Source organism: Canis lupus, chromosome 21, assembly GCF_048164855.1.
Source record: "Canis lupus baileyi chromosome 21, mCanLup2.hap1, whole genome shotgun sequence".
Classification (NCBI taxonomy): domain Eukaryota; kingdom Metazoa; phylum Chordata; class Mammalia; order Carnivora; family Canidae; genus Canis; species Canis lupus.
The window spans coordinates 23,218,228-23,290,316 of record NC_132858.1 but is presented as its reverse complement, the minus strand read 5'-3'; the positions used below and the strand labels follow the sequence as shown (position 1 = coordinate 23,290,316).

Sequence of the window (72,089 nt, the reverse complement as noted above, 5' to 3'; positions counted from 1 at the left end):
AGTAGTTTTTAAAACACGTGATAGCATTACAGATTGTGAATGATGTTTCAAAAAACGAACTAGAACAGTGTCAAGGTTATCGCTACTATATTACCCCCTTTTACTGCATTGCATTCCAGTATTCTTTTTTTGAGTGAGAAGAGGAGGTGGAGTTACAGCCAGCCTGCTGGGAATTGCCCAGAACCCATAGCCTCTCTTACTGGTGCCAAGGGATACACCCATGGGAGTGTGTCCTGCGTGTAAATCTTATCTGTCTGTTATCTGATGGCAGAAGCTGAAAACATGCTGAGCTAACACAAACCCCACATATTACGGATGAGAGCACGAAGGCCTAGAGAGACAGAAAACACGCCTAGACCATTCAATCAGGAGACAATCTATAGAACCAAGACCTAGGTGTTCTCTTCTGGCCCTAGACAACTTGGTCTCTTTGGAAGAAGCTGCTTCACCTCATGTTCCTCAGAAGAGCCTGCGATGGGAACTATAGTATTAGGGACTTACTGATTTATGTTATAGGTTCTTTTTTTTCTAAGATTTTTATTTATTTGAGAGGTAGAGAGAGTGAGAGAAAACATGAGCAGGGGGAGGGACAGAGGGAGAACAGACTCCCCACTGAGCAGGGAGCCTGATGTGGGGCTCAATCCTGGAACCCTAGGATCATGATCTGAGCCGAAAGCAGACACCTAACTGACTGAGCCACCCATGCTTAGTCCTCTATACATTATGTGTTCTATCTATAACATAAATATCTCGTTCACTCAATCCCCACAGGATCCTTCCGTGTCACCCAGTAAAGGGCCCAGTATTCCAGTGTGGAATATATTACCTCCTAAACCCAAAGAGGTCCAGCAAGCACTATGCCCTTTTCTTTGTTGTGTAAGTTACAAAGCACAAACACTTGACCTTTCCGTTAGATAAGATAATCCAGTATGGATCTGATATTATATCCAAATCATCGGATCCCTAAAACCTTCACCAATGTGGCAAGTCCCTGAATTCTTAAAGCACATATATATGTGTGTATGTGTGTGTGTGTATGTGTGTATTCATATATGTATATTTGCAAAGTTATCCAGAGAATTTGTCATCTCTCATCAGGTTTGATTAATATGATGTCAATATAGTGGACAAAGGTGATGTTCTGCATAATTATCAGATGGTCTACATCCCTTTGGATGACATTGGGACTGGAGGGGGGGTGGAATGGATGTGGTCTTAAGGTAAAACTGTGAATGTATATTGTTGCTTGTAACATATGCACGTCCGTTGCTTCCGATCCTCTCTTCTGATGGGTATTTAAACCACATATTTGCCAGGAAATAGCTGAATACCATACACATGAGGATGTGTCAATCTGCTCTAGTGAAAAACAGCTGAAGTTGATGGGTATTACTCAGTTAAGTTTTCAGCAGTACCTAGTTATACCTCATGATTCCGTTTTTCTGGGGCCAGATTGATAAATTAAATGAGGATATAATGGGGGCTACCACCCCTACATCCATTATGTCTTCAAGGATGGTAGTAATATGTCGTTCCTCCTACGAGGTAGAGTGGGTATGCTAAATTCAGCGAAAGGTGTAGTTTGGGAGACTGACACATGGCCTTTCCTACTACAATTGCTTTTACTCTGTAGGTCATAGAATGAGTATAAATATTCTGCAAATTGCTGAGAATATTCTTCCCATTGATACATTTGGGAGCTGGGAAAAAGACCACTGGATGGACTCATGGGCTCGGTTTATCAACTATGAGACAAACCTGGGTTGGGGCTCGTGTATTACCTGCCTTGCATAAGCCTCTTCTCTGAAAAGGGTCCTGATGACACTTTGGGTTCTCTAGTATCAGGACCACTTCTGAACTTGTATCCAACACACTTGAAAGAACTGGATATTTCCCGTTCCTTGGTGTATAACTAACTACCTGTGTAAAGACCTACAGGTCTTTTTGGAGAATCGCTACAGTACATACTTGCTATGATGCTTCCATATCTTGTCACACGAAGACCCAAACCCTTTTACAGTGGGATCTGGATCTGAGAATTGACTGAGGTCTGGTCCTGGGTAAGAAACCCTGGGACAACATGACCTATAAGTCACCTTCACAGATGACTTCAGGTCGACCTCCCTGGATGCCATTCTGACGTTGCTGCCCATTGCAGGAACTACATTCACCCTGGCTTCTGATAGTGAAGTGTTACCATCTGGCCCCCGCTTTTCTGGGATGTCGTTATTATCATTGATACTAGGGAGACTGGTTCTGGAAAAGCTTCTTCTATTATCATCCCCAGCTGAAAGAGAGCAGCCTCTACGGAGCTTCTCAATAGTACTGGCACCTCATTCTAAGATACTAACAATGGCCACAGCCATCTATCAAACACATCTCCTGAGGCCCTTCATTCCATTTTGACAAATATCTTCTTGTGCTCCCACCTCCTAGCATCCTCATGACCCACTCTTAGGCATGCCCACACAATCCTTGATGGTACACAGTAACCAGTTCTTGAACCCTCTTTGGCATATAATTCCTCTCCTCTCTTTGTAGGCTTGTCACTTTCCCCATAGTGTTATGCTGAGATTTGACCCTAATTATAAGGCAGGTGGCCAGGTGGTAGATGATCTTAAGAAGGGCCCATATTACCTTATAAGGCACTAGCTTCATTTGAGGCTATTACCTTCAAAAAAAAAAAAAAAAAAAAAGGAAGGGGAATCTATCTATCTTCTGACAAGGGGAAGTGCAGCCATTTATGTAGGCCAAGGGGGGAGGTCAAGGTTGTCAAGTGCATGTTCCCAGATGTCTGTATTCCAAATCTTAGGCTCCTACTCTTTTCCTATCATCGTTTTGTCTTTGGCATAGACATTTGCCTAAACTCTGAATTCAGTCCTGCTTTGAAGTTCTGTTCTCCTCACAGTAAAGTTCTGTTCTTCCTCTTCAGCTCCACCTGCCTCTGGCTGCAGAAGATGAGGTCTCTAAGCGTCACCTAAAAGGCTCTCAGCTTTAAATTGCTGACTTATATTTAATCTTTGCATTTCCTCTCTTCAGGGAATCAATGGCACTTAGCACCAGTCCTCCAATTCTACAGTCTTGGATTTGCTCTTTGCTCCATACCTCTCCAATGCCAGAGACACGGCACTGACTAATGCAGCCCCCAGTTCACCACAAGTGGAATTCTTAGCCATTGTATGCTATAGTGTGCCAGAGAGTCTCAGTACTCCCACCTACTGCCAGGGAGGATCTTTGCTGTCATCGAGTCAGTGAGAGATTCACTTCTAGGTCCCCATCTTTAGAGTCTATTTCCTACTTCGCATGCAAGGCCCATAAAGGAGTTCTGGATATTTGTTATCAAGTGGTATTCTTATTAGATTAAGTCTTTAAGTGATAATTCTGATGTTGGCAACACTCACTTTGGGGCATAAGCTCAGGAATGTGTGAATAAAAATCAGGTTCATCTCATTTGATAAAAACAGGTCATAAAAAGTGACCGATTTATACTAGAATAAATTTAAATCTGCCAAAAAAAGATTTTTAAACGATGTTCAGCATCCCTTGAGATTAAAGCAAGGGGCTCTCTCCTCTGCTTATCACGTTTGCAAAAATGCTACTGAGGATGAAGTGAGAAAAACAGTCTTCAGGTATTTGTGGTGGACCTGGGAATGGGTATAGACTTTTGGGAACATAATTTGTCAATATGCATCAAAACTGAAAAAATTGATACCTCTCCCAACCTAATAACCTCACTTCCAAGAATTGATTACAAGGAAATAATCAGTGATCCCCAAAAAGCTATGTGTTCAGGGATACCCCTCTAGCATTATTTTATGCTAGTGAAAAATTGAAATCTTAAATGTTAAAAAAATATAAAATGAGGATTTAATGCTACAACATTTAGACGATGAAATACTGTGCTTTATGATTACCTAGGCGTGGATTCCAATTCCAATTCTGTCTTTCCCTAACGTTATAACTCTGGGTGAATTAATTAACATTAATTAATTTTCTTAAAATGGAAATTGTCATAGTTCCTATCTCAAAGGGTTGCTATGTGCAGTACTTAGAACAGGGACTGGCTCACAGAAGTGCTATTATTATTGTTTAGGAGATACAATATAAGGATATGTTAATGTATTATATAAATATTTACATATAATATATTAGCCAATTGAAAAAGTAGTTGTCTACCTACAATGTGGTGCCAGTTTTTTGATTAGCCATATTCATAGGTCAAAGACTGGAAAAAGTAAAGAGTTAAACCATAAACATTTTGCTCTTTGGCTTCCTTTATGTTCTTGGAAATTATTGAGGATCACAGACAAGTTTTGTGAGTTATAGTTAGAGAGGGTTATTATATTCAAAATTAGAAGTAAAAGATGGAAAAGCACAGGTGTGCACAAGCACATGAGCTGTTAGAACAATGGTGTGATCATGTGTCCTGTACCTTCTGGAAAACTCGGCTCTACACTCATGAAAGAGTAAGCCATGAACCAAACAAATAATGGTTTGGAATTATTATTAAAAGAATTCAGACTCTGTGGACCCCCTAAAAGAGTCTCAGGGACCCCCAGGGGGTCACACGCTGAGAATGTTACACTAAACCATTAACTATTAACATAAACCCTTCATATACTTTTCTTTATTGTCTTCTGTATTATTGAAACTCTCTATAATAAGCATATATGAATTTATAATTATAAAATATAAGAACAATTTAAAAATATATTTGTCATAGTCATGTCACATGAACACACATTCGGTTGGATGAGGGGTTCTTCTACCTAAATGGGAGTCCTGCATTTTCCTGAGCTCTGAGACAATTCTTAGAGATGTCCAAGAATGCAGGAGCTAGTGGTTCTATGCAACTGACTTTATTTTGGATGCTTCGCAGAGGCAGACCATTACCTAAAGAAAATGCTTTAGAAACTCTGAGGAGGAAGCCAGCTCATAGACAGAGGGATGGCTAATGGCTAGTTTTTTCTGACATGCTTATGCCCAGAGTAGGGGTGTTGCTCCACATAAACAGTTTAGCCACTGATCAAAGAAGCCTGTTCTGGACATTGTCATACATGGTGATCACGTGGTCTCAATGATGGTCACCTTGTTTGGTTCATTTCTGGGTGCTCAGGGCTGAGCATAGCATGTGACACGTAGTAGGCATTCACTCTTTGCTAAATGAACCATGTGTGAGCAAGAGCAGCCCACGGGCGGCCTATAAACTGCCAAGAAGTGCTATAATAATAGTTTCTTCTTCTTTTTTTCTTAAGATTTTATTTATTTATTCATGAGATACACAGAGTGAGGCAGAGACACAGGCAGAGGGAGAAGGAGGCTCCTCGCAGGGAGCCCGATGTGGGACTCCATCCCCAGATCACAGGATCATGACCTGAGCAGAAGGCAGAAGTCTTCTTCTCTCCCCCTCCCCCTCCTTTTGCCCTTCCTCCTGCTCACGCATATATGCACTCACTTCTTTTCTCTCTCTAAAATAAATAAATAAATCTTAAAAAAAAAAAAAAACGAACTAGGGGTATCTGGGTGGCTCAGTTAAGTATCTGCCTTTGGCTCAGCATCTCAGGGTCCTGGAATCAAGCTGCCTCAGCATGCCTGCTCAGCAGGGAGCCTGCTTCTCCTTCTCCCTCTGCCCCTCCTGCATCTGCTCTCTCTCAAACAAATAAAATCTAAATATCAGTAAATATAATAAAAATAAAAAATAAAACTCCACCCTTAGAAATCCTTGCCTCTGACTAAAGCCTGTGAGATGTGGTTTTCTGAGTATAGGTTACAAAGCCTGTGGGGACTAGAGGTTGGCAGGAGGAAGGAAGAAGGAGCCTGGAGTAAGTTGAAAAGGGGAACTGGAGAGGTTGGGACCCAACGTAGGTGTGGAGAGGCCACAACAACGTGTGGCTGGAGGAATTGAAGACCCACACAACCACCCCCACTGGAATCTGAGCCAACAAGGGGAAAAGCTGTCTTAACAGGCTGAGCTGACACCAGAGCTGCCTGGAAACCATGTTTGGGAAGGATAGAGGATGCAGATGGGCTCAGTCTTCTGTTAGTAGGTCAAAGACCCTGCAAAGACCTCACTCATTCAAGATGGCAGCTTTCATCCTCCCCACATCTCAGCAGAACCTTAAGCAGCAGAACAACATGCTTTTCGCTTTTTTTTTTTTTTTTTTTTTTTTTGCTTTTGGCTTTCAATGAATTCAAGCAAGATGGAGTGCAAGGAACATGACAAAAGTGTCTCCTGGTGAGAAGGCACATTCTCCATAAAGAACTAGAGAGCGAGGAGAAGAGGTAGGAGTAGATGCCAGCCCAAGGCAGGTGAAATAAGTCAAGAAATGTGATCAACAAAGTGGCTGAGTGACTGGAAAGTTTTTTTGTTTTTTTCAGGCACTATAGACAGAGACCACAGTAACTTGGTGAAAAATGTTTGCTGAGTGTGTATTAGAATGCTACTCCGTAGCCGGTACCTATAGAGTATCTGCTTGGAATGTTACTTTGGCCCTACCTCCTGCCCTTTGCATATGCTGTGTCCTCTGTCCGGAATGCCTTTTCCACTTTACCACTTACATCAAATTCACTCTTTAAGACCAAGCTCAGAAACTCTGCCCTCCAGGCCACCTCCTGTGATTCTTTCTACCCTCCCACCCTTGAATGCCCAGCAAAGTGTGAATTTTGCTGCAGGGGATCCATAATATCCTATGCTGGGTAGCCAGAAAATGTGCTTTTTTAATGGACAGGACTCAAAATAATTTGCCCCTGTGACCATCGCCCTGGCTGAGCTGATGTTTCTTTTCTTTTTTTTTAAGATTTTATTTATTTATTCATGAGAGACACAGAGAGAGAGAGAGAGAGAGGCAGAGACACAGGCAGAGGGAGAAGCAGGCTCCATGTGGGGAGCCCGATGTGGGGCTCAATCCCAGGTCTCTAGGATCAAGCCCTGGGCTGAAGGTGGCACTAAACCCCTGAGCCAGCCGGGCTGCCCTGATCTGGTATTTCTTCAAGGGCTAAATCTTGTTCATCTTTGCGTCCCCAGGGCCTAGCACTTAGTAGAGGCTCAGTAAACATTGGTTCCATTAATTTTGTTGATTGTCTACTCCCCTTGCCCCAACCATTGACTAATCATAGACATTTAAGTGAGAGGCAACTCTTAGAGCACAAAGAACAAAGTCTTGGAATCAGAACGGATTTCTAGTCCGGGCTCCATGACTTTCAAGATCTCTCCCCTTCCAGGAGTTACTCAAACTTTCTGAGTATAAAAGGTCACACAAGAGTCGGCAGGGCTAGGCTGTTGTCTGGGCCTTGATAAGGAACAAAGTCGATTGACCCTGGGGATTCCATAGAGCTGAACGTTCAATTCTAAGCTGCAATCCTTAGTGGTCCCTGAAGGGGGCAGTGGGGAACCTGCCCTGGGACATAGCTGAGAACCCATCATGCCCTCTAGGGCAGGCACACACCAGGGCAGGCTAATGACAGGGGGCCTTTGTCCAAAGTACCTTAGGTGGAAAGACCCGAGATGCCCTTGCAGGACAACAGGAGTGGCTGAAGGAAGCAGCTTTCACGCAGCTGGCGCATCCATGTCTGAGGAACTCTGCCAGAGGCTGGCCTCTGGGGTCCAGTTTCCCTCACCCTGTCCTGTCTGGAGCATGGCCATCCTAAGGCTTCTCATCCTAAGAGCAAATGACCACAACACTAAAAACCTAATGGAAAAGAGTGGTTGAACAACCAGACTTTAAGGCCAAGGAAGGGAAAAGGTGGGAATGAGGAAGAGACTAGAAGGGTTTAAGGGGATCAGGACTCATGGGGGCTGGATGTTGAAGAGGCTGCCCAGAAGACAGGGTCCCCTAAAGGACCAGGAGAGAAGCCCTTCAACAGGTGGTTCAGTCAGAATCCATTCCCAGATTTCAGTCTAAAGGAGGACTCTGAGGGACCACAGGGCAGTTGCAGACAAAGGAGAAAGCAGCTCTATATGTCCTTCTGGATTCACCATTAGTTGTAAGTGAACTATGTTGAGCAATGAACGGGCTGTGCCTTCCTGCCCTTCCAATGTTTCGAGCAAAGTCAGGGCAATTGGTAGAGATGGCTAACTGTCCTCTTAGAGGAGATATTTCCTTCTTTCCTTCCTCCTAAGCAATAGACTCCCCTCCACATTTCAGCTGAACATGCAGCTATATTGACTAAAGATATTTAGTTTCCCAGCCTCCCTTGACGCTAAGCTTGACCATGAGACTAAGTTCTGGCCCAAACAATGGATGCAGAAGCAAGCATGCAACTTCCATGAAATGTTCTTTAAGGGGGAGGGTGTGTCCTCCCTCCTCCTTCCAACTGTCTGGGAATACAGATGTGATGGTGGGGGCTAGAGCAGCCCTACTGGGGCTATGAGGTAGGATCTTCATGTTGAAGATAAGAGAGCAATAATCTAGAAGAATTCTTGGCCTTTGAAGACCGTGAAGTTGCCACCGTAGCTGGCAATGCATACCTCAAAAGGGAAACAAACTTGTACCTCTTACTTTGGGTCTTTTGTCACTCACAGCCAAGCCCAGTCTTAACTGATACAAGGTGTTCCACAATAGTTTCAAAAGCCAAAGTCCTCTGTTTCCCTGGGGCAGGGCGGGGGTTGCCGGGGGGGGGGGGGGGGGGGGGAGACATGCAGGTCAATGATATGGAGCAACATCTGTTGAGGGCTTACTCTGTCTGACACTGTCCTAAGCACTTTACATGCATTAGTTCATTTAATCCTCACAATAATCCCATGAAGTAAGTGTCATATTGTTCTTAGTTTATAGATGAAGAAACAGGAACGAGGCAAATTAAGTCACTTGCTCAAGTTCACATGGTGAGCAGTAGAACTGGTATCTGAACCCAGTCAGCCAGGCTCCAAACTTCAACTCTTAACCACTTGTGTTAACTAAAATTTAATCATACCAGCAGTCCAAATCAAATCAGTTTTGCTTGTTCCCTGTCCTGCTCCAGATCCCCTGGCCTTGCCGCTCACAGCCCCATTCCCTTCCCCTGGTGACATTTACCATGTCATGATAACTCCTTTCATGACTGTCTTCTCAAAAGACGGACAGTCAGTGAAGTCGAGCTCTGTGTCCGTCCTGTTCATTGCTGTATACTTGAGACCTAATTGTCCTTGGTATTCAGTAAGCGCTCACCAAGCATTTGTTTATGGGGAGGGATAGAGGGAGAGAAAGAGGGCGAGGAGAGGGAAAGAGAGAGGGAAGAGAGATAGGTAAGGATGGGAAAGGGGAGAAGGGGAGGGTGAGGAGGATGGAGGGGAGGCATGGGGGGAGGGAAATGGGTAGGAGGGAGAGGCTTAATCAGAACCCTTCATCCCCTTGCCCCCCACCCCCAGCTTCTGGCATTATACACCGGTGGAGCCCTTTCTGGACTATTTCAGCCCAGCAGATCCCAGTGCCCCCTTGAACCTGGTGAGCCCTCCATGGGGAGTAGAGAAGTAGGACGTATCCATCGATTCATCAATAGATCCAATAGGACTTCCTATGCACCAAGCAACTTGCTCTGATCGGGGGATATTAAGGTGATTGGGAACAATGTCCTTGACCTTGTGCAGCTTAGAGCACGGGGATAAACATAAACAAGAGCACAGAAAAATAATAACAACTAAGATAAGTACTCTAAAGAAAGAAGGGGCATGCCCTGAAGATGGCATCATCTGGTAGGCCTCTGCTGTAGTGGTTGAGGGGTGAGGATGGCAGGAACTTTCCATCAGAAGCGGCATCCCTTGGGGAGGAAGTGATGTTTGAGCCGCAGCTGCTGGGTCAGGTGAACCCGGGCAGGGTTTGTCAACCTCAGTACTATTGACTTTTGGGGCCAGTTCATTCTTAGTCTCGGTAGTGGGGGGAGGCTGTCCCGGGCACTCTACCATCTGTAGCAGCAGCCTTGCCCTCTCCCCACTAGATGCCAATCATAGCACCACAACTGCCCAGCTGTGACAATCCAAGTGTCCCCAGACATTGCCAGATGTCTCCCACGGGGCCGAATCACCCCCAGTTGAGATCCACTGAGCAACGCCAAGAGGCCGGGTGCTTGGGGTGGGAAGGGGAAAGATATGTCAGCAAGGAGGCCCGGGGTGGGAGAGCAGTGTAGCCAGAGGGGCTGGCCATGCACTGAGAGGCAGGCGGGGCCAGATCCTGGAGGCTGAGAAAGAAGGAAATGAATTTTGTCTCCTCCCTGGTAAAGAAAACCTGCAGAGAGAGGGTGGGAGCCTACAGGGCCAGTGACAGGATCTCCTGACTCTAATCACTGGGATCCAAACATGAAGAAAGAAGCCTCCATAAATCTGGAGCCCTGAGACAATATTAATGGAGCTGGGTTAGCACATGCAGCCCATCCACCAGCTCCAGGGCTGACGAGGGGATGACAGATGAACCCCAGTAGGGCATGAGGATGTGCCAAGGGCTCCATTTAATAAATCAGCTGACACTCCCCTGCATTTGCATTGCTAATGGCGAGACCCAAACCTCAGCTGTTGCTGCACGAACTTGTCTGCTGCCATCCCATCCGTGGCTTCCCAGGAGAGTTGGCAAAGGGCGGCCAGGTGCTGAGAGGTTAGGTCTGAAGCACATTGCAAAACCAGCCTGGGGCTGGAAGGTCAGTAAACTGTCCAAAAGCTCCGGCCACGGATATGCAGGCTTGGTGTCCTAAAGGGGCACCTCGAAGCTGAGCCAAGGGGCCCCTAAGGCAGAACCACCCTGGAATGGGACACCCAGGGCATCCAGCTCCCACACGCATCCTTTTCTGGCTCTGGAGCAACCAGGCATTTCACCAGGAATTCATTTGCCAACTAGCTGTGACCTCCAGGAAGTCAAAGTTAACTATTTGGGAGCTGTTTTCTCCAAAACATGCTGAATTTTTTCTTTTCCTCTGTATTGGGGTGGTGGGGTGGGTGGGACTGGGCAGGGAACACCAAATGTCAGAATCATCTAGGAGCCTTTTCGATGTATACTCCAGGCCCCATCTAGCCCTAAGGTTCCCACGAGCACTCGAGGGAGTGTGTCCTTCAAGGATCTATGCTGCCGAGTCTTCCTCCTGAGGCAGATTCCAGGATAAATTGAAGCCACCCTGCCCCTGATCCTGTCTTTATTTAAAAGGCTGGTATGTTTTCCTTTCGGACTTTTTTTTTACATTAATTTTTAGTTTTAAAAATATTGCATTGGAATATTACCTTGATGACCAAGGTTTTCAGTCCCCCTTAAACGACTATTATATTTTAAATTGTGGCAAAAGAGTCATAACATAGAATTTAGTGTCTGAAGCATTGGTAAGTGTAAGTGTAAGCTTACGTGCTCAGCGGCATTAGACACATTCACACTGTTGTAAAACTAAGAGTGCCACCCGTTTCCAGAAGTCTCCATCTTCCCAAAGTGAAACGCTATATACTCATTGAACAGCAACTCCCCAACCCCTCCTCCCCACAGCCCCTGGCAGCCGCCATTCGTTCTGTCTTTATAAACGTGACAACTGGAGATACCCCGCGGAAGTGGAGTCCATCATATGGTACTTCTGTTTGTGACTTGGCACGACGTCCTCAAGGTTCATCCATGGGATAGCACTTGTGACAACGTCTTTCCTTTTCAAGCTGAGCAATTCTCCACTGTGTGTGTGTGTGTGTGTGTGTGTGTGTGTGTGTGTGTGTTTACCACATCTGTGCAGCCATGGATCTATCCATGGGTACTAGGGTTGCTTCTACCTTTTAGCTTTTGAAAATAATGCTGCTATAAACATGGGTGTACAAATATCTGCTTGAGATCCTGCTTTCAATTCTTTTTTTTTTTTTTTTTTTTGGTAGATACCCAGAAGAGGAATTGCTGGATCATGCAGTGATTCTCCTTCATCTCTTGAGGAGCCGCCATATTGTTTTCCAGAGCAGCTGCCCCAGCTTACACTCCCACCCCCAGAGCACGAGGGTTCAATTTCTCTTCATCTTCCCTGACACTTGTTCCTCTCTTTTTTTATTTTTTTAAGCAGTAGCCAACCTAATGGGGAAGGTAGTAGAGCTCTTACCACTTTGCACCTGAGGAGGTGTCTCACTCACCTCCCTGCAGTCCTGCCCTGCGACTTTGTTACAAGTTGACACTAGTGAGTAATACTAGTGAGCCTCTGATCTTTTTTTTTTATTTTTTTTTTTGGTAAAGATTTTATTTATTCATTCTCCAGAGATACACAGAGAGAGGTAGAGAGATAGGCAGAGAAGTAGGCTCTCTGCAGGAAGCCAGATGTGGGACTCGATCCTGGGACTCTAAGGGATCGTGCCCTGAGCTGAAGGCAGACGCTCAACCACTGAGCCACCCAGGGATCCCCAGTGAGCCTCTGATCTTGACAAGCCTGTTTACAATCCCGCAGGTGGGCTGGTTGGGAGAAATATACTGTGCATCGGAATAGAAGCCTGGCTCTGCCGCAGGGTCACTATGTGACCTTGGGCAAGATACATAACCTGCCTGTGCCTTAGATGCCTCGTAGATGAAAAGGATGACAAAAATTATTGTCACAAGGATAACTCTGATAGAATTGTCACAAGGATCCCACGGAATAGTATACACAAAGCTCTTAGACACAGTGAATAAGCGACAGGTACTGTAATCAGAGATCTCCCCTATGGAGGTAGCTGTTTTTTTTTGTTTTTGTTTTTGTTTTTAATAAACATCATTTTGGAATAATTTTAATTTACAAAAGAAGTTGCAAAGATAGAACAAGAGAGTTCCCAGGTACCCTTGACCCAACTCCCTCTATCATTAACATCTCACACCAATCACGGTACACTTGCCAACGAAGGCATTAACATTGGTGCACTACTAGAAGCTAAACTGCAGGCTTCATGTGCACCTCACTGCTTTTCCACGAATGTCTCTTTTCTGTTCCAGGATCCCAGCCAGGACACCACATGGCATTTAAAGTGTAGCTTTTCCTATTTCCTTATTTCACTCTGCTGGTGTTTCTGGGTTTTTTTTGTTTTGTTTTGTTTTGTTTTTCTTTCTGCCTGAAGAGTGTCTTCAAAAGCTGGAATTTGGATGTCTTTAGAGGAGGCAAGGCTGTCCTTGCTGGCCTACCTGGTCACCACCCCTAGGTCATGTGCCTGCTTGGGACATCTGCATTTACCTGCCTGCCCCAGACCTGAGAACCTGTCCCCTCTGGATTCGGTGATAGCTCAGCCCTTCCCTTCTGAGAGACTGTAGTTCCATGACTGATTGTCCTGGATCTCCAAAGATCTTGGATTGAAATTCCAATACAGTCAGGCAGCCAGTCCACGTAAGGCAATTTATGGATAGACATCTTAGCAGAAATTAGGTGATAGGGAGGAAGGTCTCATGGGAAGTCAGTGGAGTATTGGAAGTTGAAAGATGAGGCAGGGGTTGGAGAGGCCCTTCCAAGGGCAGGCTGGCCAGGTATGGATGGTAGACTTATCCATCTTATGTCATGATGGGGTGGGGGGAAGCCCTGCCCCTTCCCACTCAGCCCTGTGCCTTCCCTCCCACCCCATGCCCCTAGCATCATGGGTCTGTGAGGCCCGCTGAGCCCATCACACTGCTCCTCTTAGGCCATCCCCCTGGCTCTGCCTTTTCCCTTTCCAGGATGGAGGTAACTCAGATCCTTGGTGGTTGGAAAGAAAGGTTAGAAAAAACTCAAGCTACCCAGAACAATTTACGAAGGACCTTGTCTTTGCCCAGGGCAATGCAAAGTACCAAGCAGGGATTTGAGAGTGAAGGGCTCACACCTAAATCGAGCACAGCAGTACTTACAGTCTTGTTTTTGACTCAGAAATAGATGAAAAGCTATGAGCAATGCCGTACCTTGTTTTATTTTCTCCGTCTTTATACATGTGGATGTGCACACCCAGAGTCTCACGTAAGAGTCGCATGACTGGTACCTGGACATTTGCAGAAGTCCACTAACCAATAGCACAGACGAACAGAGAGAGGTGACAGGTTATTAAAAATAAAACGTGGGAATGTCTTCCTAACTTAAATTCTTGCCCTTGCTTATGGGCAGAGCTTACAAGATGCCTCCAATCTCAGCCACACAGTCTCCTCCCTGCCCTCACCCTAGTGCCAGTCTTGGTGTGACAGCATCGTTGGGTCAACAGAATGAGGTCAACAGAATGAGGTCACACAGACCTCATTTTGAGTGCCGGCCCCCCCGCTAACTCTCTGTGTCACCTTAGGCAGGCTTCTCAACCTCTCTGTGCGTCAGCTTCACCTGTGGAGTGAAGAGAATCGTAGCCCCTGCCTTCCAGGTTTCTTGTGAAGTTAAATGAAAGGCAGGGAAAACAAAGTGTGCCCAGTGCTGGTGTGTGATCAGTGCCCCAAACGTTTGGCTCTTCTCTGTGTAGAAGGCCCCGACATGGAGACAAGCGAAGGGAACAGGTAAGCATGAGCAGAGAGCTCTTGTGGGTGCTTTAACCCCTAAAGGGCTTGCACCACAGCGGCTCAGTATTTCTGGCAGGAACCCTACAACGCCTCCATTTGCCAAATGAGAAGAGTTCAGCCCAGAGAGTCCAAACGATGCATCAGCGGCCACACAGCAAAAGAGACCTATAACTGGTCTGGACTTCGTGGGGTGGCTAAGAGCAGGAACCCTGCAACCTGTACTCTTGGCCACCCTTTCCCCGACCCCCCACCCCTGCATCTGGCAACCACCAATCTGCTTTGTTTCTAGGAGTTTGGATTTGTTAGGCTCTGCAGGTGGAGATGGTAGAGCACTTGTCTTTCTCTGTCTGACTTATCTCACCCGGCACGATGCCCTCGAGTTCCGATCACGTTGTCCCGAACAACAAGACTTCCTTCTTTTATGTGGCCAAGTAATATTCCGTTATATTCCACTACGCCATCCCACCGTGTTATCACATTTCCTTTATCCATTCACGTTCAGCGATGGGCACTTCGGCTGTGTCCGCGTCTGGGATCCTGCCAACGTTGCTGCAGTGAACGTGGGGGAGTGGATGTGTCTTTGATGTGGCGCAGTGACGACAGGGCCCAAGACTGTGTTGGACACTTGAAAGCTGTTAAGTGAGTAGATTTTTTAAGAGTTTTCACCCCCCCCCCAAAAAAAAAACCAAATGGAACTATGTGAGGTGATGGATGCCAACTAAACTCATTGTGATCATTTCACAATATGCACCGATGTCTGCGCTCGCTCTGGCAGCGCGGATACAGCATGCACACGTATCAAACCAGCACGTTGCACACCTTGAACTTATACAACCTTCCGTGTCAGTAAAGCTGAGGGGGAAAAAGAGTATGAACCCTGGTGTTCAAACCCTGCCGGCCTGCCTGCCACCTGGGACAGGCTGTGTGCTGAGGGGGGACACCTGGGAGGTTGATCTCAGTTGCTTCCTGTGTAAAGGGGGGGTGGGTAACGATAGTGCCCCGAAGGGTTATGAAGACTTGGTGAGGAAGAGTGTGGCACGTGGTCCCTGGTGGTCCATAAATATGGACAGGAAAAAAATACCTTGAAAACTCAGACCCTCTGAGTCCAAACCTCCTGCTCTTTGGACACAGAACTGATGGAAAGAAACCCCCTTCCTCAACCCCCACTTTATGGACAAGAAAACTAAGCCCAGAGAAACAGAAGGCTTTTTTTGGTTTCAGCTTCGGAAATGAAATCAGGGGAAATACAAATCAGGAGATTAAAAAAGTAATAATAAAGCACCAGCAGTGAAAACCCAAAGGGACAAGAGATCGGGGGCCAGGCCGACCGGAGGCAGAGGGAGCAGCCCCAGGCCCGAGAAGGCTGACGAGGTTAGCAAGACGGCGGGCTCCCCCCGAGAGAGGCCAGGGGCCCACGGCAGGTGGCAGGGCCTCCGGGTCCCTTGGCTGCTCTGGGGGCCCTGGGGCTGCGCCCCTTGAGGAGGTGGGCTCCCCAGCTGCCTCCCTCCCAGCTGGTTCCCTGTGGGGCCCAGAGGCCTCAGGCCCCAGGCTCCCCCACACGCCCCGGTGTAGACTGGCGAAGTTGGGGAGTTCAGGAGGAGCTGACTACCCAGAGAGCACCTTCCCTGAAAGCAGGGGGCTGGGGAACCAGCCTAGGCTGTACTCTGCTCTAGATCCTTCCAGAAACATGGCTTCTCCTCTCCAGGCATCCCTGTATGCCGTGGCTTAGGTCTTACACACACACCCACGCCCCCCCCCACACACAGACACGCGCACGGGGGTGGGGTGCGCAGGGGCAGCTGCCAGGGGTGGGCTGGGAAGGGCTCCAAGGCTGTTAGCTCTCACCTCTTGGAACCCTCGCCCTCCGTCGTGAAACAAGGTGTGTGTGCGTCTCTAACCTGTCCCCGCACCCCTACCCCCCAGCCGTGTGGTGCCAAGTCCACTGCCCCTGCCCCTCCTGCGAACGTGAGGCCTCCTTGTGTGTTCCTCCCTGGTGTCCGGGGGCCGCCGGCAGGTGTCCTCGAGTGGCCTCGGCTGGGGGCCAAGCCCCCCAGACTTGTGGGCCCAAGGTGCAGCCTCTTGCTGGCAGGGGAGCCCGGCTCCCGCTAACCTCGCCAGGTCCCAAACCAGATCTCCCCAGCCAGCCCACACCTTCCTTACCTCATCCCACTCCCGATGGGCAATGCTAACTGGGCCATTCCACCTGCTGGGCTCCTCGTGCTCTGCTGGAAGGCCGCATGTGGCTGAACACACACAGCAGGGAAATAATCTTTTCTGAAAAGATAATCCTTGGGGCGCCCCGGAGGATCGGTGGATGAGCGTCTGCCTTTGGCCCAGGGCGTGATCCCGGGGTCCTGGGTTCGAGTTCCACATCTGGCTCCTTGCATGGAGCCTGCTTCTCCCTCTGCCCGTGTTTCTGCCTCTCTCTCTGTGTCTCTCATGAATAAAATAAATAAAATCTTAAAAAAAAAAAAGATAACTCCTCACCACCACAGATGCCTGGAACACAGCAGAGTCAGGGCGGGATGGTAGATGGGAAGAGCAATAATCTTTTGAAGAAAAACCTGGTAGATCTGTTTTATTTTTTCTAGTTTTAAAAATTAAATTCTGTTACATGCAGTCACATGTACCCTTGTTGGGGTGCAGTGTTAGGCGTTTAGACTAATGCATACGTACCTGAGGCCCCCTCCCCCAACGATTAAAACACGCAATAGTTCCACAGCCCCCCAAAGTTCCCTTGTGCCCCTGTCATGGGTTGAATTGCATCCCTGCAAAATTCATATGATGAGCTCCTAGCCCCGGCGCTTCAGACTGTGATCTTAAGTGGAAATCGGGTCTTTACAGAAGTAATCAAGTTCAAATGAGGTGTTCAGAGTGGGTTCTAATCCAACATGACTGGTTCTTACAAAAAGGAGAAACCTGGAGACACACACACAGCCAGAGAGGGCCGTGTAGACATGAAGACAGCCAAATGCAAGCCAAAGAGAGAGGCCTGGAGCAGTCCTCCCCTCTCAGCCCTCGGGAGGACAGCCCGGCCAGCACCTTGACTGCAGACTTCTGGTCTCCAGACCCGTGAGACAGTTAATTTCTGTCATTTAAGCCACCCGCTTGGTGGCACTCTGTTATGGTGGCCCTAGCAAGGAACATGGCCACTTGACGATCACCCCTGTCCACCTCAGCTCCTGGCACTCGCCGATGGGATTTTCATGCCTATAGATCTGCTTCTCCTACAAGGTCCTGTGAGTGGGATCATGCAGGACATAGCCTTGAGTCTAGCTTTCTTGGTTCAGGACAATGCTTCTGAGATGTGCCCGTGGTCCTTCCCCACCCTCCCACCCCATTCCTTTTTATCGCTGAGGAATATTCCATTTTGTGGATATACCACAGTTCATCTATCCAGGCTCTAGTGGAAAGAGATTCGGGTTATTTCCACAGTTTGGTTGTTGCAACAAAAGCCCCCATAAATGTTCACAATGTACATTTTTTTTGTTCCACACGTGAATGTAAGTTTTCGTTTCTCTTGGATAAACACCTAGGGATGGAACCTCTTAGTCCTATGATACATATCTGTTGGCATTTGTAAGAAGCTACCAAATTGTTTCCCAAGTGGCTGTTCCATTTTTGCCATCTTGCTGGCCACGTGTGAACATCTTAGTTTCTTGCGATCTCTTCGCTGAACTTGGTGCTGTCCGTTGTTTTGTTTTTGCCAACCTAGTAGGTATGTACAGGTATCTCATTGTGGTTTTATGTACACTTCCCTAACCTCTCAAGACGTTGTGCTTGTTTTTCTGTGGTTATCTGCCATCGGTATAATTTTTTTTCTGTGAAGTCATCTATTTTTAAAAGTTTTTGCCATTTTTAATGGGTTGTTTTCCTAATGTTGAGTTTGAAAGGATAAAAAAGCCCTCTATCAAGCATGTGTTTTGCAAATATTTTCTACCACAGTACAGACTGTCTTAATTTTCTTAATAGTATCTTTTGAAGAGTACAAGGTTTTAATTTTGTATTTTTTAATCTATTTTTTTGTTGATAGATCTTGCTTGGTATTGCATCAAAATCTTTGCCTAACCCAAGGTCACCAAGATTTTCAGAACACATGCTTTTCATCTGACTGAGCAGCTGATTCTGACCCTGGACAAGTCATTGTGCTCCTCAGCCTTCGTTTACCCCTCTGTGAAACGTGGGGATTGAAGGGACAAGTATTTTTTTCACTTTCTGAAAGTGAGGGAGCTGAGACTAGGCATGGGACCCTGGCATAGGAAATGGGTACAGCGTTTCTGGGGGCCCGGCTTTCTGGAGTCTCTTGAGCAGTGCTTCCCTGCCTTTCCTACACTAACCAATCACCCCAATCACCTATGTTCACCCCTTGTGAAAACATACATTCTGATTCGTGGGTCCGGGATAAGGCTGAGATTCTTTAGCTCTCACAAGTTCAGGTGCTGCATGCACTGCTGGTCCAGGGATCTCACGTCAAGTAGCAAAGCTCCAGAATCCTCTCCGGGGCAAGATGGGGAGTCCACCTTTGTCACTTAAGACTGAGGATTTCTACAGCTTGTTCCTTCCCAGGAAAGCAAAGTTCTTCCGTACCAGTGATTCTCTTTCCCTCCTTTCTATCTGTCCTGTTATCACCCCCCAGTTAACTGATGACCACGCCAAGGCCCAGGTTTGAGCCAAATTCACTAGAATGCAGCAGAATCAGGTGGAGAAGGAGGGTGCCACCAGCTGAGGACTAGCAGCATTGTGAGCCATACGATAAAGTCTGTGTTATACTTAGAACTTGTTCTGTTGCATCAGAAACTCAAACTGGCTTAAGAAAGAGGCAGACGTTTTTTGGCTCAAGCAACCGAAAAGTCTGAGGTTGTGCTGGCTGCAGGTGCAGTGAGAGCCAGGTGTGCGAATGCTATCATAAGCAGTGTGGCTCTCTAAAGCTTTGATTCCATCCTCCTCTGAATTGGTTTCACTCCCAATGGGCACATACCTCATGTGTCATCATAAGATCACTAGCTGGCTTCTGTTCCATCAGCTTAGCACGACCAGCAGAGAGGTGGTTCCTTCCCCAGTAGTTTCAGTAAAAGCCCTACATTTGAGTTTAAATGGTTTAGCACAGACCACATGCCTGTTGGTCCATGTAACAGTGACGGTAGCCAGCAGGACTATGGGGTACAACAATGTGGTGGTCCAGGCCTAAAGGGGTGAAGTGTGGGGGTGAAGTCAGCTTTCCCTGAACCACATAGACGTAAAAGATGGAAAGAATGGTCCCCCAAAGAAAAGGGAATGTTGTTTTGTTGGATGGCCAAACAACAGTGTCCACAACAGTCACTGTGAATTCATATGCATGGAAGTCTATGGGTTTAAAAAAATTGTTTTTCTGTCTCTCTCAGGGGGAAGAGGAAACAAGGACCTGTAACTCTGGCCCCTCAGGAAACACTCTCATTGTGCCTTGGGTGCCATGACTCCTCTTTAGCACTCAGCGTACATCAACTTCTTGAACTCCCTCCCCCCGGTTCTCATGAGGGCCCGCACCTCCAACACCCAAGATTTTCACGTTACCTTTCCCAGTCTGATCAATGTATTGCAATGCTAAAAATTTATATTCCTGCCCTCCTAGAGGGTTTTTTTTTTTTTTTTTACTTGAAATGAGGATTATCACAGAGGGTAATGCTCAGCACAAAGTGTGCACTAAAGATGGAATTTCAGGCTTGAGGGACTTGATTCTCCTAGGAGGACAGGAAAGGATTATCCTTCTTGGTCTTATCAGATTATCCAACTGGTTGTGCTGTCCCACAAAGTCGGCCCAGTTCATAGCCTTCTGGCCCTAGAGCAATCCCCTCTGTCTGGAGGTGGCAGTGGAAACAGGTGGAGTCACAGCTGGGCTGATTAAAGGCGATGTCAGGACTGTCTCGGGAGGAACCTCTAAACAGGAGTGCAGGTGGCGAGCCTTGCCTAATTATCAATGTGACAAGCCTGTAAACTGAGACCTCAGGAGGGGAACATTCTTGCTTTGTCTCTGGCAGACAGAAGAGGCTGGTTGGGGCTTGATAGCCATCAACTGCAGTCTTTCAGGTGTTTAGAAACACCCTCCCTCCAACCAACCGTCAGTCTGCAGGCAGGCCCACACGACTCCCCAGCTGGAGGAGGATGGCTCTGGCTACAAAAGAACCGGTTCTGGCCAGGGACGGGGACTGTTTTTGTGTGTGGGATCCGGTTGACGTGCTGTAATGTCAGGTTAGGCTGATTGGGTATTTTACCGAATGACACAAATTCCACTTTCGGTAACAGTACCCCAATGTCAATAATGAAGGTAAATAGATTGTCTTAGGAAATGAGAAAATAGGTGCACGGTGTCCCAGCCTCCCCGCTCCTGAGTGTGCGAGCTAGGAGACCACGCTTGGCACCCATCCGTAGGCACCTCGCCCTCCCTCCCCGGCGCACACAATGACCCCCTTATGTGCTACCCGCCAGCCTCCCATGGGCAGGGCGCTCGGTGTGTGGGGAGTTTGTACAGTACTACTGTACGTGGTAATAATTAACTTGAAATGGCATTTACGACCATGAGATGTGGTGTGTGCCGCTCTACCCTTCATCCCTCCAGCAAACAGAATGTACTGACTCTAAACAGGTAGGACCAGTTGCTCCCAGGCCCTCAAAGACACAGTGTTCTGCTAGGGAAGGAGCTGAGCATAATGGGCCCATTGAGTCTGGAGGCAGGCACTTTCCTCTCTCGGCCGCACGGACCCAGGGGTCGGGACTCGACCCCAGGGGCTGGTGGGTAGGTTCGGGTTTCTAAGTGGGCCTTGTTCACTCACTGGAAGAGAAAACTCCAAAGCTGAGCATGAAACTCTGGGCACTGAGCAGAAAGCTTCAGTTTCCCCCGTAGAAGTCAGGGGCTGAACTATCCCTCTGAGTGGTTTCATCCTTAAAACAAGGCTTTGTCCCCTTAGGGCCCTTTGTATAATGACTAGTAAGGTGGGCGGAAGTCAAGCTTTCAGAGTAGCTGGGGTTGGGGTGGAGTAAAGGCACAGAGCAATTAGGTAGTTCACTCAAAACACGCAGCCAGCTGGAGTTAGAACCACCCAGGTGCCCCTACACAGGTCTCCTAGTTTTCATGTTTTGGCCTCATTGGAAGCAAAGGGACAACTGCCTTTTCTTGGGTCATTTGATTCCAAGCAAGGCTCTTCGTGCTAGGAGTCCAAGGGTCACCTGGACCTACCTTGTGCGCTACTACTTACCCAGTAGGAGAGAAGAAGCAAACAGAGTAAGAGAAAGCAGGTTCCAGTCCAGCTCTGGGACCCACAGCTGTGCGACAGTGGGTGGAGCCCTTCACATCATTGGACCTTGGCTTCCTCATCTGCAAAGAGAGGGAGCCGGGACAAGTGTCCTCCCGAGTGGCTCCAACCACCCATGTTCAGTGGGTAGACTGCTGCATGGGCAGGTGCCACGAGCAGGTTCCCCTCCTACCAGGAACACCAGGGAAAGCACGGGGTGGTGGCGGGAGCTGTGGCAGGAAGATGCTGGAAGGGAAAAGAAAACCCCACAAAGCACACCAGTAATTTGGAGCTTCGGCCTTCCTTCCAGGGACTAATAGGAGCCCTCTTGAAAAATGATAAAGTGCTAATTAGGATCTTAGAGTTTGTTTTATTAAATTTTTTCATTTTCAGGTCCTGGGTCTTCAAATGTAATGACCTGGCCAAGGTCACAGAGAAAAGGGGCAGCAGATCTCCTGCTTCTTGTCTGCTGCTCTTTCTAGGTGCTCAGTAGCTGGTGACGAGACCAGCCCCCAATGGGCAGCGGCAACGGTCAGAAACAGATTCCTGGGGACATTGTCATGGTTAGGCCGTGACCTCAGTCGTTGAGCTCAGACCCTGTGCTATGCCCATTACTTACATCAGTGTCATTTTTTTTTTTTTAATTTAAAAACTGATGACAAGTATGCCTGAAACTAATATAATGTTATCTGCTGATTAATGTCTCAGTTTTTTAAATAAATATTTTATTTATTTTTGTGCACACCTCTGAGAGAGAGAGAGAGAGCACAAGCAGGGGGAGGGCCAAGCAGAATCCTCACTGAGTGGGGGGCCAAATGCAGGACTCGATCCCAGGACCCCAGGATCACACCCTGAACCAAAGGCAGATGCTCAACTGCTGAACCACCCAGGTGCCCCTATAATGATGGATTTTAAAAAATGACTCCAGCATTCCTGACTAGAGAACAGTTGGAGAACAGGGCACCTCCTTATGGGCTGTGTGGTCTTTTCTTGATTCCCTGGGGCGAGTCCTGGAGACAGAGACCTAGTCATCCTTCTTTCAGCCCCCAAAAAGGGCTTCTTCTCCCTCCACCGTATTACTGGGATTCTAATACCCTGTTCCCATCCAGAGTGAGAGTTTATCTGGAATCCTCCAAAGAGAAAGAAAGCAGCGTGGTCCCTTTCTGCCGAGGCAGACAGGACGTTCGCCCCAAGGTCGACCGTGTTTCTGTGTCTTTGTGTGACCCTTGAGTGGGGAGAGGTGGGCAGATGGAGAAACTGAATTAATCACTTTCAAAAACAACCCAGAGCAACTTGAAATGCTTATCTCTGCCTCTCACCGCAGAGACTCATTCCTGACATAATCCTCGAGAGTGGCAATGAAGAAGGGTGCCTATTTTCTAACCGGATAGTCCAAATCCAGTGCCAGCAGTGTCGGCCACTGGCCTTCCCTCCCAGAACCCTAGGCAGAGGCAGAGAGAGAGAACGGGGTGCCTGGTGTGTCACCAGATGCCTGCTTCACTCTGGGGGATCATGACATCCGGCCATAGATATGCCCTCGATGACATTCAATTCTAGGAAAAAAGTTCAGCTTTGCCGAAGTAGAACTAGCAGACCTCAAGGGAGAAATGTACCCAGAGCCGTGCGGCCCCTGGGACAGGCCTGCGCTGGAATCATTTGTCTGTGACCATGAAGATGACCAGGCCTTGCAAGCCCAAGTTCACAGGACACAGCCTATGAGGGTTTTGATTTGCCTTCAACAGACGGCGCCCGCACCAACCACCGCAGCGGGAAGACCAATCAAGCTGTGTCCCCTGTCACTCTCCCTAGTACTTCTGACCACAACAGCTAGTAACCACTTCCTTGCACAATTATTTGTTACCAGCAGCTGCCTCTCCCAGCCTGGCAGCTCCCCAGAGGACACTGAATGTCTAACAGATGCATCGACACCTAGTACAACGCCGGTGCGCAGTAGGCATTCAGCAAATCCTTGTGCAAGGAAGAGCTATGTAGAGAGCATTACATCAAAAAAATCTATAGGATGAGGGTGCCCGGGTGGCTCAGTCGGTTAAGCGCCTGCCTTTGGCTCGGGTCATGATCCCGGGGTCATGGGATGGAGCCCTGCCTCAGGCTCCTGGCCCTCCCTATGCCTCTGCGCCCCGCCCCCCCCCCCCCCCACTCGGGCTCTCTCTCTCACTCTGTCTCTATCTCAAATAAATAAAATCGTTTTAAAAATCTATAGGACAGTGTTAGAAATTGAAGTGATCTTACACGTTTATTTCAACCCCAAAAAGTGAGGCCAGGAGTGATAACGTGACTTGCTCGCAGTCACCTGGCTGGGTAATCAGAGGGCCGGAGCTAGAAGCCAAGACCACCTGCTTCAATCTGCTCATCCAGGGGATTTCCTTTAATGACTGCTCTTAACTAAAAGTTATGTGAAATACTAGCTCTTGTGTGGAGGGTCCCAATCCCCCCACCTCCAAACACAGCTGGGGTCTCTACCCTTTTCTACATCCCTAGTACCATTACTCTAGGACAAACCACCAGCCTCTCCTGCCTGGAATTGGATAATCTCTTTATTGTCACTTGCCCTGTCCCCGTCCTCCTGCCACCATGCGCTGGAGGGGCCCTTTATTCATGTGCATCTTGGCACGTCATCCCCCTGCTTCAACCGCACCATGTCGCATGTCCTGACTGCAAGCGCAGTCACCTCTTACAAGGCCTACAAGCCCTGCATCGTCTGCCCCTCCCTCGCCTCCCTTGCTCCTAGGTAGAGAAAAGCTGGCCTTTTGCTTCTGTCGCTCAGACATCTCAAGTTTGCAGCTCTTCGTGCCCAGAATGCTTCCTGGCAGGTCTGCTCGTCAATCTTCTCACAGAGTGTCATCTTTGACCACTGTGTATAAAGTACGTGCCTCCCACGTCCCCCAAGCCGCTATCTATCCCATGAGTTCATTTTGGGAGTTCCACGGCACGTTTCGCTCTCTGAAATGGCCTCCTTCCCTTTTCACATATGCATCCAGTTAGCCAACACAGAGCATGTCATTAGTTTCAGATGTAGTTTATTCATCAGTCTTTTTTTTTCTAAAGATTTTATGTATTTATTCATGAGAGACACAGAGAGAGAGAGAAAGAGAGAGAAAGAGAGAGGCAGAGACACAGGCAGAGGGAAAAGCAGGCTCCATGCAGGGAGCCCGACGTGGGACTTGATCCTGGGACCCTGGGATCACGCCCTGAGCTGAAGGCAGACCCTCAACCGCTGAGCCACCCAGGCGTCCCAATTCATCAGTCTTATATAACACCCAGTCCTCCTTCATGCCCATCACTCAATCACCCTCCCCCCCCCAACCTGCCCCTCAACAACCCTCACTTTGTTTCTGACAGTTAAGAGTCTCTCATGGTTTGTCTCCCTCTCTGGTGACTTCCCATTCAGTTTTTCTTCCCTTCCCTTATGATCCTTTGCACTATTTCTTATATTCCTCATATGAGTGAAACTATATGATAATTGCCTTTCTCTGTTTGACTGATTTCACTCAGCTTTTTTCCTTTGTTTTCTCGTATGTTATTTGCCAAGCCATACCCCAAGGTAAGCCCCATGGGAGTGGGAACGTGGTCTTGTACACCCCTGTATGTCCAGCACCTAGGTCAGCACCCGTATACATTCACTGCATTTGTTGAATGAATTAGTGTCTGCAACCAAAGTGGTTTAATTGGAGGTACTATCATGGATTTATTTTTGAAGGTTGTGGTGAAGAATCAACTCATAAAATCCAAAGTGTTCGCTTGGAAAGGGAAGACACTGGGTGGGTAAAACATTCCCACAATTGGCCAGCATTAGAATCACCAGGAGGGCTGGTAAAAATAGAGCTTCCTGGGGTCCACCCAGCAGCTCCCCGTGGAGGAGGACACCCAGGCTGAGTCAGGAAGCTGTTGGCTACTGACAGGAAGTGGACCCGATTGGAAAACCACGATAGGATCGTGGGCGATAGGATCCAGAGCCAAGTACGTGTTCTTAGCTTTGACCTTGTACCTGCACTTCTGGGAAATAATCCTAAACACAGAAACAACTTTGTGTACAAAGATATTTATCTCAGCTTGTTTATAAAAGTGAAAATTTTACAACAACGTAAGTATTCCAAAGTAGGGGAGGTGATTAAGGAACCCATGATAGAGCCACATGATGGACATTAAAACGAATACTTATGATCATGTTTCTACATAAAAGGGATTCTTGCCTTTGCTCTAGTCTGAATGCTTGTGTCTGTTGGTACCCAACCTCAGGAGCTTCCTGGGAGAAATTTGAAACTGTCTCTTGTATACGGAGCTCGGGGAGAGATGGAAGAAAGAGGCAGACACTCCAAATTGGTAGGCGGCAGGTGTGATATGCAAGGGAACTTACGGTGGAGGCTTGTCTTGGGTGGCTACGAGACGAGTAGCTCTCCGCACCTACCTCACAGAACCGTAAAAGTTTATGCAGAGGCCTTAACGGGATTCCATCTTGCACACAGTTCAGATGGTCTCAACAACACATCACTATATCTCAAGGCTGTGTCCTTGAAACAGCTCCTAGTGTGGGACCGTTGGGCAGAACATATATTCCAAGTACAGGGAAGGGGATAAGAAGCCTCTGATTGCTCCGGTCCCACTCACACAGGTCTACCTGTGGTCACCTCCTCTCCGTGACCTCCTCCAACAGTGTCCCAGCTCCAAAGTCATACATTGAAATCCTAACCCCAGTGTGGTGGTATCAGGGGGCGCAGACTCAGGGAGGTGCAGACTCAGGGAGGTGCTTGGTTCATGAGGGCAGAGCCCTCGTGAATGGGATCAGTGTGTTTATAGAGGAAACCCCAGAGGGCTAGCTCTCTCCTTCTACCACACGAGGATACAGTAAGTTGGTAGGCCACAACCCTGAAGAGGGTTCTCACCAGAAACCCAACCGTGCCGGCACCCCGACCTTGGACTTCCAGCCTTCAGAACAATAAATTCCTGCTATTTAGAAGCTATCCAGTCAGTTCTATTTTGTTACAGCAACCTGAGTGGACTAAGACTGCTTCCTGTGAGAATGTAAAATTGATCATTTGCTATGATAGCACAACACGTACTGGCAGCTGACTACCTAGGTTCCAGTTCCAGCTGTGACCCACCAGGTGTGATCCCGGGAAAGCTACTAAGCCTCTGTGTTACGGTTTTCTCTTCTTAAAATGGAGATCAATAATAACACACATGGTAGGCCCTCAATAAATATTATATATATATGGGGGGAATACCGAAAGGGATTATATTAAAATGCCTGCAGGTCCTATGCTGGCCTTGGTAGATATGAGTGATTTTTCTTTTCTCCGCTTTCCAGAAGGTGGTTCTATGATTTCTATAACTGATCAAACATCATTGCAGTCAATCTCCAGTGCAATGCAAAACCGAGCATTTTCATCAAGGCATACGGGGCACCACTGTAAGCATGGGGGTAGAGGGCAGGAGTGGAAAGAAAGCAAATGCACCAAGGAATCTTTTCAAATGTAAATCTTTTCAAATGTCTTATATTCCAATATAAGATACAAGTGAATAAAGATGGTAGCAGTCGCTCATACAACACCTATTTGCCCAAGCTTGTCCAGCTGCCCTATGGCCAAGCTGCATTTAGGCCCCAGACAGTCCAACTCTAGAGTACATGCTCCTCACTCTGAGCCACACTGTTCCTTTAAAAAAAGAAGGACTTACAAAAAAGATGCTTTCACATCTCCTGTTCTCTTTCCTCATAGGTCAATCCTACAGGGTGGGTTTCAGCTATTCACATATTCATTGCATAAATATTTATTGAATGTCTGCTTGCAGGAGAACAGCTCTCCCTGGTGCCCAGGCAGCTTTGCATGTATTTACACAGCCCATGCAGGTTCATGCCCCAGTTGCAGCTTGTCTGGGTCTTGACAGGAGGCCTTGTGGTCCTCCCGGAACCCAAGAGCATATGAGGCTTTCAAAGAGCTGCTCAGAGGCTGTCTCCCCTCCCCTTTCTCTCTCCTATGGGAGGCTATCGTGAGACCATTTCTGACCACCTCTTGGGTTCTGATGACTCTTAGGGCTTCCTGCTATAGCCTCTTCAGAATAGAGCTGCAGAATATAAAACCACTTGGGGGCAGTCTAGAATCCAGTCCTCAGCAATGGCATATCCCAGAGTTCACATTCTATTCATCAGTCCTCTTTGGTCTATAGGGATGAGAATCAGGGAAGACTGGCTCCATTGGCTTTCTTCTTTGTTGTGTAAACCTAAAAGTGGCTCGGTGTTACCTTTACCAGTCAAGCGACTCAGGCTGTGACTCAGCCTTACCTTATCAGGTAAGATGCATCTGTGGATAAAGCTCTTATGGAGCTTATATTTTAGAGGAGTGACCGACCACAAAGATGGGCGGAGTAAATAGGTGAAGCCTTTCTTTTTTTTTTTTTTTTTTTAATTTATTTTTTATTGGTGTTCAATTTACTAACATACAGAATAACCCCCAGTGCCCGTCACCCATTCACTCCCACCCCCCGCCCTCCTCCCCTTCTACCACCCCTAGTTCGTTTCCCAGAGTTAGCAGTCTTTACGTTCTGTCTCCCTTTCTGATATTTCCCACAAATTTCTTCTCCCTTCTCTTATATTCCCTTTCACTATTATTTATATTCCCCAAATGAATGAGAACATATAATGTTTGTCCTTCTCCGAAGATAAGAAGCTTTTGCACAGCAAAGGATACAGTCAACAAAACTCAAAGACAACCTACAGAAAGGGGGAAGATATTTGCAAATGACATATCAGATAAAGGGCTAGTTTCCAAGATCTATAAAGAACTTATTAAACTCAACACCAAAGAAACAAACAATCCAATCATGAAATGGGCAAAAGACACTAACAGAAATCTCACAGAGGAAGACATAGACATGGCCAACATGCATATGAGAAAATGCTCTGCATCACTTGCCATCAGGGAAATACAGATCAAAACCACAATGAGATACCACCTCACACCAGTGAGAATGGGGAAAATTAACAAGGCAGGAAACAACAAATGTTGGAGAGGATGCGGAGAAAAGGGAACCCCGATGTTTATAGCAGCAATGAAGCCTTTCTTATAAGAGAAGGTGGTAGAGATTGTAGAAAACAGTAAAAGGAAAGGGTTAAGCTAAGGAGGCAGATGGCTGCATAAAACAGGGCGCAAAGTACTCCTCGTACTCTTCGTCAAGAACAGGAGATCTGAGGAGACTTGACGAGGTTGAGAAGATTAGCCAGAGGGAAGAGCTGGAGCAACATGCCTGGAATGTTCAAGAAAGGGCGGGGGGTGACGCTGGCTAGAGTGTTGTGAGGCAAGGTGGGCATAGTGGAGGCAAGGAATGAATCACGAGGCAGCCATGGGTCAGGTCTGGTGTGGCCTTGTGAACTATTTTAAGACTTCGACTTTTCACCAACAGATGGGGGAACCATGGCAGAGTTTGTGTTCTTAATCTTTTCGTTGTAAAATAAAATATACAGCATCCCACACCAAACAAATGTATAGCTTGGTGAATTATCATGAGGTCTAGACTCTTTTAACCACCTTCCAGGTCAAGAAGGATACCTGCCAGTCTCCTCAGAAATGCTTCCACGGGCTCAGTCCCAATCAGCATTCCCTGCCTCTGCACAAATGTAACACCCTTTGGCTTTTCTGTTGGTTAGTTGCTGGGTTTCTCTATGTTTACACCTCATTCTGTTAGTTTAATCCTAACGTGTTTCTCTATGTTTGCATCTCATCACCTTACTTTAATCCTAACGTGTCTCTTAAGTCACTTTTAGCCTGCGGGTCCTCCTCAGCCTTTTCTTTCTCTTATAGTTTACGTGTTGGAGTTCTAGGTCAGTTGGACCTATAGTTTTCCCCCTGCTGGATTTTGTTAACCATTGCATGATTTTGAGCAGAGGAAGGGCATGATCTGACCTAGATTTTAAAAGGCTTACACTGCCTATTGTGTCGAAATTGTAGGAGGACAAGGATAAAGCAAAGAGATCTCTTAGGGGCTACTGCAGAAGCTCATGAGAGACAATGTGGCTTAGACCTGGCAGGAGAACTGGAAGAGGCAATAGGTAGTTGGATTCAGATTCTGTTTCGAAGATACATGAGCCAACAGGATTTCCTTATATGCTCGACATGGATTGTGCAAGAAAGTAAGGAGTCAAGAATGATTTTTTTTAAACTGCTTTATTGAGATAGTCACATACTATAGTATGGAACTTACCCATCTAAAGTGTAGTGGCTTTTAGCATATTCAAAGAGCTGTGCAACCATCACAGTAATCTAATTTTAGAACATTTCCATCAAAAGAAACTGCGTGCCCAGAAGTAATCAGTCCCATTCCTACCTGGCAGTCCTTTCCCTTCCAGACTCTGGCAACCACTAATCTATTTTATGACTCTACGGTTTGCCTATTCTGGACATTCCATATGAACAGAATCATATAAAATGTGGTATTTCATGACTGACTCCTTCAATTAACATCATGTTTCCAAGGTTCATTCAAGTTGTAGGAAACATCAGTACTTTATTCCTTTTTGTTGTTGAACCATATTCCAGTGTATGGATATGTCATATTTTGCTCATCTATTCATCTGTTGATGGAGATTTGGGTTGTTTCCACTTTAGGCTATGAAAAATGCTGATATGAACATTTGCATACAGTTTTTCTTTGGACATATGTTTTCAATTTTCTTGGTTATGGATCTTCAAGTATCATATGGTAGGATTGTACAGTAACTCTATGTTCAATCTATTGAGGAAGTGCCAAACTGTTTTCCACAGTGGGTGCATCGTTTTACATTCCTACCTGTAATGTATATGGATTCCAATATCTCCACATCCCCACCGACACTTATTACTATTTGTCTCTTCGATTATAGCTATCCTAGTGGATATGAGGGGCATCTCATTCCAACTTCTATTTGAACTTCCCTAATGATTCATGATGTTGAGCATTCTTTCATGTGTTCATTAGCCATTGGTTTATCTCCTTTAGAGAGATGTCTATCCAAACTCTTTGTCCATTTCTTAATTGAGTTATTTACCTTGTTATTTACCTTTTTATCATTGAGTTGTAGTTCTTTATATATTCAGGTACATGTCCCTTGTCAGCTGTATGTTTTATAAACATTTTCTCTCCTTCTGTGGGTTGTCTTTTCACTTTCGTGGCCTATGAAGCAAAAAGAGTTTTTAGTTAGGATGAAGTCCAATTTCTCCATTTTGCTGTTGTTATTGCTTGTGCTTTTGGTGTTAAGAAACTGCCATTTAACCCAAGTTCATGAAGATTTACTTCTAAGTATTTATCTCAGAGTTGTATAGTTTTTGAGACCTGTAGTTTAGACTTTGTATGTTTAGGTCTATGATCCACTTTCAGTTGATTTTTGTGTAAGGTGAAAGGTAAGAATCCATTTGGACCATTGATTTTTCAATCTTTGGCAAGGGGATATCCAATTGTTCTAGGACTATTTGTTGAAAAGACTATTCTTTCTTTCTTTCTTTTTTTCTTAAGATTTTATTTATTCATTTTACGGAGAGAGAACACAAGCAGAGGGAGAAGCAGGACCCCATTGAGCAGGGAGCTCAACTCAACACAGGGCTTGATCCCAGCACCCCAGGATCACGACCCAAGCTGAAGGCAACTGTCTAACCAACTGAGCCACCCAGGCACTGCAAGACTATTCTTTCTTAATTGATTTGTCTTCATCCTTGTTGGAAATAAATTGACTGTAAATGTCAAGTTCTATTTCTAGACCCTCAATTCCATTCCATTGATTTATGTATCTATCATTATGCCAATACCACATGGGCTTGATTACTATAGTTTCTAGTAAGTTTGGAAATTGGGCAGAGTGTGTTCTTTTACAAGATTGTCCTGGCTATTCTGAATCTCCTCTTTCATTCCTGACTTTAATGATTTGAGTCTTTCCTCACTTTTCTTCTTGATCATTGGAGGTAGAGGTGTGTCAATTTTGTCTGTTTTTTCAAAGAAACAACTTTTGAGTTTGTTGATTTTCTCTAAGTTGAAGGAAATGGATAAATTCCTCAAAAGATACAAACTATCATAGATTATTTAAGAAGAAACATTTTATCTGCATAGGGATATACCTAGAAGACTCTGAATTCATTGTTAAAGCCTTTCCCAAAGAAATTCCAAGATCAGATGGGTTTATTGGTAAAATCTCCTAAACACTTAAAGAAGAAATGAAACCATTTTTTAAATGAATGTTTTCAGAAAATAGAAGAAGAAGGAACATGTCTGAAGTTATTTATGAAGGCCAGAATTACCCAGGTAACCAAAACCAGGAAGACAAAATTATAAGAAAAGAAAATTACAGACCAAAGGAACACAACAATCCTCAGTAAAATTTTAGCAAGTCATATCCAGAATATATAAAAAGATATTAAATACATCATTACCAAGTTAGATTTATCTCAGATATGCAAGCTTGGCTCAAAACTCTCTTTTTTGGAATCAAGTAATCAATTAACAAACTAAAAATAAGAAATCATATGATCATTTAGATCAATGTAGAAAAATAATGTCCTAAAATTATTTTTAAAAGGTTCAGAAAACTAAGAACAGAAGGAAACTTCAACTACTGAGTACCTACAGACAGTACCATACTTAATGTTTGATGTTCAATGATTAAGGGTTTGTGTAAAATTGTTTTCATTTCTTCTTTAAATATTAGAGTTCACCAGGAAAACCATCTGAGCATGGAGCTTGGTGGAGAGGGGAAGGCTTTTCATAAACAATTCAAGATTTTTAATAAATATAGAACTAAGGCAAGGATGTTTATTAACTTCTTTTACTTAACATTTTACTATGTTGGAGGCAGTGAAATAGGGCAATAAAAAAATTTATAAAAGACGTAACGATTGGAAAGAAACAAATAAAGCTATCTTTGTTTGCTAACAACATGATTGTGGACGTAGAAAAGCCTAAGGAATCTAACCAAAAAAACCAGTAAAACTGACAAGTGAGTTTAACAAGGTCATAAGATACAAGATCAACATATAAAACTCAATTTTATTTTTAAATACCGGCAAAGATCACCTGAAAATTAAAATGGAAGCCCAATCCTATTTACAGTAACATCAACAAACATGAAATACTTAGAACTCTACTGAAAAAAATATGTGCAAGATTTGTATGCTGCAAATTAACAAAACCCACCTCTGAGAGAAATTAAATAAGGTCTCAAATAAATACAGACCCTTCTCAGGCTCATGAATTGGAAGGCTCATTATGATGCCAACATCCATCCTAATTGATCTACAAGATACAGTGTAATCCCAATCAGAATCCCAGCAGGCTATTTTTATATAAAAAGTCTGATTCTAAATGTATATTAAGTAGCAAAGGATGTAGAATTGCTGAAACAATTTTAAAGAAAAGAACAAAACTGGAGGACTCACATTACTTAATTTTAAGGCTTTCTACCAAGCTATAGTAATTAAACAATGTGTTCCTGGCAAGGATAGGTATATGGAGAAAGGAACAGAATAGAGGGTCTAGAAATAGACTTATATATCCATGTAAAATTGATTTTTGGCAAACATGCCAAAGTTTGTGCAGAAGGAAGAGGCTTCTTAAATACACACTGAGGGAACTAATGGGCAGCCATATGCAAAAACATTGAACTTCTGCTTTTCCTTGTTCCATATACAAAAACTAATTATGAGTGTATCGTAGACAAAAGTCAGACTTAAAGCTATAACATTTTTAGAAGAAAGTATGTGATCTTTGTGATGTTGAGTTACACATAGATTTCTTAGATATAAGAAACACAAATCATAAAAAAATGGATAAATTGGGCTTCATCAAAATTAAAAATTTTTTTCTCTTTGAAAAGATAGTGTTAAACATATAAAAATGCAAGCCACAGTCAGGGAGGAATGTTTGCAAAGACCTGCAAATGTAAATGCTGTGTAAGCTTTATTCATAACTGTCAAAACCAGGAAACAATCCAAATGTCTATTAACTAATTAACAGATAAACAAATTGTAGTACATTCGTACACTTGAGCTCTGCTCGGCAATATAAAGGAACAAGCTGATGTTACACGTAACAACATGGATGAAGCTCAAAGGCACTGTGCTAAGAGAAGGACGCCATACATAAAAGGTTGTAGGCTAGCAGGAATCCATTTGTATGACATTCTGGAAGAGGCAAAAATATAGGGACAAATACCAGATCAGTAGTCATTAGAGGGGAATAGAGAGAAGGGATTTACCAGAGAGAGGCACAAAGGAACTTTTTGAGGCAATGGGTATGTTATATCTTTTTTATTTGGGTGGTGGTTACATGACTCTACACATTTGTCAAAAGTCATAAAAATGTGCACTTAAAAAGGATACATCTCACAGTAGGTAAATTATATCCCAACACATGTGACCACAGGAAAAATAAAGGGAATGATGAGTGGAATTGTAGATGTCAACAAGAGACAACTCTCTCAAGAAGCTTTCCTGAAAACAAGAGCCATGCACTGGGACATTTGCTGATAGGAGTAGAGTCAAAGCGAAACAAAGATTTTAAAATTTATTTTGCAATTATTTGTTGATGATGGAAGCACGAGCAGTGGGTTTGTTTGATGAAGAGAATAGCTCAGGAATGGGAGAAGACAATTATTGGATCAACGTCCCTGAATCAGTGAGAAAAGATGGGATGGGGAGCACAGTGGAGGACCTGGCTTTAGACTGGAGCACAGACAATTCTCAAATGGTGACAGGACTGAGGAGGGCACAATACAAGAGTCTAGTGCCAGCAGTTGGCAGATGCTGTGGTGGGAATCTGGAAGTTTTCTTCTGATGGCTTTAGTTCTGTCCATGAAGTAGAAGGCAAGGTCGACAGATGAGAGAGTTTACTCTTACTACTCGCTCACCTGAACCCGGCCACCTGTCTTCATCTCCACTAGACTATAAGCAGGAAAGGACCACATCGTGTGTATGATAATATGCGATACTTCAAGTTCAGCGGATGGATCGGGTCATTGGACCACTCAGTGTCAAGTAATTCCATTTTTTGTTGTTGATTTGTTTTCTAGCTGAACTGATCAGGAACTTTGGGATCAGATTTTTCCCCAAAACCCATTTTCCTCTTTATCAAGTATCCCCATTTCAGTAAATGCCATGATCATTGGAATTCTGTTTCCTCCCTTTACCCCCATCCCTCACTGCCTTCGTACTCTTCAGGCCATGAGCATGTCCCCTCTGTTGTTTCTTCAGGAACATCTCAAGGAACTGACCACTTCTCCTCATCTCCGTTTCCCATTGCCTTAATCCAGACCGTTGCACTGCCATCCTTCACCCGGAGGACTGCACAGCTTCCTAAATTTTCTCTTATTTAATCTGCCTACACCCACAGAATCTATTCTCCCTCACGGCATTCACAGTTCTGTCCCCCCCTGAATCGTGCCTACTTCTCAAACCTCATCTCAAGCCTCTTCCCGTACTTACTTCTGTCCAGTTGCACTGATTGTTTTCTCATGTCTTTGAACATCCCCTGCTCTTTCTGGCACAGAGTATTTTTCTCTGCCCTTCTGCCTGGAATGCTCTCTGTCAGCCTCTTGAATGGCTCGCCCTTTCTCATCTTTAAGATCTGCGTAGTTGTCACTTCCTCAGCGATGCCTTCCTTGACTACTTCATATACAGAAGGTCTCTCCCACCCAACTTCATCACCCTTATAATGCTCTAATCTCTTTTGTTCTGCTCCCATCTCCACAATCTCTTTTAGCATATTTCTCTGCTAGATGCAAACGGACAATAGCCTGATCATGTGTAAAAATAAAACTTTGGCTTACAAGCTGCAGCAACCTGCCCAGTAAACCAACCCCCTTACCTACAATAAACAAATGAGGAAGCCAACCTGTTTTAAGTCAGACTTGCAGGGAGCCAGATTGCTATCTCTGATGACAATCCAGGAAGCTGAACAGTAACTTCTGTGACAATTGGCCCCTAAATAGCCAAGACTTGATTAATTACTAAAAGCTTCCCTAATTTTTGTCTCTACTTCAACCTTGGAACTAATCAGAGGAAGCCTCATATGGACTCCCTAACCAATCTTATAGGATGTCCAGCTTCTAGATTGTGAGCCTACAGAGGAAATCTAAAAATCACTGGTTAGATGGTCAATCCTTCCTCAGCGTGGCTTTAAACTTATTCCTTGCTATCCACTCTTACACCCTCCATGCACACTTTTCTCAACCAAATCTTCCCCTGTGATAACATGATTCCCCTGCTATAGAACACGATTTGAAGTCCTTTCTTCTCTATGAAACTTTTTTGCTTAACCCCTTAGTAACTCTCCCTTCCCTGAATTCATAGAGCACATACCAACTTACTTGGCATTTAATTTCTTTCAGTTCAAGGGTGTCTATTTTCCTTGGATTGATGGTTATATTTTTTTTGTAGAGTTTCTGTGTCTAGCACATGCTATAATAATAAAGATAATTATGATAACAAATAACTCCAAAGGATATATTCTGCTACTATTCCTAATTTATAGATGAAGGAACTGAAGCACAGAGAGACCAATTCTCTTGCCTAAAGAAATGAATTGGTAAGAAGTAGAGTTGAGACTTCAATTCAGTTCTGCCCAACTTATACGGTATATGTCAGAGCTCTAGACCATGTGAACTACTTTTCTTATACCGTACACATGTTAGGTTATCAATAAATGGTTCTGAAAGTAAATAACCAAATGCAAAAGTTTCATAAACAGAAGAGAGAAGGGGGCCGAACTCTTTAGGATGGTTCCAAAAGGTTGAATGGAGCAAGGGACTTGGTGACCTACCCCAAAGTCTGCATTCTACCCCTAGCCCCTGCTGTGATCGGAGGGCAAGTGCTTTTGTCTCCAGAGCTTCTTCACTCATCTCCTGTTACCTTGTTCCTTCTACCTGCTTTGAGGCTGTTTCCTAAGACAGAACCAAAGAGTGGCTGTGGGATATCTGGTGATAAAAAATTAGAAGTTCTTTTCTTGGTGGTTACGTTAAAATGAACTCAACTATCCTTTTTGAGGTATAGTGCCGCCTGCCAAGGTGAGAGGCAACATCTAGCAAGCACCAAGAATATCCTCTAGCAGACTGTGATAAGGAATCATGGGATAGTAATTCAGCAAAGACATAGACCTTCCCCACGCCTGCTGCATCAAAGCCAGGATTAACAACTGTGTCATGTGCTATAGAGTCCTATGTAATTTTGAATACACATTGAGTACAAGGGTTGGGAAAACTTTTTCGACCAGCTAAACAAGAGATGTTCCAATACTGCTGTACCTGCAAAGATGTCAAGAACCCATTCCAGAGGAGATTTGAAAGCACTTGCAAAAGCAGAGTTGGATTAAACAAATATAAAGGTAGTCTTGTTTAGGAATGTGTCTTTGAAGGGTAGCATCATACCTGTTCTGGAAGCGTGGGAAATTGTGATGTATGGCAAGTAGAATCCTTGTTTAGCTGCTGCAATGAAATCTGTGAGCTTACCAAAGCACCTGGCACTAGGAAAGTCCCCAGGGATGGCTAACTCCAGACAAATGCCCTTCCACACTCAGCCCTAAAATGGCAGCAGCAAGCCTTGCTTGATGTGGTGCTCTGAAGGAGCTGGAGGGATGTGTCATCACTGAATCACTGAGAACTATAGTCCCAGTGTGATCTCAACTATAACAATAGATATAAATATATAACATATATAACAAATACACAGAGATGTGCATGTACTCACCGAATTGTTTAGGAAAACACTCCAGAATTCTAGCTACATTTAATTTTCCTTCTCCATACTTTTCTGGTTTTTAAATTTCTTCTATAATGAGCATCAATTACTTACATTCGGGAAAAAAAAACTTCCTTCTCATATTAAAATATATTGACACAGATATAGCAAATTCCTCCTGAGAGCAGCTTCTGAGAAATATTCTCTTATTCATAGGGTGTTTAAAGCTCGTAGATTAAAATTTTATTCTGAGAGAGACACAGTAAATTTGTTCATTTACTACCTGGCCAGCAGCTACCAGTTTAAGACATGTTGGAGAGCTGACGATAGTTTTTTTTTTTTTTTATTAAAAAGGAGTACAAAGTTGCCATTTATGATTGGAAAACTTGTCATCAAGTTTTGCAAGGCAGATCAATATTTCCTACGTGTCTATGTCTTTCTCTGTATCTCTGTACAGTTGACAGTCTCTCTCTCTCTCTCTTTCTCTCTCTCTCCCTTTCTTTCTCTGTCTGTCTGTCTCTCTGGGCTGAGAGGGACCTGAAACTCCTCTGTACACATTTCACTATCAGCTCACCAAGATAGATGCAGGGATGATTACTTAAACAAAGATGCCCTCCCCAGAAGCTGTCAGAAGCTCTCTGATCTTGGGAGGATGTTATTAGGAAGGGATTTTCATAGTAAGCAGGCCTGAACTCCCACAGTCCTATTGACATTATACACCAAAGGGTAAGTTAGCGAAAAAGAATTTCAATCAATGTCTGGGATAGGGTCAGGATTAGTTTAAGTGATAATTACTGAGGGTAAAAGGCAATGAGGAAGGCATTAGTTATCATTAAAATAGAGTTATAGGAATTTAGATTTTGAAAGTAAACTTGGAAACAATCCAATCCGAATCTTTTATTTACAAATGAATAAAGGGCAAAGCAAGCCCAAAGAAATTATATTTTAAATGAGGTCATACAACTGCTTTTTTACAGAACTGGCCTGGTACCAAGGTTTCGAGTGTTGTGGTCTTTCAGGCACATAACTCTGCTTCCTATTGCGAGTTAATATTTCTTATGAAAAAAAATTGACATCATAGATATAATTTTTAATGGTTTTTCTGTTGACATTAATTCATAGCCAATATTCACTGTTTTAGTCTTTATAAAAACCCTATATTTATGTGGGAAAAAAAGCAATGGAAGATTAATGTTTATCATCTGAATTTCATTTAATTGCTATACCCTGTATAGTTTAGATCATAAGACCCCCATGGACCAATGCACTCAATGTCTTAGGAGCAGAACACTCAGTTCATCATTTTGTTTTTACTGACTCATGAAGAACCCACTTGAAATTCAAATTTACAAACTGTTGTCATCACCAAAAACAGGCTTGAGATTAGAGTTTAAAGTTTGGGAAAAAGAGTGATGGTTTCATTTGGCAGGAGACAAAGAGATGTGAGGAAGAGAGATTTCTTGTTTTCTTTGGCAGAAATTAAGAGATGTCCTTTTTCGGAATCTAATGGCAATGAATTGAATTATCTCCTATGCTTTTGAGTCTCAGCTGTGGGAAATTCTTTTTTTTTATATAAATTTATTTTTTATTGGTGTTCAACTTGCCAACATATAGAATATCACCCAGGGCTCATCCCATCAAGTGCCCCCCTCAGTGCCCATCACCCAGTCACCCCCACCCCCCGCCCACCTCCCCTTCCACCACCCCTAGTTCGTTTCCCAGAGTTAGGAATCTCTCATGTTCTGTCTCCCTTTCTGATATTTCCCACTCATTTTTTTCCCCTTTCCTGGGAAATTCTAATGAGAGAGAGAGAGAGAGAAGGAGGGAGGCAAAGTGTGCATGTGCACATACGGTGTAAGGGGTAGAGCTGGGGGCTTCAGATTTATTGTCTTCTCCTTTCCATCATGCCTCTTCTCTTTGGCATTACTGAGATCACATGCAAACCATATTTGGCAATTTTTCTTTTATTCTTTTGGTGGACTAGGAACAGAACAAGTTATTTCCTGTTGGTTTGGCTCTGAAAACCTAAATTGTCCTGGTAAGAAGCTTGGTGCAGTTCTTGGAATCCTAGGTACCAAAATAGCCACTTAACCCCTCTGCCATGCCCTTGTGGTTGCTGATAAGGTTTGGAAGAGTGAAGGAAGCGAGGAAGAACAACCTGATAGGAATAACCCCAGCTGTCTGGCTAATCTCACACCTCTGGGTCATATGAAAGCACACGCCTTCTTTGGAACCAAATGGTGTGTTGGGTTGCCAGAGTTAAAAAGTGCTTTCCCCCTTTGACTTGTTTGGACTCAAAGGTGTTCTTTGAACATCTTATGATGAGGAAAAGAAATACAGCCATTGGGCAGCCCGAGTGGCCCAGCAGTTTAGCGCCACTTTCAGCCCAGGGACTGATCCTGGAGACCCGGGATCGAGTCCCACGTCAGGCTCCCTGTGTGGAGCCTGCTTCTCCTTCTGCCTCTCTCTCTCTCTCTCTCTCTCTCTCTCTCTCTCTCTCATTAATAATAAATAAATAAAATCTTTTTAAAAAAATACAACCATCATTAGAGCCCAATATACACAAACAACTCCTTCTTTGCCAACCAGTGAGGAGCACACATGCAGCTCTCCTAGCTTAAGGGTATGCTCCTTATCTCTCTTCCAATCTAGGGGAACATGAAGGGTTAATTCCATCAGTAACATACAAAGTCAAGCCCCTGGGTCCGGGGGTGTCTGGGCATTCTTAGAAATCAAATTCAAGAATCACAAAGAGTATTAGTTTGGGGGTGCCTGTGTGGCTCAGTGGTTAGCCATCTGCTTTGAGCTCAGGTCATGATCCCCAGGGTCCTGGGATCAAGTCCTGCATCGGGCTCCCCGCATGGAGCCTGCTTCTCCCTCTGCCTGTGTCTCTGCCTCTCTCTGTGTGTGTCTCTTATGAATAAATAAATAAAATCTTAAAAAAGAAAAAGTATTAGTTTGGAAAGAGACCCAGTTGGGAACTGACTCTAATGAGAAAAAAAACAGACTGAGGCTGCTGGTGGTGAATGGCCCACTTAAGGTCACTGGAGTTTTCAAGACAAATCATGATTTCAGCTGGACTCTTCAAGCTTCTGATTCAGTCCTCTAATGAGCACAACACAGAGATTTGGGGAAAATACTAAGAACACTTATGTAAAAACTCAGATATTTTCCTGACACCTCTGGGTTGACCAGAACTTAGTACTGCTGCCTTGACCTGTTAGTCAATAACCTTGAAGCATAGACATAAATCAAAACAACTCATGTGAATCAGTTTAACCTGAAGATATTAAAAAATCATCAGTGCACCTGGGTGGCTCAGTTGTTGAGTGTCTACCTTTGGCTCGGGTTGCGATTCCAGGGTCCTGGGATCGAGTCCCACATCAGGCTCCCTGTGGAGAGCCTGCTTCTCCCTCTGCCTGTGTCTCTGCCTCTCTCTATGTGTCTCTCATGAATAAATCTTTTAAAAAAAAGTAGAGAAAAATCAAATGATTAAGCCTCTACCATAAGTTGCTTATCTGTGCTTTCCCTTAGAAAATGGCCTATCTTGGTTGGACAGGCTTCTCTTGGTGGAGAGCTCAGCAGAGCCAGTTGGATCAATTAGCTGTTAGGAAGAGCTCACATGGTCAACATTTTGGGGGCTGAGTTATAACTACCTGGGGGTAATTCTGTCTTCCAGCAGGCAGCACGAGAGATTATGTGTGTGGAGAAACGCTACACGGTGCATTTTTTTCCTCTCTGAGCCTCCTGATGTGCTAGTACATGTATGGACAGAGAGCAGCGCTTCGGCTGGACCGTCCCCAGCAGCTAGCAGAGCGCACTCTCGGTGAACTTGCTGAGGGGATGAATAAGCCACTGATTTCACTGTACCCCACAACTGTGAGGCAAGGCACAGGAGGGGTAAGGACACAGAACAGATTTAAAGGAAGATGATCTCTTCGGACCCAGAATGGAGATGAACTAAAAAAGGCTATTTAGGGACTAAGCACTGGTTCTGGCTCTTTGTGTAGAAATTCAGGTGGGCTTTTCTCCAAATTAACGCCTCTGACCTCATCTGTGGCCCCTCCAAGCCTTGCCTTCTCTCTGAAAAGTGGGATTAATATCCAATATCATGGGGTTGCTATAAGGATTAAGTGTGGGAACCTAGGCGAAGTGCTGAGAATGTCTTGGGTTAAAGCTACTATGAGTGCCTCCCATGGACTAAACATTATTCAAGGCACTTTGCATTTATTACTATCCATTATATTAACCCAACGAGTCAGATACTGTTATTATTCCCATACTGCAGATGAGAAAATTGAGGCTCAGACAGGATCCGCTCAAGGTCACACAGCTAGTAAATAGTGGAATCAGGATTGGAAGCCAAGCAATTAATTCAAGAGCATTAACCGCAGGGCTACACTGCTTCTCGCAAACAGGAGCATTTAGCACCGTGCCTGGCATATACCACATGTCGATTTATCATCGATCAATACATGCTGCTCGGGATCCCTGGGTGGCGCAGCGGTTTGGCGCCTGCCTTCGACCCAGGGCACGATCCTGGAGACCTGGGATCGAATCCCACTTCGGGCTCCCGGTGCATGGAGCTTGCTTCTCCCTCTGCCTGTGTCTCTGCCTCTCTCTCTCTCTCTGTGTGACTATCATAAATAAAAATAAAAATTAAATTAAAAAAAAAATAAAAAAATAAAAAATACATGCTGCTCAATAAATACTGATGGATACAGCTATTTTTGTATTCAGTTAGCTGAATGATTTGCTTATTTACATTTTCTAACTGTGACTATAGTGTCATTGACAAATCCTGTATCTATTGTCTCCTTAGCTTTACTGCATCTATTATCCATTAATAATCCATATTATCCATTTTATCCAACAATAATATTATCCATTACTGCTTTTGGTAGAAAAAGCACTAGTCGTGCAAAGCAACTCTCACTCTTGATAATCACAGTGTAATCACACCGCATGTGATTATCTAAGACTTAACGCATAGGAATTCAACTACGTATGCTTGGCAGGAAGGTTAAAATCCCACGTTAACACGGTAAAAGCGAATTCTGCATTTACAAGTTCTAGGATGTACTGTAAATTGCTGACCGCACGGTACATTTATACACAGACATTATACACAGACATTGTTTTTAAAACTGAGGACTCAGTACTTCGTGGGGACTGAAAGGTATTTTCAAGGGGAACCTTGAACAACTGGGACTCTCACCTTACATGCTCCCCTTGCAGCCTGACTTGTGTGCAAGGTGAGGGTCCCCTTGACCCACACACGCATCATATTGTCACCAGTGGAAATGAATGGGAGAGTGGGGAGAGCCAGTAGCCACTCCTGCTACTAGCGACAATGGCAAGGAGTCAGGGATTGTTTAGCTCCATCTGTGTGCCAGGAGCCACCGTGAGCCCCAAGCATGGATAATCTCATTTGATGCCCACAGCAATCCCCTAAGCAGGTGTGATGGAGATGGTCCTGGGGCAGATAAAGAGCAAGGCCGAGAGGCTTTATCAAAAGTGTGTTACACAGCAGCCAGCACATACTTTCTCTCTGATTTTCATCAGAACCTTGCAAGAGAGGTTTTATCCTCCTTTCACAGGAAAGGAGCTAGAGGCCCATGGGGTTAGGCAGTTGGCCGAGGTCATGGAGCCGGCGAGTGACTGAGGCAGGCATCGCAGCCCCAAGTCTGTGCTCACTGCACCCCACAGCCCTCTCTCCAGGGAGGGGCCAGCTCCCAACCAGAAGAGGCCTTCACGTCTCCTTTTGGCTATTCCGAGGGCACGATGAGGCATTGGCCTTACCGGCCATCACGACGACCATTGGCTCTCCTGTTTGTCCCCTCACCTCTCTCTTAATTGCTGGGGATTTTATGAAGATCATCATCAAGTTTATAAACTGCTTTGACCTCCTTGCAAACAAGACACAGAGTAAACTCCTGGCTGCCCGTGGCTTTGGCCCCAGTGCAAGACATTACTTACAGTATTTGCCTAAAATCCTAGAAGTTACTACACAACGAGAAGGTGGCTTCTTTCCCGCTGTTCTCGGTCAGCTTGCTTTCCGCCCAGAAAAGCCCGAGGCAGAGAAATGAGACAGTCTTTTCTTTCTCAGTAGAAGGCTGATGCTTCTGGTTGCAAAAGCCAGAACCGGAGAGTCTGCCTTTTGCTTCAGCCTTTAGTCCAGTCCATCGTCAGAGGCCCTCGGTCTCTAGGCCTCCACACCCTTCCACTTGCTGTGCTGGCATCTGAGACATCATCAGGTGTTGCCCGGGAGGGGTGCCAATCTCTCCCGGTTTGCCTGGGACTTTCTAGGGTTTAGTATTGCAAGTCCACCTCCAGGGAACCCTTCAGGTAGAGGCTAACGGGGCCGGGTGGCCTCTCCACTGGGCTAGGCAAGCGTAGTAGCCTCCTAACAGGCCCCCCATTCTGCCCTCAGATTCTTTCTCCACCTCGCAGCTCCCAGCAACCTTCTGACATCATAAATGGTTGTGTCAGGCCCCCCCTACTTGAAATGCTGGCTTCTGAAGAAAATTACAAAGTCTTACCTCAGCCTACAGGGTTGGCCCTTTGCTCTTTCTCTCATCTCAATGCCGTCTGAATGCTCCTCCTTCCCCAGGCTGTTGGGTGTCAGTTCCTGACTCTTCAGGTTCTTCTCCCCTGGCACCCTTGCCCTTGCTATTTCCTTTGCCTGGAATGTTCTTTCTTCAACTCTTTGTATGTTCACCATGTGTAATCATGTACATGTGTGATAATCTGATTGCTATCTTCCTCTCAGCACTATGGCTCCGTGACTCCCCAGGTTATCACGAAAATCCCCGCTGTCAGCCCCGGGGCTGACATCTAATCCAGCCATATGATATATTCACAGAATGAATCAATGAATGGGCGAGAGAACAGATGGAGGACTTTGCTAATAGGATGTGCTACTGGGATTCCATGCTCTGAAAGGTCAGGGTTGCCAAGACACAATGAGGAAGGTTCCATGAGGGTCGACAGGAGACAGAGGCCAGGGCATGAAGAGCTTCACAGGCCATACCAAAAGTTGTCCGAAGGACCATGGGGGAACTTCTGAGGGACTCCGAGCCAGCAACTGCCATAATCCCAAATATATGTCGAAAAACTGAAGGTTGGAGAGGTGGGGAGAGGCCCACTCAGCAAGCAGTCCCTTTAACCTTGGGCAGCTGCAGGAATTAGGGTGTGTTGGTGGCAAGGCTTGTGGAGCCAGCTGGTTATTATTGTTCTCTTGATTAATTTTCTGGAAACAATCAGCCAATTATGATTCAAAGGCTTCTGCAGCTCTGGCCCATAACTAATTGCATTTTTAAAATGTGTTTAATCACAAATCAGTGATTAAGTAAAGGGCCTCATTGATGACAAGATTGGCTTCCTATAGGAGCGAGCCAGTGGTGACATTTGTCCAAGGTTGAATTTTATGGTGTATTGCGTTGCGCTCACATTCAGGAGCGATGGCTTCTACTCAATAGCGCATTGTACTAGTTTTACGCTCAGGAGCAATGGCGTCTATCCAATTGTGTACAACCCTAAGCTCACACTCAGCAGAGCAAAGGCTTCTATCCAATAATGCACAGCACTAGGTTCACACTCAGGAGCAAGGGCTTCTATCTACTCTGAGGAACTTAGAGCCACAGTTTAATACATTGAAGGGGGGGGGCAGAAAAGCAGGTGCAAGGGGTAAGCAAGTGCTTCTCTGTCCCCATGGGAGCTCCTTAAAGTCAGGCACTGTATTTTGTCTCCCTCTATAGTACCTTTTGAATCCCTCTATAGTACCTAGCACACTGTCTTGGATGTAGCAAGTGCCTAATGAATACTCTTTGAATTTAATCCAAGGTCCATTTCACCCCCAGAATTCTATGATCATATGAATTCTTGCCCAGGCCATTCTTAAGTGGTCTGTTGTGTGGAAGTGTAAGGCTCTCGGTGTAGTGTTTCCTAAGCACCCAGGAAGCTTGCAAACTCTAGAAGCACCCGCTGGCCGTGGCTTCCATCTGAGCTCAGTGGTCTTCTTCAAGAATAACAGTGGGTTAAGTCTATCCTTTATCTCTCAACGAGGCTGGGCCAAGAGCCTCTACCCTGGGCTTCTGCAGCATGACTTTCATACCTTTATCATCACATTAACTATATTATATGGAATTCATGTTTATTCACCAGTCTGCCTCACAAGGCTGTAGCCTCAGTGGGATACAGGGTGTGGCACGCTATAAGCATCCAATGCAGATGATTATGGGGACTTCTGACTCATCTGCTGCTTGTGGTTAGCTTAGGGATGTACAGGCCTGTGGGACAATTCATTGCAGCAGCTGAAGTGTCCCTGATCCTACAGGACACCAGAGGCAGGATACTGTTCTTCCCCTCCATTTTTCCGCCTTTATCTCCATCTGCTCATCCCACCGGCATTTCAGAGTCAGTATATTCTCACCCTGAACCGAACACTCCCTCTGAAACCTGTTTCTCACTTTGTTAAAGGCTTTGCCACCAAAGCCTTAAACCACTTTCAACGTTTGCCCTTGAAAACTGCCCCCTGCATCCAAACAGTTGACCAGAGACTTCAAGTTCACCTTTACAGTATCTCCACTGTCCTGGCTTTTCTCCTCCTACTGCCCTGATCCAGGCACATGATTTATTTTTAACACTTTACTATAGAAAATCTCAAACATATACGAAATAAACAGAATAGTATAATGAACCAACTATCACTCAATTTCTACAATTATCAGTATGCCCTCCTCCACCCCCTCCTCAATTATTATTGTATTTTTACAGCTATTTTCTAAGAAAGGTAAAATTTAGGCAAAGTTTACACGTCACAAATCTTTGCTGTATGATTTGAAAATTGGGGAGATCCCTTCAACTTATGCTTCTATCATAATCTAGAGCATTTTTATCTCCCAGTTTTGTGTCCCTGACCACTCTCTCCCTTCCCCAAAAGCGACTCACTGTTCGGATTTTTGATCTTAGATTAGTTTAGCTGTTCTAGAAGTTCATATAAATGGAATCCTACACCATGTACTCATTTGTGTCTGGCTTCTTTCACTCAAGATGATGTCTGTGAGATTCCTCCACAATTTTCATTCATTAGTAGCTCATTTTTTTGATATTGCCAAGTAGTATTTCATTGTATGAATAAACCATAATTTGCATATCTATTCCCCTATGCGTGTGAACAAAACTACAAGGAACATCTATGCACAGCATTTTTATGGACCTACTTTTTTGCTTCTATACAGCAATACGTCCTGGGTATAAAATATCTGAGTCACCACCTTAGTTTTTTGCTGGATGGCTACAGTATTCTCCTAGCTGTCATGACTGCCACCTGGTGTCAGCCCCCAAATCTGGCCACCAGGCCAAGTTCCTCTTCCCAAAGCAGAACTCCATCCATGTCAACAATCCACTTAGGAAGCTCTATTGTCTCCCGAGTGAAGTCAAGCCTGCCTGGCCTGACCTTCAAGACTCCCCACAATTCTGTCTCAACTCTTTTCCCATGTTTTACTTCCTGTGTTTTCCATCATGCTTTCTTGGAGCTGATGACTTAGTCTCTTTGATCTTAAGCTCATATAGGACTGTTGCTCAGAGAACCCCATCTTACTAGACTCTATAATCCATGGCAATGTCTGGCTCACAGTGGGACTCAAAAAAATTTGCTGAATGGATATCCAATGCTGCTTCATGTAGAGCTCATACCTCTAACTGTAGGTTCAAGAATACGTCTATGATGTAACTATGGCTCTCACTCTAGCCTTCTAGAAGGTAGGAGATGAAACCAGGTGACATTTCTCTGGAAGTGAAGATTCTGGGATTCTGGGAATATTACCAAATCCACTAAGTCCAGACATTCCACATGGCTCATGCCACTGATCTATCAAGAATAGGGCACTGAAGCGTATAATGGAAAGAACACAAGAATGACAGTCTGCTGTCCCAGTTTTAGTTTTACATATACCATTCACTGTGTGTCCTTGGGTAGGTTCATCACCTGAGCCTCCACCGTGCCTTCTGGGACACTGACATGGCAAAGAAAAGTGACCTTGGTGATCACTAAAGGTAAAAGTAAATTCACCCTGTGAGATGAAATTTCACAAGTAAACTGGGTCTGTTGGCTTTTTTGTTGTTGGAAGGCCCTTTGGCCCTTTGTATTCTCCTTGTACCCTTAGTTATCCCTAAGTAGAACCTGACATTACCCCTTGCCCCAAACTATTGATACCAGCAGCCAGAGTATATTTGGAACACCAAATTCCTGCTAGCAGGACCTCACCCACTGGTGGGAAAATTTGGTATCTGGGAACATTTTTGCCTGAAGCAGAGGTATTTGCTTCAGAGTACACCATCGGTAAAAGTGACTCCACAGGTCGTAGATTATTCATCTAGCGAATAACAGTTATAGAGTTGTTGAGAGTCATATCACCTTTTTCTACAGACAAAATAAAATCTCTATCACCACATCAGAGACACTAGTCACCTTCTAGCTCTGTGACTTAATGTTTCTTTGCCTCTATTTGCTCATCTTTAAAATAGGTGAAAGGAAGGAAAAATTCTTCCTCTACCCCTCAAGGTCTTCCAGCCAGACTAAAAATTAGATTTGCATAACACAGATTAACAGGAGAAAGACCCAAAATTGGATTATGTGCACACAGAGGTCTAATAATAAAATGGAGACCCAAAGAAATGATCAAGACAGCCAGTTTTAATACATTTCAGAAAGAGACAATAAATTTGTGAGGAATTGACAGGATAATGAAAAATAGATGTTTGGGAACTTTCATTAGTAAGGAATTCTAAGCGAAATTTGGGCTAAGGTAGTAAATTGGAAAAAAGCAAACAAGTTTGTTTTTATAGCTTCCTGGGCTTTAAAATCCCTATCTCTGGTGATAAGAATATCTTTTCACATCTTAATACAGAGAACGTATTTTTCACACGGGAGATTTGTTCCCTGCTTTCTGGGGGATACAAGAGGATCTGAGTGTGCCACCACTGGCTGTTTCTCAAGTAGCTTTCATTTAAAATAATCCATATGCCAAAGTGGCATATTTTGGGGCAGCCTACCCTTGGCTGTGACATGGGAATAATAAAGTAATAATGACATAATAAAGCCATTAGCCACATCTTAGGGGACAGATGCCTTGAGGAATGTGGGCTCCACACCACATTCTATTAGGTTTTAAGGGTGGCTCAGCAGGTTCACCATTTCTTCACTCTTCAAAACACATTCCAAACGCAAACAGCCTAAGTGCAAGCAGCCCTTGTTCTCTGTTTTCTTGGAAATGGAAGTTCTACACTAGAAAGCTCTTTTCTCTGAGTCTCCATCCCTCCCATCCCATCCATGGTTGTCCTCCATGAGTGAAAGCACAAGTGGGCAGTGGACTTCTTGTACCCTCTTGGGAAGAAGGAAAGCAAACTGGCAAACCCTGGGGAGGGCAGAAGCCTAACCCCCTTGAGCATGCCCTTTACCATAAGTGAAGGAAGGAGCAAAGACGAGAACAGAGTGGCCACAAACAAAAGCCAGAATTGTTTGAGACATGGACCCTTTTCAGGAGTCTTCAAAGCCATCCTTTCACCAAGCCTGGCAGGAGTACAGTATCGAGCCTGGGTGTTAGCCAAGCCTGGCCTGAGTTTATTCTTGCCAAACTGTTTGTTGTCTTTATTTGCCAAGACTTAACTAACCGAACTTCTGTTGGTCTGGCTGCCCCTCCGGAGAACTGGAGCTATTGTAACCTGCCACATGATCCTTCCATGGAACGTGCCAAAAACTTGACCCAAGGCAAGTATGGCTGATTCTCTTTCCCTGTTCAGGCTGCTCTTTTTCTTTCAGGCATGTTGTTGTTGTTATCATCGTCATTGTTGTTGTTTTGCTTTGTTTTATTTCATTTTATCAGTCACAACTCAGAGCTAAGTGTTTGGACTGAAGTGGAACAAAGTTCACTGACCCAAGGGGAGGATTCCTGTTGGGGGTTCAAAAAGGTCCCCAAAAAGGCCTTCATGGAAACTCTCTTCCTTAATTTACTCACCATGCCTCGGAGAGAGGCACCTGGTCTCTGCTTCTCCCACACCAGAGCATGGAAGCCATGGACCAGGGATTCTCAGAGTACAGTCCCAGGGGCAGCATTGGTTTCCCCTGGGAACTTGTTAGAAATGCAAATTTGTGGGCCCTGTTCCAGAGCCACCAAATCAGCAATCTGTATTTTAACAAGCCTTCTGGGTGATTCTGATGTACATTGAGGTCTGAAATCAATGCTCTAGGCTACGGATTCTCACCTTTGACACAATTTGAGCCAGATAGTTCTTTGTAGTGGCAGCCGTCCTGTGCACTGCAGGATGTTTAGCAGCATCCCTGGCCTCTACACACTAGATTCCACTAAACCCCCACCCTCATCCAATGGAACGACCAAAAATGACTCCGGCCCTTGCCAAATGTCCTGGAGGTGGAGGGAGGAGGTAAAATCATCCATGGTTGAGATCATGGACAAACTGCTTGTGGTTCCTCTAAGCTCTTGCATCCTCTGTACCATATTGACAAACAACTGCCAGCCTCTCTGGGTGGCTCCTTAGTGCACACTAATGAGGAGCACAAAAATACATAACCACTTAACAGCAGATCTTGTTTTTCAATCTTGATAAAACTCTCCTTTGAATCAACCCCCAGGCAAGAGCACGTGACTTTGACTAGTTCTCTTGCTCATCTGGGTTTGTAGTCAAGCAAAACAAAATAAAAAAACCTTCACAGTTGGATCTCTCCTCATCCTTTTATTTGTTTGCTACCCCCAGGGCAGAAGAGATAGCGGAACCTAGTTCAGAGATTCAGGGTATACCTGAAGTCCAGAGTGAAATGAATGGTTCATCTGCTCATCTTTGCTCTCACCTCCAAAATGAAAGATTTCCTTGCACACTCCGGATGCTCTTGTGGTGGAATTTCCATCCTTGGGTTGTTAGTGTTGTTGCATTTGCGACTTGCATTTGAAGGGAGCCCAAACCAGGAAATTTGCTATTGGGCTTTATTCCCACCATTGTCATTTCAGGCTTTTGACAATATTTCCACTTGAGGAAGCTGGATCTGGCAAAAATCAGTTTGGACTGACTCAGCCAAACCTAAAGTCAATTGCTCAAACTCCAACTAAAGGTCACAGTTAATTTGCTCACTTGGTTGGAATCTATTGAGCATCTACTATATACCTGCACTCTGCTAAGTCCTCAGGAGGTGGAGAGAGAAACATAGAACCTTCACCTGGGGACTGTTCATTGTCAGACAAAGGTAGAAGCCATTTCAAACAGAATGCAGTCTTTGACATATAAGAGGAAAGAGCAGAACCTCCTGGGAGTATGCTTCAGTGTGGAATCCTCAGTGTCTGGCACATAGTAGGGGCTTAATAAATATTTGTTAAATGAATCTTAGAGGGGAACTATTCTACATGGAAGGTTCAAGAAAGATCTAGCCAAACATAGTGCTACTTAGGTTTGCCAGGAAAAAAACAAACTTGAGTCATGCAGAGGAGTGGGAAGGGTATTTCAGCCCAAGAAAGTAGCAGGTACTAGGAGAGTGGACAGAAACCGGCATACAGCCTGGTATAGACTTTAGGAAGGTCTGAATGAATTGTCTGAAGAAATGTTTTCTGGTTATATATTGCTATATAACAAATTACCCCAAAACATAGTGGTTTAAACCATTCATTTTGCTTCTGTTATAATTTTATGGGTAAGGGATATGGAAAGACTTGGCTGGATGGTTCATCTCTCATTCACTGGCATTAACTGGGGTGAGCAGGGCTAATGATCCACTTCCAAGATGGCTTCTTCATTGACATCTCTGGTGCCTTCTGCTCTTTGGCTTCTCTCTCTCGTTATCCAGGGCACTCCACATGGTCTGGTCTTCTCGTGACATGGTAGACTCAGGGCAGTTACGCTTTTCACATGACAGCCAGCTTCTTCCAGAAAAAATATTTCAAGAGTGTGTGCTCTAAGAGACCCAAGTGGAAGCTGCAAAATGTCTTATGATCTAGCTTTGAAAGTTCTAGACTCTACGTTTGCTGTATTCTAATGATCAAACAAGTCACTACAGGCAGCCCAGATCCAAGAGGAGGAGAGAAATAGCCCTTTCCATTGATGGGGGGAAATGGCCTGTTTACAGGAGAGGAGAAATTTAATAAAAGGGAGCCATCTTGGAGAAAAGTTTCCTCAGTGGGTACCAGGACTCGAAGTTGGGACTACAAAATCAAGCCTAAAGGACTTGGAGCAGCAAGCTAAGGGGTGAGCCATCTACCCTGGATTGTGTGAGAAGCCACGGAAAGGTTTAAGCATGGAGTTAAGGTAGTGGTATGATCAGACTTATCTTAAAATTATCCATCTCGGATAGCTATGGCAAGTGGGGTAAAATGGGATGAGACTGGGGACAGGGAAGCACAGTGAGATGTCGGCAGCCTTGAAGAGCAAAAGTGACTTGGGGGTGGGGAGCTGAAGCCTGGGTGATGATGGTGATGGTGACGATGCCTGGGTGATGATGGTCACGATGATGATGCCTGGGTGATGATGGTCACGATGATGATGCCTGGGTGATGATGGTCACGATGATGATGCCTGGGTGATGATGGGCAGGGGCATCAGGTAGGGAGACTCTGAGGAATACTCTCAAGTTATCTGAGGCCTTCTGACACCTTTCCCCACATAACCCAAAATAGCTTCCTTCAACAGGAGAGAAGAAAGGTATCGTTTTTCATTCCAGGAACTGAATGTGGGTAAATGGCAGCTGGCAACTGAGCTTGTCTTCAGAGGCTTAATGGCCACACTTTTTCAGGTTTGTTAGGAGCTGCCACTGAGGAAAACAAACAGGACTGGTGTGAAGCCCATTAGAACAGGCCCTCAGAACAAAGGCTCCATTTGGCAGCTGTTGCTCAGAGCTGAGTGAAATAAACAAAAGAGTTCGTTGAGCAAACATAAAAGGAGCTTAATTGATGCAATTAAGGTGAAATTAAATAAAGGAAGGTTTTAGCCCGAAGTTCATGGAATATTTTTCACAAGGTAGTCACTGGAATAATCATTTGGGGCTTTTAAACAAAGAGAAGCACAGGATGTGGGAAATGGCCCAGTTGACCCTTGGGAGTGGACCAAACCAAGTGTGGTGATGTGGCTGCACGTGTGCAATTGTTTGGCCCCAGCTGTTCAGTCTTGGGGTGAGCGGGGTAGTAGGGTGAGGCTGGTAGGACTCAAGAGGGTGGGGGCAGATGCAGCCACTACGCGAACAATTCAGCAGGACCCAAACCTCTTGGTTATCACGTTACTCTGCTGTGTTTACTTCATGCCACTATCTGCGGGTATCCTGTTCGTTGCACGCTTCTTTACTGCCCGTCCTTCCCATTCACACACACACACACAGGCACGCATGCACACACACAAACACATGCACACGCACACACACATACACATGCATGCATGCTCAAACACACATGCACGCACACACACAAACACACACATGCATGTGCACACTGTGGGACTCTGGGTCTTCTTGGAACTTAGCTTTGGAGATGCCTATCCGGCTGGCTTAAGACCCGAAATACTGAAATCAAAAGCAAATATTTGTACCTCACACATGTTCCAAACCACTGCCCCGACCCCTTCAAACTGTCCCATGGGAAACCTATGCCTAAAATCAACTCAAAAAAGTACATTTATTTAACAATTACACAGTACTTACTATAGGCCAGGTATAATTTCAAGCATTTTACAGACATTAACCTCATCCTCATTACGATCCTATGAAGTAGGGATACTCTTATTTCATTTCACAGATGAGGAATGCTGACAGAGAAGTCAAAGAAGTTGTCTGAACCTGTACTGGGGAGCCAGGATTTGAACCCAGGCCTGTGGACACTAGCAGTCACACTCTTTAACCCTACACTAGAGCCCCTAGAATTACAGTCAAGGAGTAGCTACAGGAGCTGGGTGTCCAAGCCCACTGGCTGTGCTAGTGGGACCGTGAGTCCTTGGTCTGCTTCCTACCATAACTACTACTCTCACCAGCACTGGCTGCTAAGTGCGAAGCGCATCCTCGTGCCCTAATGGTGGATCAGAAGAGAGACATCCAGAAAGCCTGAAAGCACACGCTGATCAACTAACACTGATTAGAAAGGGGGTCTTTCAGAGTGAAGAATGAGTACATGGTGAGAAAGTTCCAGCCCTTTACAACTAAATGTATAAAATGTATAAGACTTTAAGACACTGGGACACTTGGATGGCTCAGTGGTTGAGCATCTGCCTCCAGCTCAGGGCATGATCCTGGGGTCCTTGGATCGAGTCCTGCATCAGGCTCCCTGCTGGGAGCCTGCTTCTCCCTCTGCCTGTGTCTCTGCCTCTCTCTCTGTGTCTTTCATGAATAAATAAATAAAATCTTCACACACACACAAAAAAAAATCTTTAAGAATCTGATCAGAGAAAAATTTTAAAACTATATGGATAATAGGAAAAAACACAAACATATGGGGTTAATTTTTTTTCTTTTAGAAATCATTCCAGTTTAATTACTTCATTTCACAAATGAGGAAAGCAAGGAGTCAAGAGTTGTTAAATTTTAATGTTCATTAAAAATATCCAAGGAGCTTTGTGAAAAACGCAGACACTGAATCCCTACCAGACATCACAGATCGGTAAATACCTGATACATGAATTCCAGTGTGGTCCAGGAATCTGTTATTCACAGATTTAAAGGCAGGAGTTGGTCTCTAGGTGACTCTGATGCAGGTGGTCCAGGCATCACACTTAGAAATACACCAACCTAGAAATGAAAAACTTTGTTCAATTGAATTCATATAAAGGTCTAAATTTTCCTATAGCTTGAAACATTTGTAGACTTCAGTGAAAAACCTTCCATTTCAAAATGAGTCTTGAATTCTTTTTTTTTTTGCTATTTTTTTCATTTGACTTATATAATATCTTTGTGTAGATGTCATGTGATTAATTGACTTGTGTCTGATATGACTAACTCAATGACCCTTAGTCCATTTTCCATATTATGTGAATGAAGCTACCAATTATAATACAATTTCTTTAATTTTGGGTGACAAAAAAAAAAAAAAAAAAAAAAAAGAAAGACTTTGCTCAAGCCTGGTATCTACTCAGTGACATGTCCCTCCAAGCCGGCCCGTGTCTGTTTGCTTTTAAACACTTCTTACAGATCCAAAACCACTTTTAGGAATATTATCTATAGTTAGCATATTACCTATAGTTAGCATAGCCTTGTTTAATTCTTTTTTCTGTGTTTATGATTTAGAAGAAAGCTCAGCACACAAGCTACCGAACTTCAAGGAAGCTTCCCTTGGTATTTGCTATGTTATGATTAGCACCAAAAGGGTGAAACAGAAAGCATGAGCACATGAGTCAAACACTTGTTCTCTGACCCATCTGTTCTCTCACAGAGTTAATCTGAAAGGGAAGACATCTATTTCCAGATGTGGGGCAAAGGGAAGAATGATAGCCCAAACTCAAGTATTACAATTTATTCCATTTAGAGCTTTTGAGAATCATTTTTATTTTATTTTATTTTTTTACAATTTCACTGAAGTTTAATTTACACAACGTTAAATCCATTTGTTGTACGTGGACACCCCAGTGAGTTTCAGTAAATTTATACAATCCTACACCACAGTTCAGTTCAAAATACTTCATTCACCCAAAAGTTCTCGTGTACTCATTTGCATTCAATCCTGCTCCCACCCTCAGGGGCAGGCAACCACTGATCTTTCTGTCTCTATAACTTTTCCTTCTCTAGAAATATATATTAATGAAATCATAAAATAAGTAATCTTTGTACTTGGCTTTTTAACTTAGCATAGTATTTTTAAGGTACATCAATGTTGTTGCACATATTCCATCTTTTTATTGCTGAGGAGTATCCCACCATGTGGATACTCCACATTTTGTTGATCAGTTCACCAGGTGATGGGTGTTGAAATGTTTCCAGTTTTTTTGCTATTATGAAAAATGCTGCTTGGTCTTACTTATACGAGAAATCTAAAACTGTTGAGTACTGTACATAGAAAAAGGGGTTATAGAAAGGTGGTTATTAGGGGTGGGACGGTGGGGGGATTTGGGAGGATGCTGGTGCAAAGTCGTAGTGATGTAGAATAAATAAGTCTGGATATCTAATGTCTAGCATGATGATTATAGTTAAGAATACTGTATTGAGAACTGGAAATTTGATAAAAAAGATTTCAGGTGCTCTCATCATACACAAAAAGATTATATGAGGAGATGATACACTAATCGGCTTGGCTGCAGTAAACATTTCACTATGCATATGTATATCAAATCATCATGTTGTACACCTTAAATATATACAGCTTTTATTAAGAAAAGAAAAGGAAAAAATGCAGCTAGAAATTTTAAGGTACAAGTCTTTGTGTGGACACTTTTTTCATTTTTCTTGGGTCAAATTCTAGGACTGGAAATGCAGGGTCATATGGTAAGTTTATATTCAATTTTAATTTTACTTTATTTCTTTTTTAAAAAATTTTATTTATTTATTCAAGAGAAACACACAGAGAGAGGCAGAGACATAGGCAGAGGGAGAAGCAGGCTCCCTGTGAGGAGCCTCCCCTGCAGGGAGCCCAATGCAGGACTCGATCCCAGGACCCTGAGATCATGCCCTGAGCCAAAGGCAGACACTCAACCACTGAGCCACCCAGGTGCCCCATATGTTTAATTTTTAAAGTAAATTGCTAAACCATTTTCCCCCAAAGTGACTGAACCATTTTGAAGTGTCACCAGTGATGTATGAGAGTTGTTCCATTGCCTCCTCAACACTTGATATTATCAGTCTTTTTAAATTTTTGTTACTCTAGTCAGTATGTAGTGCTATCTCTGTAGCATCATTTTTCCCTAACAGAATATGATATTCTGCATCTTTTCTTGTGCTTATTGCAGTTCACGTGTCTTCTGTGATGAAGTGCCTGTTTCAGATCCACTGGCCATTTTAAATTGGGTTGTTTGTCTTAATATTGAGTGTAAAAGTTCTTTATATATTCTAGGTATAGCACTATTATAAGATATATTATTTGTACAATTTTCTCCCAGTCTATGGCCTGCCTTTTCATTTTCTTAATGGTGCTTTTTGAAATGCAAAAGTTTCTAATTTTGAGGGAGTCCAATATGTAAATTTATCTTCTTTTATAGACTGTGTTTTTTGATGTCATTTCTAAGAACTATTTCCCTAACACTAGACATGAAGATATTTTCCTGTGTTTTCTTCTAGGAATTTTATACTTTTAGCTCTTAAGTATAGATCTGTGACCCATTTTTAATTAATATTTTATGTGTAGGCAGGGTCTCTGTTCATTTGTTGCATATGGATATTCAATTATTCCAGCTTCATTTTTTGAAAAGACGATCCTTCTGCCAATTGAATTACCGTGGGATAATTATTTCCGGACTCTATATCCTGTTGTGTTGGTCTACATGTCTGTCTTCATACCAATACTGCACTTGATTGCTGGAAGTTTATAGTAAGTCTTGAAGTCAAGTAGTGTAACTTAGTCCTTTTTCAAAAGTATTTTGACTATTCTATGTTCTTTGAATTTTTATATTAATTTTGGAAATAAATTTCTCTATACAAACAAATCTTCTGGGATTCTGTAGGATTTTGTGTTGAATTTGTAAATGAATTTGAGGAAAATTATCATTTTAATAATACCAAGTCCTTCCAATCTATGAAAAGGGTATGGATTTCTATTTATTTAGATCTCTAACTTCCCTCAGCATATATTGTTGGTTTGAGTATCTTTCACTGCTTATGTTAAATTACTCCTAAGTATTTTTATGTCATTATGAATTACTTTATTTTCTTAATATTACTAAAATTTTTGTGTTATTATTTCTTCTTGAGTCAATTTTGATAATTTGTGTCATTCTAGGAATTTTTCCATTTTTCTAAGTTGTTAAGTTCATTGGCATTAAGTTCTTCATAATATTCCTTATAATATTTCAATTTTTAATTTCTGTAGGTTTCATAGTGATTGTAGAATAGTGGTTTTATTCCAGTTTTAATACTTTGGGTATTCCCTTTTTTTCTTGGCAAATCTAGCTTAAGGTTTATTAATTTTATTGATCTTTACAAATAATTAACCCTCAGGGCACCTGATTTCTACAAAGAAAATAATTGGGGGTGCGTGATTTCTACAAATAAAATAATTGGGGCTCAGTTGGTTAAGCGTCTTCCTTCAGCTCAGCTCATGATCCCAGGGTCCTAGGGTCAAGCCCCATGTCAGGCTCCGTGCTTAGTGGGGAGCCTACTTCTCCCTCTCCCTCTGTAGCTCCCTCTGCTTGTGCTTTCTCTCTGTTAAATAAATAAATAAAATGTTAAAAAAAAAAAAAGGAATCATTTTCAGCATCATTTTTTTTCTTGTTTTCTATTTCATTGATTTCCACTCCAATTTTGTTTTATCTTTCTTCTATTTACTGTGGATTTTATTTACTTTTCTTTGTTTCTTCCTTCTTCTTGGAAGCTTAGATTATTGACTTTATGTCTTTCTTTCTTTAGAATATAAGTATTTAATGCTATGAACTTTCCTTGCAGCACTGCTTTAGCTGCATACCATAAATCTTGATATATTGCATTTTTCTTTCAGTTAAAGATATATTATTTTCTTTGTGATTTCTTATAGCCTGAGATATTTACAAATGTGCTAATTTCCAAATAGTTGCAAATTTCCAATTTTTTTCTGTTGCTGATTTTTAAATTACTTACACTGTACCTGATACTTTTACATTTATTGAGAATTTTTTTATGGCCTAGAATATGATCTATCCTGGAGAATATTTCATGAGTTTGCTGCTTTGGGATAGAGTATTTTATGAAACTGCATGTGTTGGGGTGGAAAGTGGGGGAATAAAATAATGAATAAGACATGATTCTTGTCCTTTAAGTTTAAATCTTGCAGAGCAGTGGTTCTCAACTCAGTGCAATTTTGCACCCCAGGATACATTTTGCAATGTGTGGGAACATTTTTGTTTGTCACAACTGGGGTGGGGGGGCGGTATGCTATTGGTATCTAGGGGCTAGCTGATCTGCCAAACATCCTACAATTCACAAGATACCTCCAACAGCAAAGAATTATCTGGCCCAAAATGTCAATAGTGGCAAGATTTAGAATCCCTGTTGCAGAGTATATAAAAGGCATTTTGTTAGAGCTTAAGACAGTAATTTCCATGCTATAGCAATTACTGTACTGCGGCTGAAATCAATCAACCCCTTAGCAGTTGCCACATCTCTCATGTGTTTATTTGTTTGTCTTTCCCACTAGACTGTGAACCTCATGAATGTTGGGATCCACCCAAATCTTTATGGTGGTTAAACGCAGAGAGAGGATCTGGAGTCAGACAGACTTGGATTTCAATCCTATATCTTATATTCACTAGATATTTGACTTTGGGCTAGTTCTTTGACCTCCTTAAGCCTCAATCTTCTCAGTGGTATAATGTGAATAATGTGCCTACAATAGGATTACTGGGACAACTAATAAACTAATCAAGGGAGGCAACTGGCACAGTCCTGGCATATATAGTCATTACCTTATTATTGTTATTGTTATCTCCAACACCAAGCCCAGTGCCCTGGAAATATGTGTGAACACATGAATGAGTAACTGAGTCACAGTCTCTTGCCTTCCTTCCTCCAATATAGGGAAATGGCTCTACAGAGTTATTTTTACTTAGATGAAGATGGCCTCATCTTACTCCTGGAATAGGGCTTAGTTTCCACAGAGGAGGTCATGGATGCCCATAGAAGATAGGCAGAAGCCAAAAGAACAAACAAGTGTAAGACAAATACACACTGACCTCAGTTCCATCCTTGAGATCCTTTTCAGCCACATATGAAGTAGTCATATGTGGAGGGAGCAAGGTTCATGCCCAAAAAAAGCCCCACAATACTGTTCAACTGGCACCACTCTGGGCCATCTTTCCCATTTTTGCTTCAGAGAAGGAGGTCTCTCTTCTTCATGTCCATCACTTGCCATGACACTGTCTACCCTACTTCTGAGTCTTGGATACTTCCTCCCCACTAGAAACCTCTCCCAGATATTCCCAGACAACCTTTTCTGATCAATGTTAATAGCTGTTGGACCCCTATCTAAGCACATCATCTCCTGTCACCATCTACTTCTGAGAGACCTGACAAAGATCACATCTGCGAAACAGTTTGCTAATTAATGTTTAAAGTGGTGGGTGAGGGCAAAACTTTAACATCCTGACTTCTCCCTGTGTTTGCTTTTAAGGAAGGAGTTCCTGGTGAAAGAAAAGACACCTCAAGCTTCTAAAGAACCCCATGGTATATAAAGCAGGACTCGTATGGTACCCGAGAATAGCTAACCAGCCAGGAGGATGATGAGTAAAGATAAAGTTTACAAGAAAGGAGGGTCAAGTCCATTTAACATAGTGTACATGACTCCATTTTACTATCTAGTTCCTACTGTGGCCTGAGTTTAGCAAACATCTCAGGAACAGACAAAAATCTAGAGCCATCCCTCTTAATGAAATTGATTTATGGGTCATAGATTGCTGTCTTTAATACTCATAAGCCCCCCCCCCCAAAAGCCATTATTGCCTTTATGGAGTTTCTCTATATATTTACCTAGAAACTTGCCTTCCCTGATGACAGTATACATCAGAGATCAAGGCTAAGTAAGAACAAAGTGATCTGAATGTAAACAAGATAAAGATATGAGCAGCAGAGAGCATTAAGAACAGAATGGTGGCCTTATTTCCCAAAAATCATGACAAGAATTTCCATTTTCTGTTGTATTAACACTATGACTTAGAATAAGTATTTCTACTTTGTTAACTCCAAACATAACAAGGAAAATAGTAAAAACTGACATTTAAAAAAAACATTTTTGAATGCTGCATACGTTTTGGGTACTTTTCTAAATCCTTTACATGTATAAGTTAATTTCATCCACTCATTTAACACAATTTTTTGGACCATGTACTAGGGGCCAGGTACCGTGGTATGTTCTGGGAGTATAGTAATAAACAAAGTCCTCAAAGAGCTCTGTCTCCATGAACTGTACACTCCCTTGGGGAAGTCAATAAACAAGTAGATGATATAATATGTTAGAAGGCAGAAATCAATGCTTTTGAGACAAATAAATCTGGGCAGAGGGACAGAGAAAGTTGGGTGTGGGGTGCTACAATTTTCAATCAAGCATTCAGTGAATGCTTCACTGCAAAGCTGTCATTTGACCAAAAACTTAAAGGAAATCTCACAATTAGTAAGACCAAATCCAAATAGTGTTGCTATAGGGTGCTCTTATTTGTTTGTTTGTTTTTTACTGAACCTTGGGCCAACACCCTAAGCCCCTAGGAAATCTGTATGAACCTCTACATTGTGTAAAATGATTGAGCCATGGCCAGGCAGCAAGCAAGCCAAACATGAAGTCACTCATCCAGTCCCTGGTCCCATTTGTGAGGATCTAAAAGCTGTTGATTTTCCAGACTACTTGGAGGAGTTCAAGGTATGCCTTTGAGGTAGTGTTGGCATCATGGGCATTTGGAGGAGTTTTCTGTAGACCCTTTTTCCCCAGATGGATCACAATGTGTCTCCCCTTCTTGTAATTGCTGTATTCCCCAGAATTGGAATTTCTTACTGCTAGATCTGGATGCTGATGATCAGAGAGCCTCTTTGATGTGAGAAAAAAAACAAAGGGAGAAGGCCTTTCCCAAGGATCTGGGGAGCCCCAATCCCTGAGCCTCTGAACTGCCTATGACTTTGCTTCTATCACATTGTCTGGCTTCAACCTAGGCTCTTGTTTTCCAAGTTCTTTCAGACTCCTTCCCCATGTCTGTCAGTTAATGTCCCTTCCACCACCTCATCGACTGCCCTAGGCAAAACCAGCTTTGACAGATGTGAATCAGTCACATATACCTTAGTTTGACTTTTAATCTAAGGGGCTTCTCTCAGACCTAATTGTGCTTTAAGACTTATTTTCAACGCTGTGAGCATAACTTTTAAGTATCAAAGGGGCAATAAGCAAGTGAGAAAAGTATTTGGGACGGATGGCTCTTGCTTCCTATATAAATATGAAATTGCTATTAACTTGTGTTTTATTACAATTTCCATTAGCTACAGTCACAAGAGCTCAGTGATCACCATTATTTTTAAATTGATGGAACCCTAAAGATTCAGAGTACCCAAGTTGGAAACCACTGAAATGATTTCACCTTCTCCTCTTATAGATGTTGAATGTAAATTTTATTCTACTACTGATTATTATGGTTTAAGTTTCACATTTACTTTACTATAAAAGGAAGGGAGAGAATGAGGAGGGAAGGAGGGAGGGAGGGACACAGAAGGGAGGGAGCAAGGAGAGAAGGAAGAAAGAAAAATTGAATAAGCTTTCCACAAAAATGTCTGGAAATAGAAGACCAGAGTACTTTAGAAGAAGAATTTGGAAATAGAAATGGACTGGTAATAATGCAATTTTCCTTTAGAATAAACCACCTATGGACTTTTCATCAAATAATTTAGCAAATGTAACTACATGCAAGGGGTAGTGCCTAAGGCAAATAGGTAAATGGATGCTTAGTATCCTAGGGAGTCCAGCTCAAAGCAAATATGTCAGGGAGGGATTTGAGGAATGTAGGCTCCACCCCTGGGCATTACCACCATTTTATTGTTCTTGTATCTTTCACATTATTGCTAAGTACTGCTGCTTATCTGACTATTTCCTTAGGTAGGGCAAATATTTCAACAGATGTGAACCATGACAATTACTTACAAGGGAGAAAGTAGAACATCCTCACCATAGTGAGAGACTTTAATGCATGTATTTTGATAAATAGAACAAGCAGACAAAAATTTGGTGTGGATATAGAAGTGTGAATAAAATAATGAATAAACGTGACCTAATTGAAGTATATACTATACTGTACCAGATAGCCATAGAACACCCATTATACTCAAGCATACATGGAATGTTTACTAAAATTGACCATATTTTAGGTCATAAGGCAAGCTGCAAGAAATTTCAAATGGCTGAACTAATACAGAATATATTCTCTGACCACAGTGTAAGTAAGATTATAAAACATTTTTTAAAAGAAAAAAGAAAAGGAAAAAAGATAAATGTCCAACTGCTTGGGAATCAAGTAATACTCTAAATAACACATGAAATGAAAAAGTATCACAGCTGAAATTAGAAAATAGTTGTAATGGAAAGGTAGTAAAAACAAAATGCATTAAAACTTTCAGGATGTAGCTAAAAAGAGTGTTTAGGGAAATATATTAATGAGTATTAAAGAATACAAGAATGGCTAAAAAGCAATGATCTCAGTTTTCATATAAAAAAGCTGGAAAAAAATTAAACCCAAAGAAAGTGGAGTGGAGGAAATTTTTTTTTAAATTAAAGAAGTAGAAAACAAAAGTATAGTAGAGAAAATTAACACAGTCAAATGTTAGCTTTAAAAAGATTTAATAAATTGGCAAATTTCTAACAAACTACAAAAATAAGAGAAAAAGCACAAATTATCAAATTGAGACTGAAAAGGGGGATATCACTCTAGATATTAGAAAGACAATAACATTTCTTATGAACTACTCTGTTTCAATAAATTTGACAATATGATGGACAAATTTATTGAGAAACACAAGTTAGAAAAACTAACAAGAATAAATTAAAAATCTAAACAATCCTATGTAATAAAATTGAATCAATTATAAAAGTTCTTCCTTCTCATTAGGAAAACTTTGTTTTAGCCTAAGTTGGTTCACCAGTTCTTCCAAATATTTATTTTTTTTCTTCCAAACATTTAAATGTACCAAATAAACTGATCTTACAGAAGCTCTTCTAGAGAATAGAAAGAGAAGGAACAGTTCTCACCTCTTTTTTAGGAGTTCAGAATAACCTTAGAGCCAAAATCTGACAAGAAATTTATAGGAATGGAAAAATTACAAACTACTTTCCCTCCTAGATATAACTGGAAAAATTCTGATCAAAACATTATTAGAATCTAATATTATATAATAAGGATAATACACTATCACCAAATTGGGTTTATCACAAGAATACATGGGTAGTTAAACATTTGAATATGAATCCATGTAACTTACACACTGATTTAAAAAAAAAAAAAGGAGGAAATCACCTGATGATAAAGATACAGAAAAGACTTTGATAAAATGTGAAACCAATTCATGATTTTAAAAAAATCCTCAGAACACTAGGAATAAAATGAAACTTTCTCAGTTTATAAAGAACACCTAAAAAACCAACAGTAAACAACATAATCAATGGCAAAATATTGAAAGCTTTCCCCATGAGATCAGGAATGAGATAAGATGTCACCATATTTCTACTCCGTATTGTACAGGAGAGGACGATACCCAGGCAGGTGAATTTCTACATGCTAACCATAAAGAAATTTTTAAAAAGCTTAAAAAAATTACCACTAACAATAGCATAAAAAATTCAGGTACCTACAAATCAATCTAATGACATATCTAAAACTCCTACACTAAAACTTATAAAACTTTATTGAGAGAAATCAAAGATGACATAAATGAAGGAATATAACTTACTCATGAACTGACTCCATGTTGTAGACATGTCAGTTTTCCTCAGATAGATCTATAGATTGAATATAATCCCAAATCAAATACCAGATGGATCCTGAAACTTATGTGGAAATACACCGGGCCGAGAATAAATAAGGCAATCTTAAGCACAGAGAATGAAGATGGAAGACTTACCCTACCAAATATTGAGACCTATTTTTTTTAATATTTTATTTATTTATTTGAGAAAGAGAGAGCATGAGCAGGGCTGGAGAGGGGGAAGGAGGAGGGGAAGCAGGGACAGGAGACAGGCAGCAGGAAAGGGACAGGGAGGGGTGAAGGGAGAAGACTCCCCCCTGAGCAGGGAGCCCACTCAGGGCTGGATCCCAGGACCGTGAGATCATGATCTGAGCCAAAGGCAGACAGTTAACCAACTGAGCCACCCAAGTGCCCCTACTGAGATCTATTTTTTAAAACAGATTGGTATTTGTAGGAAGGTAGCAAAGAGACCAAGGGAAGGGAACAGAAAATCTAGAAACAGTCCCACATATAATCGCCCAAAGATGATAAAGTTGTTACTGTAAGGCCAAGAGGGAAAAAATGGTCTTTTCAAAAGTCATGCCACATAAAAAATCATTAGAGAGCCACATATATGGACAAAAGTCCAACCACAGACAAAAGTCAGTTCCAGATAAATTTTTAGATGTAAATGTGAAAAGGAAAAACAATATAGCTTTTGAAAGGAAACAGAAAATAATGTCTCCATTACTTTGGGGTAAGCAAAGATTTCCCAAGTATGATTTCTCAAGGCTAATCATAGGGACACCTGGGTGGCTCAACGGTTGAGCCTCAGGTCATGATCCCAGTCCGGGGATTGAGTCCCACATCGGGCTCCCTGCAGGGAGCCTGCTTCTCCCTCCACCTGTGTCTCTGCCTCTCTCTCTGTGTCTCTTATGAATAAATAAATAAAATCTTTAAAGAATAATAATAAACTGCTAATCATAGGAGAAAGAATGTATGTTAAAAATATCTTAAAATTAATAACTCATTCAAAAACGACACCAGGAAAAGAGTGTAAAAGACAAGCCACAGGGTGGGAGAGGGATTTGGTATGTACACATACACAAATAATTACATTTTTACAAGACTGTGTATCCAGGAAATATCCACATCCCTGTACCTAGGTCTAATGAAAGCCTCATATCCAGAAAATATGACTGGTTTCTACAAATTAATTTTTAAAAGACAAATTTTTAAAAATCAAATAAACAAATGAGTTGAATAGGCTATTCTTAAAAGAAGATATCAAGGTGGTTAATAAACACATAAAAATGTGTTCAATAGCATTCATCATCAAAGAAATGTAATTAACACAGCCATGTGACTCACCTACATACCCCCCTCTCTCCAGGGTGGCTTCCTGAGCAGGTGGCTTGTATAGTCACAGAGGACTCGCCCTTAAAAGGACCCTGCACTTAACTTCATGCTTCACTGTCACTTTTCGAAATTCCTAAAAACTTAAAATAAGGTCTTCCACATTTTTATTTTGCTCTGGTTTCCACACACTGTATAGCCAGTCTTGCCGTCCATAATGGTTAAAAGGAAAAGACAGACACTGGTGAGGATGTAGACCAACTAGAATGCTCATTTATACCTAGTGGATGTAGAGATGTAGTCAAGTACTTTGGAAAACAGTTGAACATGTGTATAAAAGCGAATATAGGCATAATACGTAAGCCAGGACCTCCACCCCCGGATGTGCATCCGACAAGATGTGGGCTTACATTCACCAGAAGATACGTCCAAGAAGAGTCACAGTGGCACTATTCATTATAGTCCCAAACTGAAAACAACCCAAACGTCAGTCAATAGTAAAATGGATAGATGCATTTTGGTATATGTATAGAGAACGCCACACATCATTGAGACAACGCAATAATACGAGTGAATCTCACAATAAAAATCTGAGTGAAAGAAGCCCAACACACACCTAAAACATACAGTGTGTGATTCCAATGATAACAATTTTCAAAAGATGCAAAAATAGATTGATCACTTTTAAAAGTCAAAACATAAGTGAGGGGCAGGAATTGGAGGAGGATTCAGGGAGGACTTCTGGGTGCCGGCACCATTGCTTCTTGATATAGGTGCTGATTACATGGGACTGTTCACTTGGCGAGGCTTCACTGATCTGGAGAGTTGATCTGTGTGCTTTTTGGTTTGTATAAATGTTATAACTCAACAGAGTTTTTTTTTTTTTTTTTTTTTTTTTTGAAAGCCAAGCACAAATTGTAGAGACCCGGGGAAGACCGCCCTCAAATGCACCACAATGGCATATTGATTATTTTGAATTGGAGCTACTTGGGAAAGAACAGGTGCAGGGACACTCAGATGCCCCTCTTCCCCCGCAAAAGAGCAAGCAAATCTCCCATATGAAAAATACCCTCTCTGTACTAAGAAGTAAAAAAACATCCTCATGACCAGAGATAGGGACTTGAAGGTCCAGAAAGCTATAAAATAAACCAGTTATCCTTATATTAATCTCCTTTGTCAGCCCAAATTCTGCTTAGAATTCCTTACTCTTTAAAGCACCCATCAAGTGCCCCGTCACCCATTCACCCCCACCCCCCGCCCTCCTCCCCTTCCACCACCCCTAGGGCACTTGACGGGATGAGCACTGGGTGTTATTCTGTATGTTGGTAAATTGAACACCAATAAAAAATAAATTTATTATAAAAAAAAATAAAGCTCCCAAACACCTGTCCCCCTTATTATGTGCATTCCTCACAGATCTGTCAATTCTTCGTCTAAAATGCATAAAAAAACTGCCTGCCTTGGTCACTTCTTTGGGTCTTGATTCCATTAGTGGACCTCAGTGTGTACGTAATACTACTTTGGGATTTCTTCTCCCATAAACTTGTCTCGTGTAATTAATTCTTAGCCCAGCTGGGAGACCATGTGTGTAGAGGAAGAACTCTCCCTCCCTGACAAAAGCGAATGTTTTTGTTTTCACTACCGTTGTCTCTGCCATAAATCTTAGTTTAGAAGGCAAAAGCTGAACATCCAATCTCAGGCCTCCACCTTTCCTAGCTCTTTGATCTTGGGTAAGTTATTTACACTCTCCGTGCCTCAGTTTCTCCAGTCAGTAAAGAGATAACAATAAAGCTCTCCTCATAAGGTCGTTGAGATTACAAGAGAGGACAGGTGTAGTGGTCAGAACAACGGCAGGCACCTAGGAAAGTCTCAATAAATGTACATTGTGGCCGTTTCTGCCCATTTCTGTCCAACCCTCTTCTGACAACAGATGGTTGTTGCTTGGGGAAGCAGAAATAAGAAATCATAATATGTTTTTAAAAATCATCTTGCTGCATCCTTAGAATCCAAGACTTGATGTTTACAAAGTCTTCTTAGTCCTTGTGCTTTGGAGATACTAACATTCTAATGGAGAAAAAAATAGGAGACAGGATGCTTATGCCTTGGGAGAGGTTCCTCCAATCGATCAGTGAGATCCTAACCCATTGAATCCTAAATTAGAAAGAAGCGTGCTTTCCAATGGTCCCATCTTCAGGAAGATGGCCCTAAATAGGCAAACCGAGGGAAGAAGCTCTCCTGTTCTTGGAGTAGACTCATTGGTGATGCAGTGCTTTTGCTGGGGGAATTCGGCCCCTGGGATCTCACCCTTTCTGTGCTCTACACTTTGGGATTTTGAATACCGTAAAAGCTACTTCTGTTCTTCTCTTCTTGGCCATCTGCCAAGCTAATCTCCTGACATTGAAGAGTATTATGAAAGTTAAGCTGCATGAAGAAGAGTAATAATTTTGTCCTACCTATATGGCTTAGGGTCAGTACTGCCTTTATAAATTTGTGTGTTTTTTTTGGCAGATACCAAACACTTTTCCTGGCCACCATGACTTTACCCCTGTGTTACCACATCATTGAGCTATTTATTCAGTCTAGTTGAGTTGGCTGAGGAACTATGCCAAAAATTGTTATTAGGAAGCTAATCTTATTTACCCCTAAGCAACTAAAAGATTCTCAAAGTGGCTCTCTCTGAATTTTTTTAAGCCTTAAAAAAAGTTCTCACTTTTCTTCCTCTTGTTGAAGCAAGATAAGAAAACAGAATTCCAAAGAGGTGAAGTCACTGAGTTAGAGTTGATGATGGGGCCAGAACTAGAATCCGCCATAGCTCTTTCCATCTCTCAGATTTTAAGATCTGAATTTAAGTGAAAAAAATTATGAAGTGAATGAAGAGTGCAGAGTCAAAGGTCTGTCTTCACTGTGAATAACACAGGAGGAAACATTTTTTGTGTGTGGATGATTCTACAGTATGTCATATCTACGTGGGGGGATGCGGGTCCTTCTGGACTTTTCCTGGATGAAGCCTGGAAGAGGGAGGCAGACCATCCCTGCCCTGACAAAGGAAAGTTCTCCCTAAGGTGCTTTAACCACCAACGTCACATCCTTCCATTTGAATCCATCTTCAAAAGCAGGTTAATAAAGACTGTTGAGCTTCAGGGGTCAGACTGGAGTTGTGTGAGATTCCTTGGACCTTCCAACAAGAAGCTGTTAATAATTCCAGTAATTTGATGAGCTTGCCTGAGGGGCTCTGGGCTGCCCTGGGAGTCAATATGTCCAAGGGTTGTGGAGACGGAGCATTTCTCTCGCCAACATGGTGCATTGATGTCATGCCAGCTATGGTGACTCAATTTCTCTACATCACGGCACCTTCTTTTCTTTCCCTCCTGGGAGGAACCTTTCCTTATTTATCTCCCCTTCTTTCTGTATTAAAAAAAAATGTCCAACAAGTTCTCCTGATAGGTCTTTCTACTCCAAAGAGTAAATAATTCCAGTCTGAAGGTATATAGATTTCCCCCAAACTGTGGGGAAATGAAGCTCATTTTTAGAACCACTCCTACTCCTTGTCCAAAGATGGGTTAGAATGAGGAATGTTGATCCCATTCTGTCTACCAGATAGCATTCCATGCAATGGGGGGAGGAGTGATCAACTAAATTCTCACAGAGAGCATGGGCTCTAAGGAAAATTAAACCTCAATTTATTACAAAATGTGTAGCTTTCAGCAAGTGCGGAACATCCCATAGTCTCAGTTTTCGCATCTGTAAAATGGATAAATTACTACTATTACTAATGATACTTGCTTTATAGGATCATTGTGAGGCATAGATGAGATCATGCATATAAGGCAAAGGAGTGAATGTTGCCACTTTGTAAGCATCAGTGCAATGCAACTAGTACAGTGTAATTATTAATTCTTCCTGAGGAGTCTGGGTGGGGAAGGAACAGAAACGTCTCCATCTTACAAGGGCAGAGTAGACTGTGTTGGAGGAAAGTGCCTTCTATTAGCCAGCCTGTTTAGCCTCAGATCAGGAGAAAAACCTTTTACATCTTCAGATTATTCCTTATTCTTTTTTTCTTTGACATAGAGCCCAAGGCTGGCTGAGGCTTTATCCTCCTGTGTGTGACAGCTCCAATCCAAGTCCCCGAGGGCCCAGCTCAACCACTTTTCAGCTCTGAAACCAGATCACATTCCCCATTTCCACTTCTTAAATACCCAGAGAGCCAACTTCTGCTGTTATTTTTCCTAGGAATTGGCAAGATCTGATCTTAAACAGTCCTGCTGTGATGAAGGGTACTTGCCTGTGGACTCAGGGGCCTGGACGTCCTTCTGAGAGGCAGCATAGCACAGTGTCTAGAAGTTGGATGTGACAGTGTGCCGTGTGTCCTGGCTTTTCCAGGACATCTTAGTTTACGCATACAGTCCGGGACTAAATATGATATTGCCTTAACTCTAGAGTCATAATGCGACTCAAATCCTCGATCCACTACATACTATTTGCATGGCAAGTCACTCCACTGTGCCTCAGTTTCCCCTGCTATAAAATGGAGATGATGATAATAAGAGGAACTGCCCGTGAAATTGTCATGAGGTTTAAATGTGTTAATACCTATAAAATGCTCAAAATAGCACCTGTCACATACTACGTTTTATGTCAGGGTGAGGGACTACTAATCTCTTACCAGCAAAGCCACTGGATAAAAATGCGTTAAATGAGAAGGGTGACATCTGCTGTCTTTATAGAGTCCAATAGGGGTTGGAGGAAATATTGCAGTCAAAACATATGAAGTGATTTATGACTTGCGACATTACTGTTTTTCTGGGAGTATGAATAACGAAGCAACAGAGTATGAAAGAAAAAGCACTAAGCAAATTGCTAATTGCTGTGGATCCCTTTCCCTTATTTCCTTTTTTTCTCCAAATTACTCTTTAAAAATGTTAATTGATTGGACATTTCAAAATTCTATTTATCTCCATACCCCCCTCCCAGTCTTCTCTCATCCCTAGACATCATGCTAATGTCCTCATCTTTTCACAGGTGTGTATTTCTGTGAAATCCATAGTGTTGTGTAGTTTTGTGTTTTTTAGGTTCATTGGTTATGTACGATACTATTTCTTAATATTTTCACTAAGCACTGTATTTTTAAGGTTCATCCATAATTTTTTTGTGAATGCTTAATTTTTTGCATGTTAAGACTGCTAGTAGCCCACCGTGTGTGCCATGTTTCATCAGCGATGGACACTGAGGCTGCCCCCCCGACTATCTGCCACCATGAACAGCACTGCAGTGAACAATGAGCTCGCAGATCCCTGTATTAGTTTTGCTGCTATAATAAAAGCAAAACAAAAGACTTCAGCGGCTAACAACCACAAAGCCTCCTTTCTTGTTCAGGCCACATGTTCCAGCTGCTGGCAACAGGCTCCTTCCTGTTCCATGCATCCTCATCACAGCAGCCAGGCTGAAGGAACAGCCTTTATTTGGGACAAGTCCTATCCCTGGCAGAGGAAAAAAAGAGCTAGAGAGATGGAGGGGGAAAAAGCAACAGCACTGGAAGCTTCTGCACCGATTGGCTTTTAGAACTTCCACTTCTGTTCCACTGGCCAAAGCAAGTCACATGGCTGAGCCTGACCTCACCCCCATCCTTACCCCCTGCCCTACCCCCTCAGGCTGAGAAGCCCAGCATCCTCCTCAAAGTCCTGCTGAGGTCAGTGGAAGTCCTTTTATGGGGCAAGGAGAGCGAATAATTACAAACAATAACCAAACCTACCCCTCTCAGAGCTCAGTAAGAAGCACTGGGTGTTATACTGTATGTTGGCAAATTGAATTTAGATTTTTAAAAAAGTAAAAAAAAAATAAATAAATAAAAATGAATTCTACCCCTGAAACTTAAGAATACACTCTATGTTAATTAAATTGAATGTAAATAAAAAATAAATTTTTTTAAAAAAGAATTTCTTGGGATTTATGCCCAGGAGTGGGATTGCTGGGCCCCCCGGGATGCATGCATATTCACAATTTCATTAAATAACTCAGACTAATGCAGATACACTCTCGTCCGTGTACATCAGTGTATGCGGGATCTTTTATCCCTGCACCTAAATGACACTTGCATTATATAGTTTTCTAATTTTTCAGTCAATAGGTTAAAGGGACATCTTATTGCTTTAACTGGCATTTACTGACTATTCATGATTTTGAGCATTTCTTCATTTATCTATTAATTTGTAAGCTTTCTTCCTTGTAAGTATCTATTAGGTTTTCTTTTCCCATTTTCTTACAGGGGCTGCTCTCCTCTGCTTGGGTAGCAGGAAATCATGCCTGCTGTCTGTAAATCGTACCTGCCTTTGCAATTTGAGATATCACAAAAATCTTTATCTTTCCTGTCACCTGTCTAGTGACTTTGTCCCTATATTCTTTGTTGAAAAGTGATCCTTATTTTTGTTCATGAAAACTCTTCCTTCCTCTAGGTAATAAAAATGGCTCACTTTTTTTCTCTAATATTTGATATTTTATCTTTCACATTTAGAACTTTAAGTCATCTGGAATCTTCTTAAGAAAGGGATCCTATTCTATTTCCTCTCCAAATAGTGAACAAGTTTCCTCTACTCCATACACTAAACAATCTGGTCTTTCCCTACAGAATTGCAATGGCTCCTGTGTCATATATATATTAGGGTCTGATTACATAAGGCTCTGACTCTCCTCTCTACGAAGATTCACCAATCCATTTATCTATTCTTGTGCCAAAACCAACTGTTTTTTATTACTACCACCTTCTAATGTCTCAGTGACTTCCAGCCAATTCTCCCCTCTTTTTTCTAAAGATAACTTAGTTATTCGTGGA

General features: G+C 43.1%; 2 long non-coding RNA genes across 4 annotated transcripts; one reads left to right on the top strand and one right to left on the bottom strand.

Annotated features, from left to right (window-relative positions):
- Positions 1–12,232: 12,232 nt before the first annotated feature.
- On the bottom strand, positions 12,233–43,808 carry LOC140612887 (uncharacterized). 2 transcript variants are annotated; one of them, XR_012013992.1, is made up of 6 exons: positions 43,327–43,808; positions 40,657–40,807; positions 30,693–30,805; positions 21,608–21,726; positions 14,740–15,010; positions 12,233–13,900 (listed from the first exon to the last, which is right to left on the bottom strand). It is a non-coding gene; the product is annotated as an uncharacterized lncRNA (long non-coding RNA). The 2 variants fall into 2 exon arrangements; XR_012013991.1 differs by lacking the exon at positions 40,657–40,807 and having other exon boundaries at positions 43,327–43,803.
- A 2,928-nt stretch (positions 43,809–46,736) lies between these two features.
- On the top strand, positions 46,737–54,090 carry LOC140612886 (uncharacterized). 2 transcript variants are annotated; one of them, XR_012013990.1, is made up of 3 exons: positions 46,737–49,120; positions 51,203–51,660; positions 53,136–54,090. It is a non-coding gene; the product is annotated as an uncharacterized lncRNA (long non-coding RNA). The 2 variants fall into 2 exon arrangements; XR_012013989.1 differs by having other exon boundaries at positions 46,753–49,120; positions 51,203–51,600; positions 53,136–54,087.
- The last annotated feature ends 17,999 nt before the right edge of the window (positions 54,091–72,089 follow it).